Genomic DNA, 60,948 nt, shown 5'->3' on the forward strand with positions numbered 1-60,948 from the left:
TTCCAACAGTTCACCAATTATCTAGGCCTAGCTTTTTTGCCCGTATCATGCAGCCCTGGCACAGTGTGGAAATCATAACAAAAGTGCAGGAAATGCAGAAATGTATGAAAAACGCTGAAAATAATTTTGGGTTGAAGTTGGATTTAACTCATAATATATGTGTTGCCACCCTAAGGGAATAAAATACTCATGAAGCATATTTAGAACTTTTATTATTCAAAAACATAAAATACTGTCCATTTTTTTTAAAATATTGTGATATAGTATGATATTTTGGCCACATCACGCAGCATTAGACTACACTGCTTCAGACAGCAGAGGTAACTGTACCACGTATACCTGTGGATGAATGAGTGACTTGATTTTATCATGGTGGTCAGAGTACTCCAACAAAATGAACCAGCATATCGTATCGCTACAATATCGATAATCACAATATCAGCATATCATCTTATAGCATTATGACAGTTTTCCAAACATGAGAAGGCATACTGTAGGCCTAAATGTGTATGTACATGTACTGTACAGGGCTATTTGAGTTTATTGGGTGATGTTGTGCCCTACACTTCTCTGTATTCCAGACATGATTATAGAACATTAACTTGGTTCTAGCACTTAACACTTACTGTCTAATATTGTGATAGAATGCAGTTAGAAGGTTCACACTATAAACTTTATGGGCCAGTTTCCCAGACAAAGATTAAGTGTACCCCACAACAGCCACTAAAACTAATTTTCCGATCATTACCACTTCCTATGGTACCACCAGTGTTACTGCACCACTGACACCATTAACAACCACAACTACAAAACGTAGCAATAGTGATGGTAACATATATTCTATATTCTATAGTAGTAGTATACTACTGTTACAATCATTACATTTACATTTAAGTAATTTAGCAGACGCTCTTATCCAGAGCGACTTACAAATTGGTGTATTCACCTTATGATATCCAGTGGAACAACCACTTTACAATAGTGCATCTAAATCTTTTAAGGGGGGGGGGGGGTTAGAAGGATTACTTTATCCTATCCTAGGTATTCCTTAAAGAGGTGGGGTTTCAGGTGTCTCCAGAAGGTGGTGATTGACTTGATCATCTTTTTTAGGTTGAGCCTGGCAGTCTCTACCTGGAATGAACCTGTCATTCCTCAACTGAAACCTGTTTTCTTCCTGTATTTTTCCCGTATTTCGCTGGAATTCTCTACTGGCAGCATAGCATTACCTCAGCCACCTCCAGCTGTTAGGTACTGACAGACTTGCCCAGTGTCCAGGACTAAGTGACAGAGCAGGCGATGAGCTGTGACCCTCAGATGAATAGCCTCTGTTCTGGTCAGTTCTGTCTCAGTTCCAGCTTATTACTACACTGACTGTAGAGAAATAGAAGTAGAGAAGCACAAAGGGGCAGATCATATTATACTGGATTGTGATTAGTAGGCACGGAATGGAAGGTAACGCTCCGCAACGGAGTGAAACAGGCAAGTACTATGTGCTTTTCCAATAAGAAACAATTGTTTTCCGTTGCGAAACATTTTGCTAGGGTGTGCCCTAAATTAACACATCCCTGGAGTTATACTGGAGCAGGATCATTTGAAAAACAGCCAACACTTCTATGTTGATTTTCTTTTCCTTTTTTCCACTATTTGGCGAGGTAAGTCAGGGAGCGGTCACTTTTTTCATCACAGAAATTTCCAGAAGGACCCAGGTCTGGCTAAAGCAATGACCTGGGCTCTTGCTCTGGCCAAGCGAGATGCAGACCTGCAATGTTTCCACTGTATCCATGGTAACCCTGTACAGTATGAGTAGGCGAGTTAGTATATTATGTGAGTGGGAGGACAGGTTTCTGGACCATTGACAATAATATGTCATGCATTTGCTTGATTGTTTACTTTTTGTTGTTGATTGTCCTCTCCACTCGACATCTTACAGGATGTGGTTTAGTAGGATAACATTAGATTATAATTTCAAGGAACAACTTAAATCACCGTGCCATTGTCAGGTCATTTTTCTGACTCTGTTTCTTATATTGTACAGATTGTAGTTGTAAAATTGGCTTTGACAGACAGTACATACAACACCAGCCGTAACATTACAACTAAATGGAAAGGTCTTCCTTCTAATCGTAAGAACATATGCCAATAAATGTGCACCTCGGGGAAATTCAAGTGAAGTGTTTTGAAAACGTACAGTACCTCTATCCAGGCATGGAAGGTCTTGCTATACTCTAACCTTTTGGGGGCCCTAACTGAGATTTGGATGGGGGGCCACCTCAAGGCAAAGCATTTTAGTGGCCCCTCTATTGACTGCAAATTTTTAAAAAATACATTTGAACCTTTTCACTGGTGAGTTCCAAATCTCTAACGGTCACCCCAGTGTGAGTATTTTTATGTTCGTAAATGTCCAAATGTACTCACTGTTCCAAAATGTGATTGTTACAACAGGACAGTTAACCCACACTGCCCTCCAACCAAGGCACGCTGCTAATTATCTATAGAATATGTTTGAACTTGATTTTTTTTCTAACAAGTTTTATTTTCTAATAACTGTTTGAATTGAGGTGTCATTCCGCTTTGTCATTAATTCACATAGAAGAAACCCATTTCACTGTTACGGACAATTTACATTTGAGGTATTACTGTGCTGGACAAACTTCTCTCTTCGATGAGAGCCCAAGCACAAACCTTTTCCTCCCTGGCACATTTTCCGCCTGCACCTGCATTGCCTTATCAACTAATAATAACTTTGGACATGTGTGCGTTCTTATCAAAGAAAGTGACTTATTACGTTATCATTATAGTGTATATCATGTTGTCATTTCAATTGTAGCACACCGTGTGTATGTATGTATGTATGTATGTATGTATGTATGTATGTATGTATGTATGTATGTATGTATGTACAGTTGAAGTCGGAAGTTTACATACACCTTAGCCAAATACATTTAAACTCAATTTTTCACAATTCCTGACATTTAATACTAGTAAAAATTCCCTGTCTTAGGTCAGTTAGGATCTCCACTTTATTTTAAGAATGTGAAATGTCAAAACAATAGTAGAGAATTATTTATTTCAGCTTTTATTTCTTTCATCACATTCCCAGTGGGTCAGAAGTTTACATACACTCAATTAGTATTTGGTAGCATTGCCTTTAAATTGTTTAACATGGGTCAAACATTTCGGTTAGCCTTCCACAAGCTTCCCACAATAAGTTGGGTGAATTTTGGCCCATTCCTCCTGACAGAGCTGGTGTAACTGAGTCAGGTTTGTAGGCCTCCTTCCTTGCCCACGTTTTTCAGTTCTGCCCACAAATTCTCTACAGGAATGAGGTCAGTGCTTTGAAATGGCCACTCCAATACCTTGACTTTGTTGTCCTTAAGCCATTTTGCCTTTGGAAGTATGCTTGGGGTCATTGTCCATTTGGAAGACCCATTTGCAACCAAGCTTTAAATTCCTGACTGATGTCTTGAGATGTTGTTTCAATGTATCCACATAATTTTCCTCCATCATGATGCCATCTATTTTGTGAAGGAGCACCACTTCCTCCTGCAGCAAACACGCCCACAACATGATGCTGCCACCCCCGTGCTTCACGGTTGGGATGGTCTTCTTCAGCTTGCAAGCCTCCCCCTTTTTCTTCCAAACATAACAATGGTCATTATGGCCAAACAGTTCTATTTTTGTTTCATCAGACCAGAGGACATTTCTCCAAAAAGTATGATCTTTGTCCCCATGTGCAGTTGCAACTCGTAGTCTGGCTTCTTTATGGCGGTTTTGGAGCAGTGGTTTCTTCCTTGCTGAGCGGCCTTTCAGGTTATGTTGATATAGGACTCGTTTTACTGTGGATATAAATACTTTTGTACCTGTTTCCTACAACATCTTCACAAGGTCCTTTGCTGGTGTTCTGGGATTGATTTACACTTTTCACACCAAAGTATGTTCATCTCAAGGAAACAGAACGTGTCTCCTTCCTGAGCGGTATGACGGATGTGTGGTCCCATGGTGTTTATACTTGCGTACTATTGTTTGTACAGATGAACGTGGTAACTTTTGGTGTTTGGAAATTGCTACCAAGGATGAACCAGACTTGTGGAGGTCTACAATTATTTTACTGATGATTTTCTTTTGATTTTCCCATGATGTCAAGCAAAGATGCACTGAGTTTGAAGGTAGGTCTTGAAATACATCCACAAGTACACCTCCAATTGACTCAAATTATGTCAATTAGACTATCAGAAGCTTCTAGAGCCATGACATCATTTTCTGAAATTTTCCAAGCTGTTTAAAGGCACAGTCAACTTAGTGTATGTACATTTCTGACCCACTGGAATTGTGATACAGTTAATTATAAGTGAAATAATCTGTCTGTAAACAATTGTTGGAAAAATTACTTGTGTCATGCACAAAGTAGATATCCTAACTGACTTGCCAAAACTATAGTTTGTAGAGTGGTTGAAAAACGAGTTTTAATGACTCCAACCTAAGTGTATGTAAACTTCCAACTTCAACTGTATGTATGTATGTATGTATGTATGTATGTATGTATGTATGTATGTATGTATGTATGTATGTATGTATGTATGTATGTATGTATGTATGTATGGGGCAAAATGTATTTACTGTTTTATTCACGTTTTCAAGTACTGGTGACAAACCATGCATTCCGATTCTTGCATAGATTGTAATGGACGTATTTGATGTTTGTAAAATACTTTTTTGAAGGTTGTACTAAATACATTGAGCTAATTGGCAGCTACAGTGGGGGGGAAAAGTATTTGATCCCCTGCTGATTTTGTACGTTTGCCCACTTACAAAGAAATGATCAGTCTATAATTTTAATTGTAGGTTTATTGGAACAGTGAGAGACAGAATAACAACAACAAAAAATCCAGAAAAACGCACGTCAAAAATGTTATCAAAGGATTTGCATTTTAATGAGGGAAATAGGTATTTGACCCCTCTGCAAAACATGACTTAGTACTTGGTGGCAAAACCCTTGTTGGCAATCACAGAGGTCAGACGTTTCTTGTAGTTGGCCACCAGGTTTGCACACATCTCAGGAGGGATTTTGTCCCACTCCTCTTTGCAGATCTTCTCCAAGTCATTAAGGTTTCGAGGCTGACGTTTGGCAACTCGAACCTTCAGCTCCCTCCACAGATTTTCTATGGGATTAAGGTCTAGAGACTGGCTAGGCCACTCCAGGACCTTAATGTGCTTCTTCTTCCTTTGTTGCCTTGGCTGTGTGTTTGGGTCATTGTCATGCTGGAATGCCCATCCACAAACCGTTTTCAATGACCTGGCTGAGGGAAGGAGGTTCTCACCCAAGATTTGACAGTACATGGCCCCGTCAAATGATGCGGTGAAGTTGTCCTGTCCCCTTAGCAGAAAAACACCCCCAAAGCATAATGTTTCCACCTCCATGTTTGACGGTGGAGATGGTGTTCTTGGGGTCATAGGCAGCATTCCTCCTCCTCCAAACATGGCGAGTTGAGTTGATGTCAAAGAGCTCCATTTTGGTCTCATCTGACCACAACACTTTCACCAGTTGTCCTCTGAGTCATTCAGATGTTCATTGGTAGACTTCAGACGGGCCTGTATATGTATTCTTGAGCAGGGGGACCTTGCGGGCGCTGCAGGATTTCAGTCCTTCACGGCGTAGTGTGTTACCAATTGTTTTCTTGGTGACTATGGTCCCAGCTGCCTTGAGATCATTGACAAGATCCTCCCGTGTAGTTCTGGGCTGATTCCTCACCGTTGTCATGATCATTGCAACTCCACGAGGTGAGATTTTACATGGAGCCCATGGCCGAGGGATATTGACAGTTCTTTTCTTCCATTTGCGAATAATCGCACCAAATGTTGTCACCTTCTCACCAAGCTGCTTGGCGATGGTCTTGTAGCCCATTCCAGCCTTGTGTAGGTCTACAATCTAGTCCCTGATATCCTTGGAGATCTCTTTGTTCTTGGCCATGGTGGAGAGTTTGGAATCTGATTGATTGATTGCTTTTGTGGACAGGTGTCTTTTTTTAAAGGTAACACTCCCTTTAAGAGTGTGCTCCTAATCTCAGCTCGTTACCTGTATAAAAGATACATGGGAGCCAGACATCTTTCTGATTGAGAGGGGGTCAAATACTTATTTCCCTCATTAAAATGCAAATCAATTTATAACATTTTTGACATGCGTTTTTCTGGATTTTTTGTTGTTGTTATTCTGTCTCTCACTGTTCAAATAAACCTACCACTGTATGTGTGGCGCCATGTTTGTTGACATACAATGCATTCTGGTTGTCACATAAATGTCTGTCAGACCAAAGATGTTTTTACAAAACGAAGTGAAGGGATGGTTCACTCGTCTTTCGAGTAAACTTCCGGAAGTGAATGATGGATGTGAGTGATGGTAGATGACACACCCCCTTCAATATGCATACTGAAAACAGACCCAACTCATCGTGTAACCTCTTATCTTCTGGTGACGCAAAGAAACAAACACGACGACGCACACAAACTACCCATCGTCGGATTAATTTAGATTTTTTCGATCACTGGTGAGGTCTCCCGTGATGTGATGAACTGTAAATAATAGTTTCTGTCAACCGAGAGCTAAGTATGACAGCTTATGTCAGGTCAATCTTTCCTCAGTTAGCCCTACGACTAATGTAGCCTACATTTTCCGGTTTGGGTGAGAATTGTGTTATGCTGTCAACACTTCTGTGAATGTCTGAACATTGCATCCAAAAATAAACTGCTTACATTGAGGACATAACGTTGTAAAAACTGTATTTGTGCAAAATCTTTCTGTGAAAAAACTGTGTGGCCAGCTCAAACGCTGACTGTAGCATCAATCGTAACTGAACATTCTAAATAAGTGTTCTAATCACACCATTTTGAGGGTATGCTGCAAGGACCATTGTAGAATAATCACACCCGTATGTTCCTACATGTCAAAGGGTTAAAGTTAATTTCCTTCAATTCTACACATTTTGCCATGGGGCTGAGAGAAAATTTAGCAATTTTATAATGAATTTAATGCTATTCTATTCATTTTTCCATGGGGAAGAGAGAAAAAAGTAGCAGTTTCACAGGTAATCACCTGCAATTCTACCCATTTTTGCCATTGTGTGGAGAGACATTTTTGGAGTTATAAACACCCATAAGGAAGGAAAAAAAAATTCAGCTGAAAGAAGATGCCCATAGCTTGCCCATGTTGTTGCACAATGATTTCAAATCAAATCAAAGTTTATTTGTCACGTGTGCCGAATACAACAGGCTTGGGGGAAAAAAACTGTTGAGGAGCCTTTTTGTCCCAGACTTGGTGCTCCAGTACCGCTTTCCATGCTGTAAAAGAGAGAACAGTCTATGACTTGGGTGGCTGGAGTCTTTGACAATTTTTAAGGCCTTCCTCTGATACCGCCTAGTATAGAGGTATGGCAGGGAGCTTGGCCCCAGGGATGTACTGGGCCGTACACACTTCCCTTTGTAGTGCCTTACGATCATATGCCAAGCAGTTACCATACCATGATAGGTCCTTAGTAATGTGGACACCGAGGAACTTGAAGCTCTCAACCCACTCCACTACAGCCTCGTCGATGTGAATCGGGCGTGCTTGGCCCTCTGTTTCCTTTAGTCCTCGATCAGCTCTTTTGTCTTGCTGACGTTAAGGGAGAGGTTGTCCTGGCACCACACTGCCAGGTCTTTGACCTCCTCCCTATAGGCTGTCTCGTTATCGACGGTTATCAGGCCTACCACCTACCACCACAGGCCAACTTAATGATGTTGTTGGAGTCGTGCGTGGCCAGGCAGTTGTGGGTGTACAAGAGGGAACTAAGCACGCACACCTGAGGGGCCACCATATTGAGGGTCAGCGTGGCAGATGTGTTGTTGCCTACCCTCAGGAAGTCCAGGATCGAGTTGTAGAGGGAGGTGTTCAGTCCTAGGGTCCATAGCTTAGTGATGAGCTTGGAGGGTACCATGGTGTTGAATGCTGAGCTGTAGTCAGTGAACAGCATTCTCACGTAGGTGTTCCTTTTGTCCAAGTGGGAAAGGGCAGTTTGGACTGTAATAGAGGTTGAGTCATCTGTGGATCTATTGGGGCGGTATGCAAATTCAAGTGGGTCCAGGGTGTCTGAGATGATGGTGTTGATCAAACCAGCTTTTCAAAGCATTTCAAGGCTACATAACTTTACGTGAGTGCTACAGGGTGATAGTCATTTAAACAGGTTACCTTGGTGTTCTTGGGCACAGAGACCATAGTGGTCTGCTTGAAACATGCACAGTGCCTTCAGAAAGTTTTCATATACCCTTGACTTATTCCAAATTTGTTTGTGTTACAGCTTAAATGCAAAATGTATTAAATATATTTTTTTTGTCACCCATCTACACACAATACCCCATAATGACAAAGTTTTTGCAAATGTATTGAAAATTAAATACAGAAATATACCATTTACATAAGTATTCACACTCCTGAGTCAGTTCATGTTAGAATCACCTTTGGCAGCGATTCAAGTTGTGAGTCTTTCTGGGTAAATCTCTAAGAGTTTGGCACACCTGGATTGTTGTTGATCATTGCTAGACAGACATTTTCAAGCCGATTTAAGTCAAAACTGTAACTTAGGTTAGTATCATTTAGGTTAGTACTGTGGAATAACTACAATGTTGTTGATCCATCCTCAGTTTTCTCATATCACAGCCATTAACGTATGTAACTTTTAACGTCTTCATGATGAAAACCCTGAGCGGTTTCTTCCCTCTCCGGCAAATAAGTTAGGAAGGACACCTGTATCTTTGTAGGTACTGGGTTGTATTATACAACATCCAAAGTGTAATTAATAACTTCACCCTGCTCAAAGGGATATTCAATGTCTGCTTTTGTTATTTTTACCCATCTACCAATAGGTGCCCTTCTTTGCGAGGCATTGGAAAACCTCCCTGGTATTTGTCATTGAATCTGTTCGAAATGTACTGCTCGATTGAGGGACGTTACAGATAATGGTATGTGTGGGGTACAGAGATGAGGTAGTCATTCAAAAATCATGTTACACACTTTTATTGAACACAGAGTGAGTCCGTGCAACTTATTATGTAACATGTTAAGCACATTTTTAGGCTTGCCATAACAAAGGGGTTGAATACATATTGACTCGACATTTCAGCTTTTAATTGTTTATTCATTTGTAAATATTTGTAAAAACAGAATTCCACTTTGGCATTATGGGGTATTGTGTGTAGGCCAGTGACACAATCTCAATTTATTCCATTTAAAATTCAGGCAGTAACACAACACAATTTGGAAAAAGTCAAGGGGTGTGAATACATTCTGAAGGCACTATAGGTATGACAAGCTGGGTCAGGGAGAGGTTTAAAATGTCAGTGAAGACACTTTCCAGCTGATCAGTGCATGCTCTGAGTACGCGTCCTGGTAATTGCCCTGCAGCCTTGTGAATGTTAACATGTTTGGGACATGTGGGACGCTAGAGTCCCACCCGCGGGACACACTGCCAACAGCCAGTGAAATAGCAGGGCGGCAAATTCAAAACAACAGAAATCTCATAATTCAAATTTCTCAAACATACAACTATTATATCCCATTTTAAAGATAATCTTCTCGTTAATCCAACGACATTGTCTGATTTCAAAAAGGCTTTACGGCGAATGCATAACCTTAGATTATGTTAGGACAGCGCCTAAACAAGAAAAACCACACAGCCATTTTACAAGCAAGGAGAGGCGTCACAAAAAACAGAAATACAGCTAAAATTAATCACTAACCTTTGATGATCTTCATCATATGACACTCCCAGGACTCAATGTTACACAATACATGTATGTTTTGTTCGATAAAGTTCATATTTATATCCATAAATCCCATTTTACATTGGCGCGTGATGTTCAGTAATGTGTTGCCTCCCAAAACTTCCGGTGAATGAGCACATCAATTTACAAAAATACTCATCATAAACGTTGATACAATTTACACCAGTTATTGAAAGAATTATAGACACACTTCTCTTTAATGCAACCGCTGTGTCAGATTTCAAAATAGCTTTACGGCGAAAGCACATTGTTCAATATTCTGAGTACAGAACTCAGCCATCAAAGCAAGCTATAGAGTTACCTGCCAAGTTCTGGAGTCAACTAAACTCAGAAATAGTATTATAAATCTTCACTTACCTTTGCTGATCTTCGTCAGAATGCACTCCCAGGACTCCCACAAGAAATGTTTGTTTTGTTCAATAAACTCCATATTTATGCCCAAATACCTCAGTTTTGTTCACGTATTCAGATCACTAATCCAAAGGCATAATGCACGAGCGCAAAACTCGAGACGAAAAGTAAAATAGTTCCATTACCGTTCGTAGAAACATGTCAAACGATGTTTACAATCAATCCTTAGGGTCTTTTTAACATAAATCTTCGATAATATTCCAAGCGGACAATAGCGTATTTATTACAGAGGAAAAAGAAGGAGCGGCGCGCCTGTGTGAGTGCGCAGTAAACAACTCACTGGTCCCAGGCTTGAGACAGCTCTTATTCTCTGCCCAGTAACAGTAGAAGCATGAAACAAGGTTCTAAAGACTGTTGACATCTAGTGGAAGCCTTAGGAAGTGCAAAATGACCCCACAGACACTGTAGTTTGGAAAGGCAATCAGTTGAAAAAACTACAAACCACTTCCTGGTTGGATTGTTTCTCAGGTTTTTGCCTGCCATATGAGTTCTGTTATACTCACAGACATCATTCAAACAGTTTTAGAAACTTCAGAGTGTTTTCTATCCAAATCTACTAATAATATGCATATCCTACCTTCTGGGCCTGAGTAGCAGGCAGTTTAATTTGGGCACGTCATTCATCTGAATTTCCGAATACTGCCCCCTGTCACTAAAAAGTTAAAGGTGTTACTCACATCGGCTATGGAGAGCGTGATCACACAGTCTTTCGGCACCGCTGTTGCTTGTTTGATGGTTCGTCGGAGGGCGTAGGAGGATTTCTTATAAGCGTCCGGATTAGTGTCCCACTCCTTGAAAGCGGCAGCTCTAGCCTTTAGCTCAGTACGGATGTTTCTTGTAATCCTTGGCTTCTGGTTGGGATATGTACGTACGGTCACTGTGGGGAGGATGTCATCGATGCACTTATTAATGAAGCCGGTGACTGATGTGGTAAACTCCTCAATGCCATCGGATGAATCCCATAACCTATTCCAGTCTGTTCTAGGGAAACAATCCTGTAGCTTAGCATCAACTTCATCGGAACGTATTGAGCGCGTCACTGGTACTTACTGTTTGAGTTTTTGCTTGTAAGCAAGAATCAGGAGGATAGAGTTATGGTTAGATTTGCCAAATGGAGGACGAGGGAGAGCTTTGTATGCATCTCTGTGTGTGGAGTAAAGATGATCTAGAGTTTTTTCGCCTCTAGTTGCACAGGTGACATGCTGGTAGAAATGATGATTTCAGTTTTCCTGCATTAAAATCACAGGCCACTAGGAGCGCCTCCTCTGGGGGAGAGTTTTCTTGTTTGCTTATGACCCTATACAGCTGGTTGAGTGCGGTCTTAGTGCCAGCATCTATTTGTGGTGTCAGTAGACAGCTACGAAAAATATAGATGTAAACTCTACTGGTAAATAGTACGGTCTACAGCTTATCATGAGGTATTCTAACTCAGGCGAGCAGAACCTTGAGACGTTCTTAATATTAGAGATTGCGTACCAGCTGTTGTTAACAAAGAGACACACACCACCCCCTTCAGACTGCCTGATGCTGCCGTTCTGTCTTGCCGATGTTTAGAAAAACAGCTAGATTTATATTTTCAGTCACAACTCGGAGAATCATTGAATATTACAGTTCTTAAGATCATGTTGATAGGATAGACTCTAATGGAGCTCAGCAAACCACTCGCCCACATGACCCCATTCACGTGGTCTGCGGTTGTGAGGCTGGTTGGACGTACCTCCAGATTCTTCAAAATTACATTGGAGGCAGCTTATGTTAGAGAAATTAACATTCAATTCTCTGGCAACAGCTCCCTCAAAACATGTGACATTTGTGGCATTGTGTTGTGTGACAAACTGCACATTTTAGAATGGTATTTTATTGTCCCCAGCACAAGGTGCATCTGTGTAATGATCATGCTGTTTAACCTCTATGGGCTAGGCGGGACGAATTCGTCCCACCTACGTAACAGCCACTTTAAGCCTGTGGCGCGATTTTCAAAACCTTAAAAATCCTATTACTTCAATTTCTCAAACATATGACTATTTCACAGCTATTTAAAGACAAGACTCTCGTTAATCTAACCACACTGTCCGATTTCAAAAAGGCTTTACAACGAAAGCAAAACATTAGATTATGTCAGCAGAGTACCAAGCCAGAAATAATCAGACACCCATTTTTCAAGCTAGCATATAATGTCACATAAACCCAGAAGACAGCTAAATGCAGTACTAACCTTTGATGATCTTCATCAGATGACAACCCTAGGACATTATGTTATACAATACATGCATGTTTTGTTCAATCAAGTTCATATTTATATCAAAAACCAGCTTTTTACATTAGCATGTGACGTTCAGAACTAGCATACCCCCTGCAAACTTCCGGAGGAATTCGCTAACATTTTACTAAATTACTCACGATAAACGTTCACAAAAAGCATAACAATTATTTTAAGAATTATAGATACAGACCTCCTCTATGCACTCGATATGTCCGATTTTAAAATAGCTTTTTGGTGAAAGCACATTTTGTAATATTCTAAGTACATAGCCCAGGCATCACGGGCTAGCTATTTAGACACCCGGCAAGTTTAGCACTCACCATAATCATATTTACTATTATAAAAGTTTGATTACCTTTTGTTGTCTTCGTCAGAATGCACTCCCAGGACTGCTACTTCAATAACAAATGTTGGTTTGGTCCAAAATAATCCATCGTTATATCCGAATAGCGGCGTTTTGTTCGTGCGTCCCAGACACTATCTGAAATGGTAAATCAGGGTCGCGCGCATGGCGCAATTCGTGACAAAAAAAATCTAAATATTCCATTACCGTACTTCGAGGCATGTCAACCGCTGTTTAAAATCCATTTTTATGCCATTTTTCTCGTAAAAAAGCGATAATATTCCGACCGGGAATGTCCATTTAGCTAAACTGAGGAAAGTAAACAAAGCTTTCGGTCGACGCGGGCACGCGCCTGAGTCTCACAGTACTGTAACCAGCCACTACCCAAACGCGCTACTTTGTTTCAGCCAGAGCCTGCAAAGCCACGATTCAGCTTTTTGCCGCCTTCTGAGACCCTATGGCAGCCGTAGGAAGTGTCACGGGACAGCTAAGATCCTCACTCTTCAATAAACAGAGACAAGAAGAACGACACCTTGTCAGACAGGCCACTTCCTGCCTGAAACCTTGTCAGGTTTTTGCCTGCCAAATGAGTTCTGTTATACTCACAGACACCATTCAAACAGTTTTAGAAACTTTAGGGTGTTTTCTATCCATATGTAATAAGTATATGCATATTCTAGTTACTGGGTAGGAGTGGTAACCAGATTAAATCGGGTACGTTTTTTATCCAGCCGTGTCAATACTGCCCCCTATCCTAAACAGGTTAATCAGCTTCTTGATATGCCACACTTGTCGGGTGGATGGATTATCTTGGCAACTGAGAAATGCTCACCAACAGGGATGTAAACAAATTTGTGCACCATATTTGAGAGAAATAATATTTTTGTGCATCTGAAACATTTCTGGGTTATTTTATTTCAGCTCATGAAACATGGGACCAACACTTTACATGTTGCGTTTATATTTTTGTTCAGAGTACAATACAAAACAATAAAAATGTCTGTGTCTCTTCACAGTCACCGTTGTGCCATAAGGTGTTCTTTTATCTGTTTATTTAATCTGGTTTTATTGCTAACTTGAGTTACCTGGGGTAGCAGAGAGCTCCATTTAGTCATGGCTCTATTTAATACTGTGTGTTACCTAGCCTCTGTTCTGGACCTGGGAACTGTGAAGAGACCTCTGGTTGCATGTCTTGAATGTTTCCGATGAGCGTCCAAACTGAGTGCCAACTGCTTGAACAGACAGTTCGGTAGCTCCAACACATCTGCACCTTGCACAAAGACCAAGAGTCTCCCTCCTCAACTTTGAGCAAAGAGAGATTGACATGCATGTCATTGGCATTTGCCCTCCGTGTACATTTAAGTGCAATATGTGCTGCTCTACGTTAAGGGTGTCAGTAATCTATTTTACTCTTGCAGCCGACGTGTAAACTGTTGAGTTATCAGCATACATGGACACACAGGCTTTATTCAAGGTCAGTGGAAGGTCATTAGTAAACACAAAAAACAATAATGGTCCAAGCCGGCTGGCTACCCTGCGGTACAACACACTCATCAGAATTTGCATTAGAGAGGCTTCATTAAGGAAAACCCTCTGTTCCCAAATGCTTTCAAGTTTGAGAGTAAAACCTGGTATTTTCAAGCCTTTAACAAGTCCCTCATACTCACTTTTCTGCTTTTACCGGGATTCTACCCAAGATTGTGCTGTAAACAATGACTACAAATGTTAATTTGGGGTAAGTAAAACAGAATGGAATATGTTTCTACACTAATGTGGATGCTACCATGATTACGGATAATCCTGAATGAGGGTCAAAGATCATACCTCCGGGCCTCCCGAGTGGCGCAGCTGTCTAAGCATTGCAGTGCTTAAGGCATCACTACAGACCTGGGTTCGATCTCAGGCTGTGTCACAGCTGGCCACGACCGGGAGACCCACGAGGCGATGCACAATTGGCCCAGAGTCGTCCGGGTTAGGCCGGCCGGGATTTCCTTGTCCCATCGCGCTCTAGCTATTCCTTGTGGCGGGCCGGGCACCTGAAAGCTCAAACTTCGGTCTCCAGCCGGTACAGTGTTTCCTCCGACACATTGGTGCGGCTGGCTTCCGGGTTAAGCGAGCAATGTAATCATTTTTGTAACTTGTTAAACTAAATCTCTTTCTCTGAGCAATTGTATTAGTATAAAATAATATAATTTCCCCCTTTTTTTGCATAAAATATAGCTCAGTATTTGAATTATTTATTTTATACATTCATTATTGCTCACCTTTATCAATGCTGTCAATAATTTCGGACCCCATTGTAAGAGGAGCAAGCCTCTGAAAGCACAGTTTTGTGTTTTCCCTAGGTCTGCCTGAGTGGAAGGTTTTGTTGAATTTTTTGTTAATCATAAAAAAGCCCCTGCACATCCGAAGTGAAACTGTTTCCATGTGGGATGGTGAGTCATAGGTTACGCTGAGACTGGGACCACAAAGAGTCCAAGAGGATGTGGGAGATTGGAAATGGAGAGATGATGAGAAAAAAGAAAGAATGTAAGAGAAAAGAAAGACTAGAGTTAGGAGAGAGAGAGAAAGCAGTGGGTGGAAGAGGGGGAGAGATGGATGAGTGGCGAGAGGGAGGGGAGAACATCACTGATTGGGATGATGGAACGGGAATGAGAGATAGAGAGAGAGGGAGTGGGAGTAGCAGGACTTCATTGGCCTCAAAGCTGCAACTGGGTCAGTTTTATATGGCCGTAATCCGAGGGAGCTGTTGGTTCTGGCTGGGGAAATTTGTGCACTGTGTGGAACAGGATCTTTGAAGTGTTACACTTTAACCAATTCAGATGTTGCACAAAGCAAAACTAAAATAAATAGTTTTTAGCCAAAACTGCTATGCCTTGTTAATTTTGTTTTACTAACATCTGTAGTCATTGTTTACATGGTAACAGAGCACAATCTTGGGTAGAAGCCCGGTAGAAGCACAAAAAGTGAGTATGAGGGACTTGCTAAAGGGCCTTGAAATAAGAGGTTATACTTCCAAACTCTTGAGAGTGATTTTCACGAAAGGGACATTTTTTATATATAGTTTTTGTCATTACAACATACAGGTAACTGTCAAAATAATGTAAACAAAGTCTACTGAAAGCAGGTGATTCCACACAGGTTTGGTTTCTGAGTTAATTAAGCAATTAATCTCCCATCATGCTTAACCTGTTGGGGCTAGGGGGCAGTATTTGCACGGCCGAATAAAAAACGTACCCGATTTAAACTGGTTACTACTCTTGCCCAGAAACGAGAATGTGCATATAATTAGTAGATTTGGATAGAAAACACCCTAAAGTTTCTAAAACTGTTTGAATGGTGTCTGTGAGTATAACAAAACTCATATGGCAGGCCAAAATCTGTGAAGATTCTATACAGGAAGTGCCCTGTCTGACAATTTGTTGTCCTTCTGTTGCATCTCTATCGAAAATACAGCATGTGTGCTGTAACGTGACACTTCTAAGGCTCCCATCGGCTCTCTAAAGCAGCCAGAAAGTGGAATGGGGTGTCTGCTGTCTCTGGGCAAAGAACAGCAGCAGAGTTTGTGAGTGGTCAGCCTGGGGACAGTGAGACTGAGATGTGCGGTCACGAGAATTAAATTTCTTTCTTTCAGCCTTTGAATGAATACAACGTTGCCTGGTTGGAATATTATCGCTATTTTACACGAAAAATAGCATAAAAATTGATTTTAAACAGCGTTTGACATGCTTCTAAGTACGGTAATGGAATATTAAAAAAAAAATTGTCACGAAATGCGCTCGCGTGTCACCCTTCGGATAGTGACCTGAACGCACGAACAAAACGCCGCTATTTGAATATAACTATGGATTATTTGGAACCAAAACAACATTTGTTGTTGAAGTAGAAGTCCTGGGAGTGCATTCTGACGAAGAACAGCAAAGGTAATCCAATTTTTCTAATAGTAATTCTGAGTTTAGTGAGTCCCGAACTTGGTGGGTGTCAAAATAGCTAGCCGTGATGGCCGAGCTATGTACTCAGAATATTGCAAGATGTGCTTTCGCCGAAAAGCTATTTTAAAATCTGACACCGCGATTGAATAAAGGAGTTCTGTATCTATAATTCTTAAAATAACTGTTATGTATTTTGTGAACATTTATCATGAGTAATTTAGTAAATTCACCGGAAGTTTTCGGTGGGTATGCTAGTTCTGAACATCACATGCTAATGTAAAAAAGCTGGTTTTTGATATAAATATGAACTTGATTGAACAAAACATGCATGTATTGTATAACATAATGTCCTAGGAGTGTCATCTGATGAAGATCATCAAAGGTTAGTGCTGCATTTAGCTGTGGTTTTGGTTTTTGTGACATTATATGCTAGCTTGAAAAATGGGTGTCTGATTATTTCTGGCTGGGTACTCTGCTGACATAATCAAATGTTTTGCTTTCGTTGTAAAGCCTTTTTGAAATCGGACAGTGTGGTTAGATAAAGGAGAGTCTTGTCTTTAAAATGGTGTAAAATAGTCATATGTTTGAAAAATTGAAGTTTTCGGATTTTCGAGGAGTTTGTATTTCGCGCCACGCCCTATCATTGGATATTGGAGCGGTGTTCCGCTAGCGGAACGTCTAGATGTAAGAGGTTATGTTAAAAAAAAAAGTCAGAAGACAGGTGGTGAATTTAATACTACAAGAACCATGGCATGACATGAACCATTACAAGAGTAGGGTCTGGACATGAAACCAATACTGCCTGGGGAATGGAACTAAGAGAGTGACAGATAGAGGGGAGGTAATCAGTGAAGTGAGTCCAGGTGTGCCTCATAATGAGGCGCAGGTGTGCGTAACGATGGTGTCAGGTGTGCGTAATGATAATTGCCAGGACCAGTGGTTAGTAATCCAGCGATTTCAAACACTGGAGAGGGGGAGTGGAGTAGATGTGACAAAACAGACTTGTTGGGATAAAAATCAGTGCGTGATGACGTAGTTTATTTTTTATTTTTTCACCTTTATTTAGCCAATGCACACAAAATGTACTTTTTCGCCTACGTTTTCATGTACCAAATAAAAATCAAATGTTCAATGTGTTTCCATCGCATTTTCAACTGTACCGATAGTATTGTCACAAAAGCTGTTGGGTTAAATAGCAACTGTGCCTACTATTGTCTTGGCACCTGCGCTCTAGCCAACAGTCCGCAGATACAGTACATGCTGAAATTATGGATAAGAGTGAGAATATTTTTATTTGTCAAACGGCAGTTAAGCATCGATCATCATTTCACCAGAATAAGACCCGTGGTATTTATTTGAAAGCAGCAAGCTCATTATTATCATCATAACTTATTTAATCTGTAGCCTAATTGACTGCATGGTTTCCCCGAGTCATAATGGGAGGACCACACACCATATCATCATGTGACTCCAAATTTACATTTACATTTACATTTAAGTAATTTAGCAGACGCTCTTATCCAGAGCGACTTACAAATTGGTGCATTCACCTTATGATATCCAGTGGAACAACCACTTTACAATAGTGCATCTAAATCTTTTAAGGGGGGGGGGGGGGGGGGTTAGAAGGATTACTTTATCCTATCCTAGGTATTCCTTAAAGAGGTGGGGTTTCAGGTGTCTCCGGAAGGTGGTGATTGACTCCGCTGTCCTGGCGTCGTGAGGGAGCTTGTTCCACCATTGGGGTGCCAGAGCAGCGAACAGTTTTGACTGGGCTGAGCGGGAACTGTGCTTCCTCACAGGTAGGGGGGCCAGCAGGCCAGAGGTGGATGAACGCAGTGCCCTTGTTTGGGTGTAGGGCCTGATCAGAGCCTGAAGGTATGGAGGTGCCGTTCCCTTCACAGCTCCGTAGGCAATCACCATGGTCTTGTAGCGGATGCGAGCTTCAACTGGAAGCCAGTGGAGAGAGCGGAGGAGCGGGGTGACGTGAGAGAACTTGGGAAGGTTGAACACATTTACTTCGATATGATGGTTATTCTATTAACATTTGTGCATAAATATTGTTTCACCACCATTTCCAGCATAATTAATTTTACGGAGGCAAAAAGATCCCACCATGTCAAAGGAACAAATTATCTGTCAATAATTATAAAATTCCATCGAAACTTCCTGTTTCCATCACAGCTATTGTGATTTTTTTGTATACAATATTACTTTACTGTGGATGGAAACGTGGTCAATAATAACACATTAGTACAGGAAATGAAGAAATGTATTAAAATGCTGGATGTGTATGTTGGAATTAAACAATTAACTATGCAAATGAGCAAAAGCTGTGTGCATTATGGAAATAGACACCTGGCTCAAATAGAAGCCTCTCTAATAAGTGCCTGTGGTGTTCAGTGATTTAAGCAAATAAATAAAACACCCAGGCTATTGATTTACGTTTTCCCGTACCGACGCTCAGTGGTGTAAAATACACTGCTCAAAAAAATAAAAGGGAACACTTAAACAACACAATGTAACTCCAAGTCAATCACACTTCTGTGAAATCAAACTGTCCACTTAGGAAGCAACACTGATTGACAATACATTTCACATGCTGTTGTGCAAATGGAATAGACAACAGGTGGAAATTATAGGCAATTAGCAAGCCACCCCCAATAAAGGAGTGGTTCTACAGGTGGGGACCACAGACAACTTCTCAGTTCCTATGCTTCCTGGCTGATGTTTTGGTCACTTTTGAATGCTGGCGGTGCTTTCACTCTAGTGGTAGCATGAGACGGAGTCTACAACCCACACAAGTGGCTCAGGTAGTGCAGCTCATCCAGGATGGCACATCAATGCGAGCTATGGCAAGAAGGTTTGCTGTGTCTGTCAGCGTAGTGTCCAGAGCATGGAGGCGCTACCAGGAGACAGGCCAGTACATCAGGAGACGTGGAGGAGGCCGTAGGAGGGCAACAACCCAGCAGCAGGACCGCTACCTCCGCCTTTGTGCAAGGAGGAGCAGGAGGAGCACTGCCAGAGCCCTGCAAAATGACCTCCAGCAGACCACAAATGTGCATGTGTCTGCTCAAACGGTCAGAAACAGACTCCATGAGGGTGGGATGAGGGCCCGACGTCCACAGGTGGAGGTTGTGCTTACAGCCCAACACCGTGCAGGATGTTTGGCATTTGCCAGAGAACACCAAGATTGGCAAATTTGCCACTGGCGCCCTGTGCTCTTCACAGATGAAAGCAGGTTCACACTGAGCACGTGACAGACATGACAGAGTCTGGAGACGCTGTGGAGAACGTTCTGCTGCCTGCAACATCCTCCAGCATGACCGGTTTGGCGGTGGGTCAGTCATGGTGTGGGGTGGCATTTCTTTGGGGGGCCGCACAGCCCTCCATGTGCTCGCCAGAGGTAGCCTGACTGCCATTAGGTACCAAGATGAGATCCTCAGACCCCTTGTGAGACCATATGCTGGTGCGGTTGGCCCTGGGTTCCTCCTAATGCAAGACAATGCTAGACCTCATGTGGCTGGAGTGTGTCAGCAGTTCCTGCAAGAGGAAGGCATTGATGCTATGGACTGGCCCGCCCGTTCCCCAGACCTGAATCCAATTGAGCACATCTGAGACATCATGTCTCGCTCCATCCACCAACACCACGTTGCACCACAGACTGTCCAGGAGTTGGCGGATGCTTTAGTCCAGGTCTGGGAGGAGATCCCTCAGGAGACCATCCGCCACCTCATCAGGAGCATGCCCAGGCGTTGTAGGGAGGTCATACAGGCACGTAGAGGCCACACACACTACTGAGCCTCATTTTGACTTGTTTTAAGGACATTACATCAAAGTTGGATCAGCCTGTAGTGTGGTTTTCCACTTTAATTTTGAGTGTGACTCCAAATCCAGACCTCCATGGGTTGATAAATTGCATTTCCATTGATTATTTTTGTGTGATTTTGTTGTCAGCACATTCAACTATGTAAAGAAAAAAGTATTTAATAAGATTATTTCTTTCATTCAGATCTAGGATGTGTTGTTTAAGTGTTCCCTTTAGTTTTTTTGAGCAGTATACTTAAGTAGTACTTTCAAGAATTTTTACCTAAGTAGTTTTTCGGGATATCTGTACTTTACTGCACTATTTATATTTTTGACCACTTTTACTTTTAGTTCACTACATTCCTAAAGAAAATGATTTACGTTTTACTCATACATATATTTCCCTGACACCCAAAAGTACTTGTTACATTTTGAATACTTAGCAAGACAAAAAAATTGTCCAATTCACACACTCAAGAGAACATCCCTGTCATCCCTACAGCCTCTTTTCTGGAGGACTCACTAAACACAAATGCTTCCTTTATAAATGAGTTTTGGAGTGGGACCCTAGCTATCCGTAAATATTTTGTTATTTATTTATAAAAAATAGTGCCGTCTGGTTCGCTAAATAAGGAATTTTAAATGAATTATACTTGTACTTGTACTTTTGATACTTAAGTATATTTTAGCAATTATATTTACTTTTGATACTTAAGTATATTTAAAACCAAATACTTTTACACTTTTACTCAAGTAGTATTTTATTGGGTAACTTTCACTTTTACTTGAGTGATACTCTATTAAAGGTATCTTTACTTTTACTCAAGTATGAAAGTTGGGTGCTTTTTCCACCACTGCCGGCGCTTTTACGCGCGATTTGTGGAGGTGTACCCAAGTTGTTAGTTTGTTATTTTTTGTGAATGAAAATATGCTAGCCAGGTACATTATGAAAATAGTATACATTTCCTCCGCTACATTTTTTTTATAAAAAATGCCTATAATATTCCTATCATACCCATATGTTAAGAACTTGATTGATACCCTCGAAAACCTTCTACGGTAGAAGCATTCTGTAACGTCTTGTCTGTAGTGTGGCGGAAAGAAGCGCAGGAAGCAGCGAACACTGTGTGGTAATTTTAATAAAACCACCTGTACAAAATAAAAGGTCTCCCAACAACAGGGAAAAATACAATTGACAAGCACAGTCGAACAAACGCAGTCGACACACAGAAAAACAATCTTGCACAATAGGGTGCGGGCCAGCTGAACTAAATAGCCCTCTTAATTGCCTAACTCAGGGCAGGTGAGAAAACATAAAAAAAGGGAAAAACAAAAGGGAATCGGTGGTAGCTAATAGGCCAGTGACGACGACCGCCGAGCGCCACCCGAGCAGGAGGGGGCGCCACCGTCGGTAGGAATCGTGACAGTACCCCCCTCCTGACGCGCGGCCCCTGCAGCGCGCCGACACCGGCCTCGAGGCCGACCCGGAGGACGAGGCGCAGGGCGATCCGGACGGAGGCGGTGGAACTCCTTCAACATGGATGGGTCCAAGACGTCCTCCGCCGGCACCCAGCACCTCTCCTCCGGACCGTACCCCTCCCAGTCCACAAGGTACTGCAGGCCCCCCGCCCGGCGTCTCGAGTCCAGAATGGCCCTTACGCTGTACGCCGGGGACCCCCCGATGTCCAGGGGGGGTGGAGGGACCTCCGGCACCTCATCTTCTTGTAGGGGACCAGCCACCACCGGCCTGAGGAGAGACACATGAAACGAGGGGTTAATACGGTAATAGGAAGGGAGTTGCAACCGATAACACACCTCGTTTATCCTCCTCAGGACTTTGAAGGGCCCCACACACTGCGGCCCCAGCTTCCGGCAGGGCACGCGGAGAGACAGGTTCCGGGTCTTGAGCCAGACCCTGTCACCCGGTGCGAACACCGGCGCCTCACTGCGGTGGTGGTCAGCACTCCTTTTCTGCCTAGCACTGGCCTCCTTCAGTGAGTCCTGTACTGCTTTCCAGGTCTCCTTGGAGTGCTGAACCCAGTCCTCCACCGCAGGAGCCTCGGTCTGGCTCTGGTGCCATGGGGCCAGGACCGGCTGGTACCCTAGCACACACTGGAAGGGTGACCTGTTAGTAGAGGAGTGGCGAAGTGAGTTCTGGGCTAACTCTGCCCAAGGAATATACCTCGCCCACTCCCCTGGCCGGTCCCGGCAATACGACCTCAGGAACCTGCCCACCTCCTGGTTCACCCTCTCCGCCTGCCCATTGCTCTCGGGGTGATAACCGGAGGTTAAACTGACCGAGACCCCCAGCCGCTCCATAAACGCCTTCCAGACCCTGGATGTGAACTGGGAACCCCGATCAGAGACAATATCCTCCGGCACCCCGTAGTGCCGGAAGACGTGGGTAAATAGGGCCTCCGCAGTCTGCAGGGCCGTAGGGAGACCGGGCAAGGGGAGGAGACGGCAGGACTTAGAAAACCGATCCACAACCACCAGAATCGCAGTGTTCCCCTGAGAGGGGGGAAGATCTGTCAGGAAGTCGATAGACAGGTGCGACCATGGCCGTTGCGGAACGGGGAGGGGCTGTAACTTCCCTCTCGGTAAATGCCTAGGAGCCTTACTCTGGGCACACACCGAACAGGAAGAGACATATGACCTCACGTCCTTAGCCAAGGTGGGCCACCAATACTTCCCCCTTAGACTCCGCACTGTCCTCTCTACACCAGGATGACCCGCCGCAGGTAGCGTGTGCGCCCACCGAATCAACCGATCGCAAACATCGAGCAGCACATACATGCGCCCCACGGGCACCTGCGCAGGCGCAGGTTCCAACACCAGTGCCTGCTCGATGTCCGCGTCCACCTCCCACACCACTGGTGCCACCAGCCTAGACGCTGGAATGATGGGAGTTGGATCGATGGGGCGGTCATCCGTGTCATACAGACGGGACAGCGCGTCGGCTTTAGTATTAAGGGAACCCGGTCTATATGAGATGGTAAACCTAAACCGGGCGAAGAACATGGCCCACCTTGCCTGACGTGGATTCAGTCTCCTCGCTGCCCGGATGTACTCCAGGTTTCGGTGGTCGGTCCAGATGAGAAAGGGGTGCTTAGCCCCCTCAAGCCAGTGTCGCCACACCCTCAAGGCTTTGACTACCGCTAGCATCTCCCTGTCCCCCACATCGTAGTTACGCTCCGCCGAACTGAGCTTCCCTGAGAAGAAAGCGCAGGGGCGGAGTTTCGGTGGCGCACCCGAGCGCTGTGATAGCACGGTACCCACCCCAGCCTCGGATGCGTCCACCTCTACTACGAACGCTAAAGACGGGTCCGGGTGCGCCAACACGGGTGCGTCGGTGAACAGTGTCTTCAACTTCTTGAAGGCTCCGTCCGCCTCCGTCGACCATCTCAAACGCGCCGGCCCCCCCTTCAGCAGTGAGGTAATGGAAGCCGCTACCTGGCCAAACCCCCGGATAAACCTCCGAATGTACCCCTGTCCCAAGGATTCCGTGACGTATGTCTCCATAGCCGCCGTCTCCTCTTGTGACAATGGGTACACGTGACTCCTGGGAAGCGCAGCGTTAACCTGGAGATCTATCGCACAATCCCCTTGTCGATGAGGTGGTAATTTAGTCACTCTCTTTTTACAAAAAGCGATCGCCAAATCGGCGTATTCAGGGGGAATGCGCACGGTGGACACCTGGTCTGGACTCTCCACCGACATGGCACCTATGGAAACTCCTAGACACCTCCCTGAACACTCCTCCGACCACCCCTGGAGAACCCCCTGTTTCCATGAAATTAGGGGATTGTGACCAGCCAGCCAGGGGACCCCCAGCACCACTGGAAACGAAGGTGAATCAATAAGAAAAAAGTTAATGCTTTCCTTATGATTCCCCAGCGTTACCATGTCCAGCGGCACCGTAGACTCCCTGACTAGCCCTGACCCTAATGGTCGGCTATCTAAGGAGTGCACGGGGAAGGGGGAATCTATCGGCACCCGTGGAATGCCCAGCTTAATGGCAAGTCCACGGTCCATAAAGTTCCCAGCTGCGCCTGAATCGACTAGCGCCCTATGCTGGGAAGAGGGAAAAAATTTAGAAAATGAAACAGGCAAAAACACATGACCAACAGGGGGTTCTGGGCGAATCTGGTGCTGACTCACCTGAGGTGACCGAGAAGTGTTCTGCCTGCCTTCTCGACTCCCAGACTGGCTCCTCCAGCACCGGTCGGCCGTGTGTCCTCTCCGACCACAGCTGGTGCAGGAGGAGCCACCTCCTCCGGTGCCCCTTGGCACGGCCCCCCCTACCTCCATAGGGGTAGGGGCGGGGGTGCACGGGGGTGGAACGGGCAGGACCCTCTCCGAACGCCCGCGGGCAGCCAGCAAATTGTCCAACCGTATGGACATATCAATGAGTTCGTCCAGGGATAGATTGGTGTCCCTACAGGCCAGCTCCCTGCGGACGTCCGCCCAGAGACTACACCGGTAGTGGTCTATGAGGGCCCTGTCATTCCACCCCGCTCCAGCAGCCAAGGTCCTAAACTCCAGCGCGAAGTCTTGAGCGCTCCTCGTCTCCTGCCTGAGGTGGAACAGCCGTTCACCCGCCGCTCTACCTTCGGGGGGGGGTGGTCGAAAACAGCCCGAAAGCGGCGGGTGAACTCTGGGTAGTGGTCCCTCGCCGAGTCTGGAGCGTTCCAGACCGCATTAGCCCACTCCAGAGCTCGGCCCGTCAGGCAGGAAACGAGGGCACTCACGCTCTCCTCTCCTGTAGGAGCAGGTCTGACGGTGGCCAGGTACAACTCTAACTGGAGAAGAAACCCCTTGCACCCAGCCGCCATCCCATTGTACTCCCTCGGGAGTGCCAGGCGAAGCGCGCCAGAGCCAGACGTCGTAGGAGATGGTTGTATCGGGGGGGTGTAGGTGGAGAGAGGATACCACTCCTCTCCCATCGGTCCATCCTCTCCATCATCTGGTCCATGGCGGATCCGATGCGATGCAGGACCGATGTATTATGCTGGACACGTTCCTCCATTGAGGGTAGTGGAGTGCCCGCTGCTCCCGCTGATTCCATGCTCCTTGTGGTGCGGGATTCTGTAACGTCTTGTCTGTAGTGTGGCGGAAAGAAGCGCACGAAGCAGCGAACACTGTGTGGTAATTTTAATAAAACCACCTGTACAAAATAAAAGGTCTCCCAACAACAGGGAAAAATACAATTGACAAGCACAGTCGAACAAACGCAGTCGACACACAGAAAAACAATCCCGCACAATAGGGTGCGGGCCAGCTGAACTAAATAGCCCTCTTAATTGCCTAACTCAGGGCAGGTGAGAAAACATAAAAAAAAGGGAAAAACAAAAAGAGAATCGGTGGTAGCTAATAGGCCGGTGACGACGACCGCCGAGCGCCACCCGAGCAGGAGGGGGCGCCACCGTCGGTAGGAATCGTGACACATTCTGAGACAGTTGAATGTGTTTATTTATTTCAGATGGCTGTCTATCCTGTCTTTCCGTTTATAATCGAATGCTAAATTGCAGGTTTTGCAGAATATATTGTTGACTGCAAAGAGCGTACCAGTGAGGAATTTGCACACTCTTTTTTCAAGCGATATTCAGATTGAATTGTTTTTCTTTTTTGGTTGCATTTGTATTTATTAGGGATCCCCATTAGCTGCTGCCTTGGCACATTGGCACACATTAAGACACTTAGACCACACACAAAACAAAAGATAAAACAGTACATCATATAACATTACACCACTACATATCTACAATGCAAAATGTATAACACCACCGTACAACAATATTACAATGTACGTGTGTGTAGAGTGCGTGTGCTAGCATTTGTGTGCATATGCATTTGTACTCGCTGTGTGCTAGTAGTTTTCAACAGACAGCATTGTGCATTCAGCTTGTCAACACTTCTTACAAAAACAAGTATTGATGAAGTCAATCTCTCAATCTCTACTTTGAGCCAGGAGAGATGGACATGCATATTATTAATGTTAGCTCTCTGTGTACATTTAAGGGCCAGCTATGCTGCCCTGTTCAAGCCAATTGTATCTTTCCTAAGTCCCTCTTTGTGGCACCTGACCACAGGAGTGATCAGTAGTCCCGGGGTGCCTTGTTTATAGTGCTGTTAAGAAGGCAGAGTAGCGCTTTATTATGGACAGACTTCTTACCTACTGTTGTATCAATATGTTTTGACCATAACAGTTTACAATCCAGGGTAACTCCAAGCAGTTTAGTTACCTCAACTTTCTCAATTTCTACATTATTTATTACAATATTTAGTTGAGGTTTAGGATTTAGTAAATGATTTGTCCCAAATACAATTATTTTAGTGTTTGAAATCATTAGGATTCATAGTCTCTCCCCTTTTAACTGTCCTAACTGCCCCATTTTTATAACCTCAGATCAGCGATTGAGTCTGTTGGAGAGGATCAGCTTAAGCAAAGGGAGGTGTAGAATCACTGATATACAAATAATATTCCCTGCCAAATAGTAGGCTTTGTGCAATAAAGATTTGAATGCTACGCCTCCCCTGGTTTAATCAATCCCCCCACCAAACACTAATGCACAACCAGACATTGAACATTTGATTGGAGACAGCTTGTGTCAATTAAAGAGCATTTCCTATGATTTTCTGCCTGCAGCAAACCCGTAGATAATGCTGGAAATACCGGTCCAAAAAATGATAAAACATGTAATAAAAAAACACCCATGGTGAATCAGAATGTGGACAAGATCAGGATAAAGGATGTTAGCGCCAGGTATAAACGGTGCTATAGTTTTATGCGAGTAAAGTCATACCATATAATATTTCAAAATCACGACAGCTGTGATGGAAACAGGAAGTTTTGGTAAAATGTTATAAATGCTGACAAATAATTTGTTTGTTTGACATGGTGGGTTCTTTTTGTGACAATAAAATGTGTTAAAATGCGAGAAATGGCGTTGGCAACGAGTCACACAATGACATGGTATGTGGTCCTCCCACTAGGACTCGGCAAACCATGCATTTCAAATTAGGCTACAGATGCAATAAGTTATGATGAACTTCAAAGGGTGGTGAAAATACACGGTATGAGCTTGATGTTCTTTTCCAATAAATGTTGAGGGTCTTATTCTGGCGACATGATGATCAATGCTTGACTGCCGTTTTGACAAATAAAAACGTTTTCTTATCCATAATCTCATCATGTAGACTTGCCAACACACAGAGCACGTGCCAAGACCAGAGTAGGCACATTTGCTATTAAAGGCTACTGTTTGTGAAAAAATATCTGTAGAGTTGAACATGTGATGAAAACACATTGAACATTCAATTTTTATTTGGTACATGAAAATGTAAGCAAAAAATACATTTTGTACACACTGTGTCATCTGCAACATATCAGTTTGGTGGAAACACCATTATTGGGCAAATTCACATTTTCTTTATGCAGATTTTTTTATATTCAGGAAACCAACCAAAAATTAACCTTACCAACATCATCATGTGTCATATCATCTAATTCAGTCATCTTTATCTGACATCTCATGTCAACCTCATATTATGACATGAGAAAGATGTCCAGCGCGTCTACAGAGGTGAGTACCTGGTCACTGCTACATTTGTGTACAGAAAAATAAAATCAGACTCCTGAGTCTGCACAATAGCCACGGGAAGTAGGGGTGTTGAGGATGCTGCAGCACCCCCTGATAAATCACAATTACCCCCTGATAAACTACCCAAAAACATATTCCCGCAGCCATGGTCTGCAGGTCTGTGAACTCTTGACCTCTGTGTCCTTACTTCAAAGTCTCTCACCCAGCAGCTTCACAACATCTGCATTCCTTTCAGGTTTCCAGTATGTGTTATGGTGCAGTAAACCTGGGTTGGCCCATCCACAATCATCACATTATATCACAAAGGAGTATCTGACAGGGTTATGATTTCGGAGACACCCCCAGAATACACTGGGAATAGTGAGTTGAATGGAGGTTAGTATGTGTGGAGGTTAGTGTGTTTTGAGCTTTCTGGTATAAAATGGCTGCCATGGCATCCCCCAGCTGGGTGCTAAGCAGGGGTAAGGATGAGGTGAGCCCCCCCCATCCCCCCCCCCCCCCCATACAATGTAAAGCCTTTTGAGCACCTGGAAAATGTGCTAAGTATAAATCCAACACAGTCACATTACAACAAGTCAGTCTAGACTCCTGTTGTTCTATGTCAATCTTTCAGCTGTTACTGTACACCTGAAGTCAATATAAATAGGCTAGGCCATAGATTACATTCACAAGGCATCGGGGAATGGTGTGCGCCTGTGTCCACAGATCTCCAAATTCATTACTGTTTACAATGTTGAAAACAACAGCTGTGTCCATTGTAAGCAGCCCAAAAAATAAGTTGGATCTTGAATCAAAAAGAGAGACTCGGCTTGATTTTGTCCTCACGCAGCTGTTCGTCTAACATTGATTCTAAAGTTATAAAGGTCCAGGTTGCACCTGTTGATATTGAGTTTCAGTAATAATTAATGTTACAAGCCCCACACTATTTTAACTGTTGTGAGTCATGGTGATAGAGCTCTGCATTATTGCAAATACTTTTCAGCGAGTGTAATGACCATAGGCATAACATTGTCATAGGACTGGGCTTCCCCATGACCACAACTGCTAAATCTCTATATTAGCCTACTAACAAACTAAACAAAAAGGAAGAACATGGATAACAGCAACTCAGAAAAAAAGGATCTTTGAATTTGAAGCCAAAAAATGCATGTCCACAAAGGGCTATTATTTGCATTAATTCCATGTGTGAAGAATTAGTAGTTTACCGTTGTTGATTATTTTCCTTAGATGGTGTCCAAAGGCTTTATATGGGAAGAGTAACAGTAATTACTTTGTCCACCTCCCCTATGTATCATTACAAGCATATTAAGGCAAGTAATTACTTGCTATTAGCAAAATGTTAAGTAGTTCACACATTCATGGTAGTCAGCTTTATCTCGAACCGCTCAGAAACAACCCTCACTTTGTCTACCTTCTCTATGTCATCAAGTTCAAATACAGTGACGCTTCCGTGCTCAATATAACTTTATGGCTAGCCCCCATGTGGATGACGAGCGCTGTTGATATGCATATCAGACAAGACAGGGAGTAACGGAGTCACTGAATAGTGAGTGATCGGGTCCAGTTACCACCAGCCTGACTGACACTGACACACCATAAACTGGACCATAGGGGTATACTACAACACAGGCACAATGAGTTAGCCAGCTAACTTTGATAAACAACCAGAAATAACTATAGCTTTTCTGGTTCATTAAGAAAGCTAAACTTAGATATGTATTATTGATTGTTGGGTCAATTAGATCATGCCCATTTCTAGCTTATCTTAAAAAAAATAACAAATATTTCACAAATTTAGGTAAGTTATCTGGCTAACTCATTGATCCTGCTGTGTAGCATACCCTTCTGGTGTTGTGGCCACTGCAGTGTCAATAAATGCCTGGAATTATGCTACACGTGTCTGTATAGAGCATGCATTGCAAACAACCACATAGAACAAAGCTATACAGATGGAGAGCACACATTATACCGGTTTTAAGGTCTCTGCACTGGCTGCCTGTGAGTTTGAGTTCATTTTAATATTCTTCGATTGGTTTTTAAACCAATCCACAATTGTGCACCCCAATACATGTCAGACATGCTTCTAAATTATGTACCCAGTAGATCCCTCCAGTCTTGGTGGATTTTAACTTTGCTGTTGACATCTGTATATAAGCAGTCGTCCAGCTGTGTATCGTCATGTTATATTGTTGTATCTGTAAAATACATTAAATTACAGCTCCTTTTAACTATCCCCAAGCCTAGGACCAAGAGGCATAGAGGCAGCCTTTAGTTAAAGTGCCTTGCAAAAGTATTCATCCCCTTTGAGTTTTTCCTATTTTGTTGCATTACAACCTGTAATTTAAATTGATTTTTATTTGGATTTCATGTAATGGACATACACAAAATAGTCCAAATTGGTGAAGTGAAAAAAATTGTTTCAATTTTATTTACTGAAAAGTGGTGTGTGCATATGTATTCACCATCTTTGCTTTGAAGCCCCTAAATAAGATCTGGCGCAACCAATTACCTTCAGAAGTCACATAATTTGTAAAATAAAGTCCACCTGTGTGCAATCTAAGTATCACATAATCTGTCACATGATCATATATATATATATATATACATACATACATACATACATACATACATACATACACACACACACTCCTGACATAATCTAATGTTTTGCTTTCGCTGTAAAGCCTTTTTGAAATCGGACAATGTGGTTAGATTAACGAGAGTCTTATCTTTAACCTCTCTGGGCCAGTGGGACGTTAGCGTCCCACCCTAGTCAACAGCCAGTGGAATCGCGTGGCGCGAAATACAAATACCTCAAAAATGCTATAACTTCAATTTCTCAAACATATGACTATTTTACCATTTGAAAGATAAGACTCTCGTTAATCAAACCACGTTGTCCAATTTCAAAAAGGCTTTACAGCGAAAGCAAAACAGATTATGTCAGGAGAGTACCCTGCCAAAAATAATCACACAGCCATTTTCAAAGCAAGCATATATGTCACAAAAACCAAAACCACAGCTAAATGCAGCACTAACCTTTGATGATCTTCATGAGATGACACTCCTAGAACATTATGTTATACAATACATGCATGTTTTGTTCAATCAAGTTCATACTTATATCAAAAAACAGCTTTTTACATTAGCATGTGATGTTCAGAACTAGCATACCCACCGAAAACTTCCGGTGAATTTACTAAATTACTCATGATAAACGTTGACAAAATACATAAATCATTTTAAGAATTATAGATACAGAAGTCCTTTATGCAAACGCTATGCCAGATTTTAAAATAGCTTTTCGGCGAAAGCACATTTTGCAATATTTTGAGTACATAGCTCGGCCATCACAGGCTAGCTAATTTGACACCCACCAAGTTTGGGGCAACCTAAACTCAGAATTACTATTAGAAACATTGGATTACCTTTGCTGTTCTTCGCCAGAATGCACTCCCAGGAATTCTATTTCAACAAGAAATGTTGTTTTGGTTCCAAATAATCCATAGTTATATCCAAATACCTCAATTTGTTCGTGCGTTCAGGTCACAATCCGAAGGGCGAGCACATTTCGTGACAAAAAATGACAAAATATTCCATTACCGTACTTAGAAGCATGTCAAACGCTGTTTAAAATAAATTTTTATGCTATTTTTCTCATAAAATAGCGATAATATTCCAACCGGACAACGTTGTATTCATTCAAAGACTGAAAGAAAAAAATGGAGAAGTCTCGTGAACGCGCATCTCAGTCTCACTGTCCCTAGGCAGGCCACTTACAAACTCTGCTGCTGTACTTTGCCCAGAGACAGGAGACACGTCATTCCGCTTTCTGAACGCTTTAGAGAGCCAATGGAAGCCTTAGAAAGTGTCACGTAACAGCATAGATGCTGTATTGTCGATAGACATGCAACAGAAGGACAACAAATTGTCAGACAGGGCACTTCCTGCATGGAATCTTCTCAGGTTTTTGCCTGGCATATGAGTTCTGTTATACTCACAGACACCATTCAAACAGTTTTAGAAACTTTAGTGTTTTCTATCCAAATCTACTAATTATATACATATTCTCATTTCTGGGCAAGAGTAGTAACCAGTTTAAATCGGGTACGTTTTTTTATCCGGCTGTGAAAATACTGCCCCCTAGCCCCAACAGGTTAAAATGGTGTAAAATAGTTGATTGTTTGAGAAAATTGAATTGTGGTATTTTAATTGGTTTTGTATTTCGCGCCATGCGATGCCATTGGCTGTTGGCTAGGGGTTCCGCTAGCGGAACGTCTAGATGCAAGAGGTTAAAGATTGCTGTATACCAGCAGAACCCATCCAACTTGAAGGAGCTGAAGCAGTTTTGCCTTGAAGAATGGGAAAAAAAATCCCAGTAGCTAGATGTGCCAAGCTTCTAGAGACATACCCCAAGAGACTTGCAGCTGTAATTGCTGATAAAAAAGCTGGCTCTACAAAGTATTGACTTTGAGGGGGTGAATAGTGTAACTGACAGTTAATCTGTAAGTCTATGTCGTTGTTTGTTGTTTGAATTGTTTACGTGTTCGCTATACAAGGGAAATGATAAGACAGGTGGAACTACGTGGCTAATAACTGTTGTAACGGGGATCATTATCGTAGCAACACATCTTTGGGGGTGAAGGCTTTCCCGCGCGATGTTAGCTAAGTTTTCATGTTACCGGGTGTAGTTCGTAAAGGTTGATATGTGTATGTTAGGATGAAGCGTGAATTCATGCCAGGAATATAAGTGTGAAGTTTGATTTCCTCCCTTCTGTAATAAGCAGCCAATGAGGTATTTTTTCCTTTATTCGTGTGCTCAATCTGATACTGTTATAGCTCCGGCTAAACTGTTTATGTATGTAATTACTTCAGAGTTATACCAAGCTAATAAGTCACTCATAAGACAAGAAGGTGTAAGAGTGTGCTTAAACTGTATTTTCATTTACTTTATAGTTCTCACGGAAGGTGATAATTCTGACTAAACTACAGAATAAAGCCGCCAGTTAAAATCAAGGAACGGTTGTGCTCGTGGTTACTGGAGGGAGTTACAGTGAGAACTCAATGCTCTTCACGAGCAAGAGAGAAAGAAGAATCTCATCCAGCTGTAAACGTCTACAAGATACCCAAATCCTGGTAGGCTCTGTCATCTGCCAGATAAGAGTTTTTGCACCTACCTGCAACCTAAGAAGAAAATCTCCACATAAGGAAGCATCGTGAGGCAACATAAGGTCAAGGCTAACAGGAAAGTCAGACATGCAAGTACAAGTCAATGCGTTTGAAGGTGGCCCTAGCCTTGTGAACTGCTAATAAGAGACTTTAAGATTACGAGATAGTTGTGTATTTCATCAAGACGCTGGTATTATGCATTTGCTCCTTCTATCTTAATGTATCGCTGTTATGTGTATTACTGGAAAAATATTATTTGATACTTACTAAACAATATATATTGCTACAAAACATTAAAAGGGTCAGCGTACACCTATTCATTATATTTTCACCTGTAAGTTAATAGTGTAATTGTTTGGTAAGGTGTTTGTTCAAGCCTTTGTTACAAGCATTATACATGTTTATACCACGTACTAAGGTTTAAATTACCTACTCACTTATCCAAACCTTACCTAGATTTGATTTGATTTAGAATGTCAGAAAAGGGTAGTTTCACTAAAGGAAATAGAGATGGGGTGGGTCAAGTTGAGCAGCAACACCTTGCAAACTTCAAGCCTTCATCAGAACAAACAGAGCAGCAGGAAGAGACCCAGACTGGTGTGGAGTCACGGCTGCCAGCGAATGATGATACAAAAGCTGCTAATGGGACATCACAACAAGAGCCACGGAAAGGTGAGAGGGTCCGCAGGTTAACTGAAAAGGGCAGAGAACTGCGCGACGAAAGGTGGAGACAGCTCGAACATCGTTTCAGGGTCAGCTATGAGAAGTGGAAGGCTCTGGTAAAGGAAGCAAAACTGTCACTGACAGGCTGTTGCTCTGAAGACCTACTAGAAGACCTCTTAAACAAGATCAGACATACCTCTACAGAGCTAAACCTTGTCTATGTAAAGTTGCGTCAAATTGACATTCCCGACAATGATATACGCTGCAGAGTTGATACATGTGAAGCAGTTACAATGTCTATTATCAAGACTGTAAGGTGTCATTTAAAGGTCAGGGAAGAAGGTCAAAGTAACCAGATAGAGCTGCACTGGAAGGACAGCAATTCCTTGTGCATGTCTGAACTCTCACATAATTCAAGTCTCAACTATCAGCCCTCAAGCGCTTCCTCCCAGTCTCAAAGCAACTCAAAGGTCAACTCCAGACACTCAAGCGTGTCATCTGTTAAGAGACAAGAGGCCGCGGCGGAAGTTGCTGCTAACCAAGCAGCTTTAGAAGTAATGGTTAAGCAAGAACGTCAACTAGAAGAGCTTCAGAGACTCGAAGATGAAGATAAGAAGAGGACAGCGGAGCAAGAAGCTGAGGCTGTGAAACGCAGCTTAGAAGAAGCTAGGCTGCGAGTCAAGTTAGAGGTAGAAAATGCTGCCAGACGAAGGACGCTAGAAGACAAGCGTAGAGAGTTAGAGCGCCTAGAAGTGCTCAAGAAACGAAATACTGCCAAGGCGCGGATGCAAGTGTATGAGCAAGATGAAAACTCAGATGACGAGAAGAGAGAACTACTCTCTAACTGCAAATCTGTGAAAGAAGTCATGCACAGAAGTGGCTCATTTCATAGTCTCTCACCACAACATGTTGTGACAAGCACACAACATGAAGATAGCACCAAGACCATGTTCAGGTTACTAGCGGAATCAATCAGTGAAAGCCGCCTCCCCATACCAGAACCAGTGACATTCAATGGAGAACCACTCTCGTTCACTGACTGGAAGGTCTCTTTTCAGACTCTGATAGACAGGAAGAACATACCAGCAACTGAGAAGATATATTACTTAAGAAAATATGTCGGTGGGCCTGCCAAGAAAGCCATCGAAAGTTACTTTATGTTAGGAACAGAGTCAGCCTACCATGCTGCGTGGACCATTCTTGAAGAAAGGTACGGAAACAAATTCCTCATCGCCAAGTCCTTCAGAGATAAGCTCAATGCATGGCCTAAGATAGGATCCAAGGACAGTCTTGAACTTAAGAGACCTTGTAGATTTTCTCCGCAGCTGTGAGGCTGCTATGTCTCAGAATAAGGGCCTGGAGGTGCTTAATGACTGTAATGAAAACCAAAAGATCCTCGCTAAACTTCCAGATTGGCTAACTTCAAGATGGAATAGAAAGGTCATAGACATCTTAGAAGAAACGGAAACCTTTCCCAGCTTCAGTCAGTTTGTGAAGTTTCTCACGAGAGAAGCCAAGATCGCTTGCAATCCTGTAACCTCCCTTCACGCTTTGAAACCAAGCGAAGATGGAAAACCTAAGACGCCAAGGATTCAAAGCCCTGGAGCAAGGGTATTAGCAACTAACTCTGATGAGAAAGATACTGTCACTAGTTGTGTCTTCTGTGAGAAGTCAGGTCATAGTCTCCACAAATGTTGGAAGTTCATGGATAAGCCCACCGCAGAGCGACAGAAGTTTGTTCAAGAGAATAAATTGTGCTTCGGCTGTTTAAGGCCTGGGCATCGTTCGAAAGATTGTGATAACAGGAACACCTGTGACACGTGTCAGAGGAGGCATCCATCCTGCCTGCACGAAGATCGTACTAAAGAAAGGTCAAGGGACAGGAAGACAGAGCCCCCACAAGATAAGGGGACAAGTGCGTCAAGTGAGGCCATATCTAACAGAGTCGTAAGGGACATTAACAACACTCACACCTCCACAATCATTCCAGTATGGGTGTCAACCACAAGCGAGCCCGATCGTGAAGTTCTCGTGTATGCACTTCTTGACACCCAGAGCGACACCACCTTTATCCTTGAAGAGACAACAAAGGCTCTCAATACAAGGAAGGAGCCAGTACAACTGAAACTCTCTACAATGGCTTCAAGGAATACCATCGTGCCCAGCCAGAAGCTGTCTGGTTTGCAGGTTAGAGGGTTTTACCTGGAGAAGAAAATCCCTCTGCCAACTACCTACTCGAGAGAGTTTATTCCTGCAAACAGAGATCATATTCCTACTCCAGAGACGGCAAGAGCATGGTCTCATCTTGAACACATTGCAGAGGAGATTGCTCCTCAACAAAGCTGTGATGTCGGTCTCTAAATTGGCTACAACTGCTCCCAGGCTCTCCTTCCAAGAGAAATTGTGTCTGGTAAGGGAAATCAGCCTTTTGCTCAGAGAACAGACCTTGGCTGGAGCATAGTCGGCTATGGAAACCCATGTATCGACTATGGCGACGCTATTGGAGTTAGTCATCAGGTTATCGTTAGACAGGTGATGCCAAGTCTTCAATCTTCTTCCAACCTCATAAATCAAGTACACTATGTTTGTAGAACACGCCTAAGAGAGGTAATCACAGCACTGGACGTTATCAAGACGCTTGAATCCGACTTCAATGAGAGAGCTGCAGAAGAGGACCTCATATCTCAAGAGGATATCCGGTTCCTGACAAAAATGAAAGCGGGCATCAAACGCAAGGACAATGGACATTACGAGATGCCGCTGCCGTTTAAGGAAGAAAGACCCAACCTGCCGAACAATAAAACATGTGCAGTTCACCGCCTCAAGTGCCTGGAAAGGAGGCTGAGGAGAGACAAGCAGTACTACAAGGACTACACAGCATTTATGGAAGAGACCAAAGCTTGTGGAGATGCTGAGAAGGTCTCCAAGGAAGAAATTAACAAACATCCAGCATGGTACATCCCACATCATGGGGTTTACCACCCACAAAAACCTGGGAAGATACGAGTCGTCTTTGACTGCTCAGCTAAGTTTCGAGAGACGTCCTTGAATGACCATCTCCTCACCGGTCCAGAGTTGACAAACACATTGCTGGGTGTCCTTTGTCGTTTTCGTAAGGGTCCAGTTGCAATCATGTGTGATGTAGAGCACATGTTCCACCAGTTTCATGTGAAAGCAGAAGACCAAGATTATCTGCGGTTCCTTTGGTGGGAGAACGGAGATCTAGAGTCTCAACCCTCAGTGTATCGTATGAAGGTCCACTTGTTCGGCGCAGCTTCATCTCCTGGTTGCGCCAACTATGGTCTCAAACATCTCGCTGCCGAAGGACGAGGAAGCTTCAGCGAGAAGTCTATCGAGTTCATAGAAAGGAACTTTTATGTTGATGATGGGTTGACGAGCGTATCGTCTGAAGCTGAAGCGGCCCAGCTGGTGAAAGAAGCAAGAGAGCTTTGCAGCATCGGCAAACTTCGGTTGCACAAGTTTATCTCTAACAGCAAGGAAGTTATAGCCACAATTCCCAAGGAAGAATGTGCTGAGGGTGCCAAAGACCTGGATATGGCTTTGGGTGAACCACACATGGAGAGGGCGCTTGGTGTACTATGGTGTGTCGCATCAGACGAGTTCCAGTTTAGGGTAGTTGTTAAGGAACGCCCACTCACAAGAAGAGGAGTGTTGTCTACAGTAGCCTCTGTATATGATCCGCTTGGGTTTGTGGCACCCTTTGTCCTGGCAGGGAAGCAGATCTTGCAGCAGATGTGTCGTGACAAGATCAACTGGGATGACCCCATTCCAGATGACCTACGTTTCCAGTGGGAATTCTGGCTCCAAGGTCTACAAAAGTTGTCGGAAGTAAGAATCCAACGAGGCTACTTGCCATCAAGTTTCAAGGAAGTGCAGAGTTATGAGCTCCATCACTTCTCCGACGCTAGTACCTCAGGTTATGGAGAGTGCTCATACCTCAGAACAATCAGCACAGCAGGAGAAGTTCATTGCTCCCTAGTTATGGGGAAGTCGAGAGTCGCCCCTTCCAAGATTACGACCATACCACGACTGGAACTTTCAGCAGCGGTGGTAGCTGTTCGAACAAGTGACATGCTCAAAAGGGAGCTAGAGATACAAGGTCTACAGGAATACTTCTGGACAGACTCAAAGGTAGTTCTTGGCTACATCAACAATGAAGCCAGAAGATTCCACGTCTTTGTAGCTAACCGTATCCAACGCATTAAGCAAAGCACAGATCCCGAACAATGGAGATATGTGACCTCTGAAGAGAATCCTGCGGATCATGCTTCCAGAGGTCTCACATCAGAACAGCTCATGGCTTCCAACTGGTTCACAGGTCCAGACTTTCTTTGGCAAGAAGAACTTCCCAAAGGACAAGTCAAGGGGGGAGAGTTCGCAGACAATGACCCAGAGCTGCAGAAATCCCTGGTCCATGATACCCAGGCAAAGGAAGAAAGATCATTACTAGATCACCTTCACAAGTTCTCAGACTGGGCAAGAGTGGTAAAAGCTATCGCCAGGCTCAAACGACGTGTCAAGGAAGCCATAGGCTTCAAATTGAGGTCTAGTGAAGCTACAAGCATAGAAGAAAGGAGAGAGGCAGAGCTCACCATTATAAGGATGGTTCAAGAAGCAGCCTTCTCCCATGAGATACACAACCTTAGGCACCAGAAATACATCAAGACCAAAGATAAAGCAAGCAAGTTGCATAAATTGAGTCCATTTCTGGATGAGCAAGGTATCCTCAGGGTGGGAGGTCGCTTGGCTCATGCAACTCTTCATTCCCACGTGAAGCATCCTGCAATCCTGCCAAGAGATAGCCACTTGTCAGTGCTGCTCGTCAAGCACTATCATGAAAGAGTACGACACCAAGGACGTGGAATAACGATCAATGAGCTGCGATCCAACGGTATATGGATCCTAGGATGCAGCAATGCAGTTTCCTCGCACATCTACAAATGTGTGAAATTCAGAAGATGTACAGAAGAGCAAAGGATGGCAAATCTTCCGAAGGAACGCATGGAGACCACGCCTCCCTTCACATACTGCGGGATGGACTGCTTTGGACCCTTCTATGCCAAGGACGGAAGAAGAGAGTTAAAGCGTTATGGGCTCCTACTCACTTGCATGGGCTCTCGAGCAGTTCACATTGAAATGCTTGATGACTTAACCACCGATGCCTTTATCAATGCCCTGCGTTCATTCATCGCCATACGTGGTAATGTTCGTCAAATCAGATGTGATCAAGGCAGCAACTTCATTGGCGCAAGACGCGAGTTTGTGGATGCCCGGAAGGAAATGGATCAAGAACGATTGAAGGAACTTGGATGCGAGTTTATCATGAACACCCCATCTTCAAGTCACATGGGTGGTGTTTGGGAAAGGCAAATCCGCACGATACGAAGTGTCTTGACATCCATTCTTGATCAGTCAGACGGAAGACTCGACAGCGCTTCTCTGCGTACCTTTCTCTATGAAGTCATGGCGATTTTAAATAGTAGGCCCCTAACTACGGAATATCTGAATGATCCATTAGGTCCAGAACCGCTCACACCAAATCACATCTTGACAATGAAGTCCACAATTCTCTTACCACCACCTGGACAGTTCATCAAGGAAGATCTTTATCTCCACAAGAGATGGCGCAGAGTACAATTCTTAGCCAATGACTTCTGGGCAAGGTGGAAGAAAGAGTACCTCCTAAACCTCCAACACAGGCAGAAATGGAATAAAGACAGAAGAAACGCAAGTATTAATGACATTGTCATATTGCAAGATGATACTGCACCACGCAACCAGTGGAAATTGACAAAGGTTACAGAAGTGTACCTGGGACAGGATGGCCGGGTGAGAAGATGCAAGTTACTGATCAGCGACTCAACCCTGGATGAGAGAGGTAAACGCATCACCAAACCCACCTATCTGGAGAGGCCCATCCATATGACAGTCACCCTCCTGGAAGCCAATCAAAAACCCTGCAGACCCCTTTCACAGAAATCACAGGTGATTGGTGGGAGTGTAACTGACAGTTAATCTGTAAGTCTATGTCGTTGTTTTTTGTTTGAATTGTTTACGTGTTCGCTATACGAGGGAAATGATAAGACAGGTGGAACTACGTGGCTAATAACTGTTGTAACGGGGATCATTATCGTAGCAACACATCTTTGGGGGTGAAGGCTTTCCCGCGCGATGTTAGCTAAGTTTTCATGTTACCGGGTGTAGTTCGTAAAGGTTGATATGTGTATGTTAGGATGAAGCGTGAATTCATGCCAGGAATATAAGTGTGAAGTTTGATTTCCTCCCTTCTGTAATAAGCAGCCAATGAGGTATTTTTTCCTTTATTCGTGTGCTCAATCTGATACTGTTATAGCTCCGGCTAAACTGTTTATGTATGTAATTACTTCAGAGTTACACCAAGCTAATAAGTCACTCATAAGACAAGAAGGTGTAAGAGTGTGCTTAAACTGTATTTTCATTTACTTTATAGTTCTCACGGAAGGTGATAATTCTGACTAAACTACAGAATAAAGCCGCCAGTTAAAATCAAGGTACGGTTGTGCTCGTGGTTACTGGAGGGAGTTACAAATAGTTATGCACGCACAAAGTTTTGTTTTATTTTGTCTTATTTCTTGTTTGTTACAAAATATTTTTTTATTGTGAATCTTCAAAAAGTGGTAGGCATGTTGTGTAAATCAAATGATACAAACCCCCCCCCCCCCAAAAAATATTTTAATTCCAGGTTGTAAGGCAACAAAATACGAAAAATGCCAAAGGGGGTGAATACTTTCGCAAGCCAGTGTATTATGCCCCCAGCCTCTGGAATAGCCTGCCAGAGAATCTGAGGGGGCGAAACAGTGTACATACTGTATTTAAAAGAGATCTTAAAACACACCTTTTTAGCTTTGCTTTTCCTTAGGATTCTGTTTTGTCATTCAGTTTTTGTCATTCTTTTGTTTTTTTTCCTCTTGTTTGTTGTGTAGTAAACATTTGTTTTTATTTTCTCCTGTGAAGCACATTGCATTGCATTCCATGTCTGAAATTTGTATAAATAAAGCTTTATTTAATTTCATACATTGGCAAGCCAGTGGGCAATAGGCCAGGCGACAGGCAGTTGGAAGTTTCTTACAGCTAAAATGGAGGAGTACCTATACAAGTCGAGCTAGATCATTGCATGGTGTTGCTTTTATTATTGCGCAATTGTTGCATTTCTCAGTGTATTTGAATATTTTGTGGCTCCTCAAGGTTTTTAGTCAATGAGTACTACTACAGGTACAAATAAATGTCACACCTCCTTCTGGAACCTTAATGGTCAACTTGAGATGTGTGCTTCCAATTAAAACTTTAGGAATATGGAAAACTTTAAATTACACATGCATTTCTCAGGTTAGGATTCAATCCAAAGCGCATGCATACTGTAGGTCAGAAACAAATAACAATAAAATCTGGGCTTAGATGAAATCAACAGGAAAAAAACCACATCCCAAAACTGTCTCCCAGCATGTGGAGACTAGAGCGGCGTTTTCTAATGATTATTATAGGGGTTTCAAGTTAAGGATTGAAAAAACCTGACCAGACTAACAGTATTTCATAGAGCAGATGGTTGCCAGATTCACCTAAAGGATTGTTATGGGGAGGGAGGGACGTCTAGGCCACCCTTCTCGTGGCATGTTGCTCTCACAGACAACTGACACTAGAGAGTCACAACTTTTCTTGTTTGCAGGGACTGCCCCCCCAAAAACCACCAAGTTCAGAATTAGAAACAAACTATACCATTAATTCACAAGTCAAAACACAAACAGTAATTCAAAAGCAAAGTCTATAGATGGAAGGGTCTTGTTGGAGAGAAGGGCCTACATTTTCCAAATAGCCTGATGAGTCATCTCTTACCTGAAGAATTTCTATTGAGAGAGAACTTTTAAGTGCTCAGGGAGTCTATATAAATAGGTCTATTTATATATTTGGTACTGTGTAAAATGCAGTTCCGTGTCTTACTATGATCAGGTTCACTCCACTCTTGAGAAACCATATAAATGCATGTAGCGATAAGGTGCATACTCAAATACAATACTGAACAAAAATATAAAAACACAACATGCAACAATTTCAAAGATTATACTGAGGTACAGTTCATATAAGGAAATCAGTCAATTGAAATAAAAGCATTAGGCCCTAATCTATGGATTTCACGACTGAGCAGGGGCGCAACCATGGGTGGGCCTCGGAGGGAATATATGCCCACCCACTGTGGAGCCAGGCCCAGCCATTCAAAATCAGTTTTACCCAACAAAAGACATGACGACAATCATTCACAAGGGGGGTCAGTTTGAGGTCCTGCGTGTGTGTCCACCTAAGCTTGGGAAAGGGGGCGTTCTGGTGTCCTCCTCATGGCAGACAAACAGGGCTGAAGGAAATGTATCAGTTCTCAAGAAAAGCCACGTAGTCAGTGAGTCTGGCCAGCTGCTGCTCGTTTGGAACCAGCGATACAGGGGGAGGATCTGTTGAAAGAGAGAGAGTGAGTGAGTAAGAGAGGGATTCCTCATAGAGCCAAGTCTTCTACCATGTAGCATCCTCCATCCGTGTGCGTGTCAGAGTTTCCGTTATGAAAATGTGGTGCAGGACATTTGACCAGCAGCATTTCCATTTACCAGACATTTTAGAAATTTACCAGAACCATAGGCCTATGCATTGGGTGCGTAACCTGATTAAGGCATCCACCAACGGTGATCGGAATGACAGAAACCACATTCAGATTATAGTGAATTAATCTTAACAAAACGTGCAAGTCGAGTATGCAATGACGTGTCTCTTACTTACCGCTCACTTTGTAGATGATAGAATAACTGTTGACATTTACTTTTCCTCAGCCAACAAGACGAGAAACGAAAAGTACAATCACTAGCCTAGGCGGTGCGTGAAGTTTGGGGAAGCCAATTTTCACCATAAAAATGCAACTGTATTCGCAGACTTATGTAAAATAGCCTACTATTCGGAATGTGATGAGTAGAGTGTATAGTCATAATTTAGGCTAATAATATAACTCAAAATCACTGTTCGCAAGAAAGACTGTCCAATGCATGGCTGAGCGCATATAGCAGAGAGGCCTAGGCTATATCAGATGTGTTTTTTCTTTCTTTGTGCAGGAAAAATTAAGCTTAGACGTATCATTCAATTCTACTACACTTTATAATACTGCAGACATTAGCAGACTATTTTTTAATTACAGGGTAGCCCACTCTGCTGACACTGACAAACAGATCAATAAAAACGACGTTGTCCATATAATAGGTGAGACAAATAGAATATGACATCCATCTAAGCTGGAGGAGGAAATTATTGCCCAAAAACAAACTTAAGTGGCACTGACCCGACAATGACAGAGTGAATATGTGCAGTGAGCACTCACCAGGGATATGGTCAATGCTCTCCGCTGGTGCCAAACAACATGAACATGACAGAAATGGGCAACAGGTTTCAATGGCATATGGAAGTCTTTATAAAAATAGGCTAATTGCCTCCACTGAAATGGTCAGATTTTGCCTAGGCTACTCTGAAGAAAGGTAAAACATGCCTCATAATATGTAGTAAAACTTTCAGGTTTCAAACAATTAAGAAACTATACACTTTCAAAATGCATACTGCCTCCAGCTCATTGCAAAGTGGTGTGTGACGCACTGATGAAGCCTGCCTTCATTTGCCTATGCATTTAAAAAGCAAATGGGAAGCATGCTTCAATTTCCAGTTGAGAAATAAAAATAATACCTATAAGTACGGCGTGGGACAAAAATATATTTTTAACACAAGATTGCATTTAGCATTGTTGCGCAATGATTGGGCTTATGAAAGCGCTGTCTGGCAGATTTTCTGCTCAAAGGCTCTGTATGCTGATTCAATGTAAGAAAAATTGAGGTGCGAGAGGATTAATCGAGGGGCTGACGGATCAAGTCAGATGAACATATGTGCCACAGATTCTCAGCATGATGGTCTGCTGATTAGAGAAAGGGGCTGTTACAAGGTCCCGCAAAATGTTTCCATAAAGAAATGCGTCTCAAACCAGACTGATCAACAAGCCACCCACTGGGCGTGTCGACAGTTAGGATTGGAGGGAAAAGAACGGCATATGTGGTGATGAGAGTTGAGGGGAGGGGGAAGATGAGGGAAGGGAGTGAACAATGAGCGAGCACAAGAGAGAACTATGGTTACGAAGTGGATGAAAGAGAACACAAGTGGGGGGGAAGAAGGAAAGCATGATGTGTGAGAAATAAAGGGATATCTGATGTTGCTCATTCCTGAACCTGTATTTGACCAGTTACACAGGGACAGAATGTCTCAGGAGGTAGGCCAGGCAAAGGAAACAGAACAGTAATATGGGGGTAAAAATGCGCAAAGAAAAACCTATGAGAGCCCACAAATACATGAGAGAAACAGAGAGGAGGGGAAAGTAAGGGCGGTGAGGAGGAGTGGAGTCAGTGTCTAAGCCAGCTATGAATGACCTCATAATTCACAGCTCTGGACCGGGTTCGCTCTCACACACAACACACACACGGCATATGGTTAAATGGAGCATATGGGGGAATGACAGTCTGGTTGGAAAATGCCATCTGCACCAGAAGAGGGCGTGATTGAGCAAAGTAGGGGGAAAAAGGCTCAGGCATGACAAATAGCCTACTGACGGGAGAAAAGAGAAGGGCAATAGCTCCACCTACCTGGCTTCTGGGGCATTACCATCCTGGTGGCAGGGTCTGCCTGCCAACCCTGGCTCACCACCCCTGTGGGAGGGAAAAAGTGATAAGAGAGAGGAGGGTTGGGTGGAGAAAAGGAGGGCAAAATAAGCGAAGAGAGGAAAGGAGAAAAGTTACGAGACACTATTTTCAGGTCTAAACTTGAAGTCACATGAAGAGATTAAGGATATACAAAACAATGGTATACGACTGTGTTATTGATCCAGTAGCCAGATGGTAGTGAGTATAGATTAGGTTCTACACTGCTTCTGCTTACCCTTCACGGCTTCCTCCACGGAGTAGCCCACAAAGGCGGCAAAGTCTTCGGCCATGATGGAGGTATACGCCTGGGCCACCAGGCCATACGCCCTCCGACGAGTGGTCTCTGTGGGAATAAAGATGGGTACACACGTGAGATGTATGCATTTAAGAGAGGGCCATTTTGTCTTTCAAACATGCAAAAAAAATCTAATAACACCTCATGTAAACTGCACAATGTGGAGTCCAGCCCCATGGTCAAAAAGTAATGTTATTGTACTATTCATGTAGCAGCGCTAACAACAATTTGTCTATACTTGGACTGAGAAATAGCAAGTCAAATAGGCCTACAGTGTAAGGCAGATGTTTTTTATTTAACCTTTAACCAGGTAGGCAAGTTGAGAACAAGTTCTCAATGTATGTAAAGATGTAAGGAAAAGGCGAGCACAAAACAAGGTCAGAGTATGATTTGGTCCCGAGTCAAGAGTGGGTCAACTGCTCCTTATGACGACATTGCAAAACAATTTAGCCTCACAGCTGACGGCAAACCAGACTTTGGCTTACACCTTTGATGGATTGTATGTTTATTGATACCCCGACAGCTTCAATGAACAAGCCCTAAGTTATCGCCTTCGCACTTTATAGCCTAGCAACAGTCTGTGTGTATTAACAACCCCCCATTCGCTACAACAGTGTTACCGGTGGTAACATAACAACTGGGACAAGTGGAGACAGCTGCAAGGACGGGCACAGTGACTGTCCGGGGTTTTTCCCCCTTTCTTCTCCCCAAAGAGCCCCTGTTATCAATGTTACTTAATTTTCTGAACAAAATGCCACATTTGCTTTTAACTCCAGGCATTGGCCCAGAAAAATCAACCGATATCCTTCCAACCACATTATGTAGCCTACTGTATATGGCACAATTGAGAGCCAGAGCATTATCAACTGGTGTGCCCAAGTAATATAAATTAAAAAACTTAACTGGTCCTGCCTTTTTAAGTACACCTACAAAATGCCAAACCCATCTGATGTCTTTCTCAGCCATCTACAGTGCATTCGGAAAGTATTCAGACCCCTTGACTTTTTCCACATTTTGTTACGTTACAGAATTTCCCCTCATCAATCTACACACACAAATACCCCATAATGACAAAGCAAAAACAAGTTTAGAAATTTTTGGAAATGTAAAAAAAAAAATGTAAACTGAAATCTCACATAAGCATTCAGCCCCTTTACTCAGTACTTTGTTGAAGAACATTTGGCAGTGATTACAGCATCAAGTCTTCTTAGGTATGGCGTCACAAGCTTGACACCTGTATTTGTGGAGTTTCTCCCATTCTTCTTTGCATATCCTCTCAAGTTCTGTCAGGTTGGATGGGGAGCGTAGCTGCACCGCTATTGGGTTCAAGTCCAGGCTCTGGCTGGGCCACTCAAGGACATTGAGACTTGTCCTGAAGCCACCACTGCGTTATCTTGGCTGTGTGCTTAGGGTCGTTGTCCATAGGGTCGTTGTCCTATTGGAAGGTGAACCTTCGCCCCAGTCTGAGGTTCTGAGCGCTCTGGAGAAGGTTTTCATCAAGGATCTCTCTGTACTGTGCTCTGTTCATCTTTCCCTCAATCCTGACTAGTCTCCCAGTCCCTGTCGCTGAAAAACGTCCCCACCACGATGCTGCCACCACCATGCTTCACCGTAGGGATGGTGCCACGTTTCCTTCAGACGTGACGCTTGGCATTCAAGCCAAAGAGTTTAATCTTGGTTTCATCAGACCAGAGAATCTTGTTACTTTAGGTGCCTTTTGGCAAACTCCAAGCAGACTGTCATGTGCCTTTTATTGAGGAGTGGCTTCCGTCTGGCCACTTTAGCACAAAGGCCTGATAGGTAGAGAGCTGCAGAGATGGTTGTCCTTCTGGAAGGTTCTCCCATCTCCACAGAGGAACTCTAAAGCTCTGTCAGGGTGACCATCGGGTTCTTGGTCACCTCCATGTCCAAGGCCCTTCTCACCCGATTGCTCAATTTGGCCGGGCAGCTAGCTCGAGTCCTGCTGGTTCCAAACTTATTCCATTTTAGAATGGATGGAGGCCAATGTTTTTGGGGACCTTCAATGCTGCAGAAATGTTCTGGTACCCTTCCCCAGATCTGTGCCTCGACACAAACCTGTCTTGGAGCTCTACGGACAATTCCTTTGACCTCATGGCTTGATTGTTGCTCTGACATGCACTGTCAACTGTGGGACCTTATATAGGCAGGTGTGTGCCTTTCCAAATCATGTCCAATCAATTTAATTTACCACAGGTGGACTCCAATAGAGTTGTAGAAACATCTCAGGGATGCTGAATGGAAACAGGATGCACAGGAGCTCAATTTCAAGTCTCATAGCAAAGGGTCTGAATACTTATGTAAATAAGGTATGTGTTTTTTATTTTAAATTAGCAAAGAAATTCTAAAAACCTGTTTTCCCTTTGTCATTATGGGATATTGAGTGTAGACTAAATACATTTTTAAAACAAATTCAATCTATTTTAGAATAAGGCTATAACATAACAAAATGTGGAAAAAAGCCAAGGGGTCTGAATACTTTCCGAATGCACTGTATTTCCTGTGCTTGAGGGGTATAAAATCAATGTCACTTAAATCTCGCTGGATTGATTGCATTCATTTTATTCTTGCATGTGCCGATAATTTTTTTCCCGTTAATGTTACAATCACGGAAACGTTTGTAATGTTAAACACACCCTGGTAATGACTGAAATGGACTCAAAGGAATAGATTGTCTTTCTGTTGAATCTATAAGAACACTCAAGCTTTGTCAGGGATTTAACAGTCTTGACACATACCACAAGAAATAGAAGATAACAGTGCCTTCAGAATATATTCACAGTGCCTTCAGAAAATATTCACACCCCTAGACTTTTTCCACATTTTGTTGTGTTACAGCCTGATTTTAAAATGGATTAAATGTAGATTAGTGGGCATCGGCCAACACACAATACCCCATAATGTCAAAGTGGAATTAAGTTTAGAAATTTGTACTAATTAATTAAAAATGAAAAGCTGAATTGTCTTGAGTCAATAAGTATTCAACCCCTTTGTTATGGCAAGCCTAAATACACTCAGAAGTAAAAACGTGCTTAACAAGTCACATAATAAGTTGCATGGACTAATAATAGTGTTTAACATTTTGTTATGACTACCTCATCTCTGTACCTCACACATACAGATAATTGTATGGTCCCTCAGTCAAACACAGATTCAACCACAAAGACCAGGGAGGTTTTCCAATGCCTAGCAAAGGACACCCATTGACGTGAACATCCCCTTGAGTATGGTTAAGTTAATTGACTTTGGATGGTGTATCAATACTCCCAGTCCCTACAAAGTTACAGGCGTCCTTCCTAACTTAGTGGCCGGAGAGGAAGGAAACCGCTCAGAGATTTCACAATGAGGCCAATGGTGACTTTAAAACAGTTAGAGTTTAATGGCTGTGATAGGAGAAAATTGAGGATGAATCAACCTTGTACAGTGGGGGGAAAAAAGTATTTGATCCCCTGCTGATTTTGTACGTTTGCCCACTTACAAAGAAATGATCAGTCTATAATTTTAATAGTAGGTTTATTTGAACAGTGAGAGACAGAACAACAAAAATATCCAGAAAAACGCATGTCAAAAATGTTATAAAATTATTTGCATTTTAATGAGGGAAATAAGTATTTCACCCCTCTGCAAAACATGACTTAGTACTTGGTGGCAAAACCCTTGTTGGCAATCACAGAGGTCAGACGTTTCTTGTAGTTGGCCACCAGGTTTGCACACATCTCAGGAGGGATTTTGTCCCACTCCTCTTTGCAGATCTTCTCCAAGTCATTAAGGTTGAGGCTGACGTTTCAGAAAGATTTCTGGCTCCCAGGTGTCTTTTTTACAGGTAACAAGCTGCAGTTAGAAGCACTCCCTTTAAGAATGTGCTCCTAATCTCAGCTCATTACCTGTATAAAAGACACCTGGGAGCCAGAAATCTTTCTGATTGAGAGGGGGTCAAATACTTATTTCTCTGATTGAAATGCAAATCAATTTATAACATTTTTGACATGTGTTTTTCTGGATATTTGTTGTTATTCTGTCTCTCACTGTTCAAATAAACCTACCATTAAAATTATAGACTGATCCTTTCTTTGTCAGTGGGCAAACGTACAAAATCAGCAGGGGATCAAATACTTATTTCCCCCACTGTAGTTATTCCACAATACTAACCTAATTGACAGAGTGAAAATAAGTGAGCCCGTACAGAATTAAAATATTCCAAAACATGCATCCTGTTTGCAACAAGGCACTAAAAGTAATACTGCAAAAAATGTGGCACAGCAATTAACGTTTTGTCTTGAATACAAAAAGTGGAATGTTTTGGGGTAAATTCAATACAACACATTACTGAGTACCACTCTCCATATTTTCAAGCACAGTGGTGGCTGAATCATGTCATGGGTATGCTTGTAATCATTAAGGACTGGAGTTTTTCAAGATAAAAAATATAAACCAAATGGAGCTAAGCACAGGCAAAATCCTAGCTGAGTTAGTTGACTTAAATCTATTTTTAAATCTATGGCAAGACCTGAAAATGGTTGTCTAGCAACGATAAAACAATTTGACAGAGCTTGAAGAATTTTGAAAATAAAAAGGTGCAAATGTTGCACAATCCAGGTGTCAACAACTCTTAAGAGACATACCCTGAAAGACAGACAGCTGTAATGACTGCCAAAGGTGCTTCTACAAAGTTGTGACTCAGGGGTGTGAATACTTGTGTAAATGAGTGTACTTCTGCATATTTTTTTTTTTTATAAATTAGCAAAGAACATGTTGCTAATGTTTTCACTTATGGGTATTGTGTGTAGATTGGTGAAAAAGATATACATTTATTCAAATTAGGCACATCATTTTCTGTATTTTAACAAAATATTTTTTGCTTTTCTGACACCATTACAAAATGTATACAAGTGCATTCTAAGAAAAAAGTCAATTTTGACAATAAATGTAATAATGGAATTCCCACCAAAATCCCTGAACTAATTATTTGTCCGCCCCAGTAAAATGTTGTGCTCCAATTCAGTTAATTAATAACGTTTGGAGTGTCTTCATCCATTGTCTAACTGTTGCATTTATTAGAATTGTTCTTAAAACCTTTTAACAATTTTGATGACTGTTGCTAGCACCACTGATAAAATATTACAACTAATTCTAAAGGAATTTGGAGACTACAAGAACAGATGACAGAAGCCATTGAATCAGCTGAGTGGCAGGGTACTAATCCAAAGATGACTAGTCATGTGGGCCGGCCCCTCCAAATGCCTCCCCTACAGCTCTTCAGAAAGGAGTTGGTAGTTGCTGAGCAAGTCGGTCTATGACATGAGGGGGATGGTACTTAATGGAGAAACAGGACCCCCACTGACACTCTATTCCAGGGCCTCTGTCATTTCTCAACATCTTAACTTTTAAAAATAGCCCCCCCCCCCCCCCCAATCTTCACCAGGAAAGGCTTGCCACTGAGGACTTAGCAAGGGCTTTTATTTTTAAATGCTGGCACATGCCAAGTGAGAGCAACAACATATTGGGACAACACTCAAACTATAGTTATATTGCAAAACCATTTTGTTTTGAACTTCAAACTGATTTGCTGGGTATGCATGTGTGTTTCTCTGTACCTTGAAAAAAGGAGGAATGAAGGGCATTCTTGAAATAATCAGAATCTGATAAAAACAAAGAAATATCTGCTTGAGTCATTTGAAGCATTGTTTATTTCAGTATGCGACAAAAACAGATCTGTTGAAATATTCTGTTGCCAGTTGTGGGCACGCAATCAATTCAAGCATTTATCCGTTTGAAACAACCACAGGCATTCTAGATGCAGATGAGAAATCCCAAATCAAATCTTCATTCCCATCTCAATCTCTACACCTGATAAAGTCTTCAAGTGGTTGTTTACCAGAGTGTATTCAACCTAAAGTACATAACAAATAGATCTGATATGGAAATACAAAAGTATAAAAAAACTATATAGTTTACAAAATGGCAAAATTAAGAGTACAAAAACCTAAATATTGCACTCAAAACTGGGGTAAGCCATTGTGTATCCAAGTCAATCCACTCCTAACGAAAACATTCTGATGCAACCAACGTCTTCCTTCCTTCCTCCTAAATGATCTTAATATCTCTGAAACATTGAAACTAGAGTCCCTGCCATGAACATTCAGGTTGAAGAACCTTCAAAAGTAGTAAATAGTTAATTTGTTCATTTCGTATATTTAAGTTTCATCACTCCTCCTCTTCGTCCCCTTCCGCATCCTCAAACTCGTCATCGTCGACCATTCCAAAGTCCATCTTGGCCAGGACGACCTCCACATGCTCCGTGGACAGTGTGAAGTGGTCCATCTTCTCAAAGCCTGGCTCGGGCCTCTCCTCACCCAGGGAGCTCTTGGCGGTGTCCTTGGTCTGTGTAATCAGGCCCTTGGAGGCCAGCAGGAACTCGGCAGCACCGCTCTGCTCCAGGGCCTGAACCGCCGTGTCAGTCAGCTCTGAGCCTGCCTGCAGTCGCTCGCCATAGCGCTGGGCCAGCGCCCGCAATGCTGTAACCTTCTCGTCCTGCTCCTTGCCGATCTGTTCCAGCAGCATGCCCTTACGCTCCTCCAGCACAGCGTAGAGCAGGTCGAAGCGCTCGCCCAAGCTTTGCTTGGCGCGCTGTGCATTGTCCTGCACCGCCCGGCAGGCGTCCTCCATCTGGTTGAGTAGGGCCTGAAGGCGCCCATTGCCCGCCACCAGGGCGTCGATGGCGTTGCTAAGCTCGCCCTTCTGCACCTGGTAGACACTGGCCAGCGGCGACACCTCACAGTCCTTGTGCTGGCCAAACACCTTGCACATGGAACAGGTGGGCATCTGGCAGGTAACGCAGTAGATGTTGATCTTTTCCTCCTCGTGCTCCTGGCACATGGGTTCTTTAGAGTCCTTGGGCTTCAATGGAGTCTCTGTGCTGTCACTGCTGCCACTACCCCCGCCGCCCTCCTGCTGTTGCTTGTAGATGTCAATGATGTTCTCCACCAGCAGGTTGCGTTGAAGGCCGTGCACGCCGTGGCGGTCCAGGACCACCTCGAAGCGGCAGGTGGGGCAGCGGAAGACGCCGCCCGAGAAGCGGTAGGGATTGCGTGAGTCGTAGAGGTCGCTGGCACAGCCACGGCACAGGTTGTGTTGGCAGGGAAGGATGACCACGGGCTTAGTGAACATCTCCAGGCAGATGGGGCAGCTCAGCTGCTTCTCCAGGCTCTCCATGGGGCTTGGTGGACGCACCACCGAGCCTGTCCTCTGGACATCCATGCTGAAATAAGCTTCTCCTTAATGTTGGGCTAGAAAAGCTGAGTCTCTTTTTCGACACAGCCTTCTCAAACTTCAGTGTGTCTTGGACGACTGCTTCTCCTATAGGCTTTAACAAGCCTGTAACTGTGGAGGCTGGGGGTTGAACCTTTCTCTTTGGTAGCTGCTTCAGAGTCCGCTGAAGTGCTGACATCTGTTCTGACTGGGGAATAGCAGCCCTGTCCTTTATACCAGCCTGCGACACCCGATATCTCCCACCAACCAGGGTACATATTCCTCCCTGCTTGTTTGCCAGGCTCTTTTCTGAGAAAATGGCCCCCACCCACTGGCTGCTGCATGTGTCATATGTTACACAAGGAGCGAGATCCCCTCCCGCAGTGACAGAAATCTGACAGGGCCAGGAGTACATTCAGCAGAGATAAAGCCCCCCATGTGACTGTCCCAGAGCAGTCGCACCCGAGGGAGGTTTCCTTAAGGGTAAACAACATGCCTTGTCACGTCAACACACCCCTGACTGTTTACCACGGGCTGGTTTTCCAGGAGTATTACGACAAAGCCAACATAGGCTTCATAAAGCTAACCACCTTTCTCGCTGGTGTAGCCTACTTATACTCTGGTCATATCAGAGCACTTCAGTAGATTAAATAAAACTCTTAGCAAGCATTCACAACACCCTCTGTGGCAGACCCCAAACCCACTGTTTGAGGTTTCATGCTCATGACATGCATTGCACCATCATCCTATAAATATGCAAAAAAATCTATATTTCTCTCTTCATACTTTTGCCCCTTCTACATTTGCCCACTGAATGGTGTTTTGAATCCAACATTTTACTCGATAAACTGCCCCAACAAAACAAGCAGAATAAAATACCTCCCAGTGACTTTCTTTGGATTGATTTCCATTATATTACACAAGCGGTCAGCTATAGGTTAAACCCCAGATCGTGGAAATTAAGATGGCCTTGAGTAACTCTCCTGTAAATGTGTAGCACATTCCGTGACGTTGAAAAATTATAAAAAATAAAGAACAGTGAGCACCAGGGATGAGCTATTCTAAAACCTTGCCGCATGAGTGACTTCGTGTATGGGTCTACCAGGGTCCAAAAGTTAGAGGTGGTTACACATGGGGGGTATGAGCAGTGAAGGTCATAAGTGTTTCCATATGACACTAATCGGCAGAGGCAGGAACTTACTGATGGATATTTTAGTGTAATTTAAGAAGACACCATCTTATCTGTCAATTTCATAACCTTGTGACAATACCTTTGTAATATACTCATCTATATTGACTACTGTCATTTTGAGAATCAAGAAAAATGATCTGTTTTGAACAATTGTGGTAGGCTAAATGGTGTGATGCTGCTTATGGTTTAAAGGGCTAGATTAAACAAGGTGAACTGTATCATATCATGCTGTGCATCAATGGGACAATTTGTTCATGTTCTTATAGAGCCTATTAATTATCAAGGGGGTATTACAAAAACTTTTAAAGATGGAATCCGCAGTATTGGGAAACAGCTCCACTGTCCACTTGACAAAGAGCTGGGGAGCATCACGTATCGTAAATATACATATGCTGCTGTTCTATCGTGTGTGCAATAAGGGGAGAAAAAAAATGTTTGCAGTAACTTTTTTGTTGTTCTTATAGAGCAAATGGACATGGCAGGTTCACCATTCAGGATTCCAACTTTAAGCTCCCTCATGTTTGCCCCCATTTACCACATCACAGCTGGGAAACAATGTAGGATGCAAGTGGCACCCTTTTATTTATTATTTATTTAACTAGGCAAGTGAGTAAAGAACAAATTCTTATTTACAATGACGGCCTATCGGGGAACAGTGGGTTAACTGCCTTGTTTAGGGGTAAAATGACAGATTTTTACCTTGTCAGCTCAGGGATTCGATTCAGCAACCTTTCGGTTACTGGCCCAACGCTCTAACCACTAGGCTACCTGCCACCCCTTTTGATCATCAAGAACCCTCAATAGGCAGCAGACTACAATGTACAGTTGAAGTCGGAAGTTTACATACACTTAGGTTGGAGTCATTAAAACTTGTTTTTCAACCAGTCCACAAACTTCTTGTTAACAAACTATAGTTTTGGCAAGTCGGTTAGCACATCTACTTTGTGTATGACAAGTCATTTTTCCAACAATTGTTTAGACATTATTTCGCTTATAATTCACTGTATCACAATTCCAGTGGGTCAGAAGTCTACAGACACTAAGCGAAAAGTGCAAATCAATCCCAGAACAACCGTAAAGGACCTTGTGCCTTCAAACAGCTTGGAAAATTCCATAAAATGATGTCATGGCTTTAGAAGCTTCTGATAGGCTAATTGACATCATTTGAGTCAATTGAAGGTGTACCTGTGGATGTATTTCAAGGCCTACCTTCAAACTTAGTGCTACTTGCTTGACATCATGGGAAAATCAAAAGAAATCAGCCAAGACCTCAGAAAAAAAATGGTAGACCTCCACAAGTCTGGTTCATCCTTGGGAGCAATTTCTAAACACCCGAAGGTACCACCTTCATCTGTACAAACAATAGTACGCAAGTATAAACACCATGGGACCACGCAGCCGTCATACCGCTCAGGAAGGAGATGTGTTCTGTCTCCTAGAGATTAATGTACTTTGGTGCGAAAAGTGCAAATCAATCCCAGAACAACCGCAAAGGACCTTGTGAAGATGCTGGAGGAAACAGGTAGAAAAGTATCTATATCCACAGTAAAACAGTATATCCACAGTCCTATATCAACATAACCTGAAAGGCCGCTCAGCAAGGAAGAAGCCACTGCTCAGAAACCGCCATCAAAAAGCTAGACTACGGTTTGCAACTGCACATGGGGACAAAACTCGTACTTTTTGAAGAAATGTCCTCTGGTCTGATGAAACAAAAATAGAACTGTTTGGCCATAATGACCATCGTTATGTTTGGAGGAAAAAGGGGGATGCTTGCAAGCCAAAGAACACCATTCCAACCGTGAAGCACAGGGATGGCAGCATCATGTTGTGGTGATGCTTTGCTGCAGGAGGGACTGGTGCACTTCACAAAATAGATGGCATCATAAGGGAGGAAAATGATGTGGATATATTGAAGCAACATCAAAACATCAGTCAGGAAGTTAAAGCTTGGTTGCAAATGAGTCTTACAAATGGACAATGACCCCAAGCATACTTCCAAAGGACAACAAAGTCAAGGTATTGGAGTGGCCATCACAAAGCACTGACCTCAGTCCTGTAGAAAATTTGTGGGCAGAACTGAAAAAGCGTGTGGAGCAAGGAGGCCTACAAACCTGACTCAGTTATACCAGCTCTGTCAGGAGGAATGGGCCAAAATCCACCCAACATATTGTGGGAAGCTTGTGGACGGCTACCCAAAACGTTTGACCCAAGTTAAACAATTTAAAGGCAATGCTACCAAATACTAATTGAGTGCATGTAAACTTCTGACCCACTGGGAATGTGATGAAAGAAATAAAACATTCTCTACTATTATGACATTTTACATTCTTAAAATAAATTGGTGATCCTAACTGACCTAAGACAGGAAATATTTACTAGGATTAAATGTCAGGAATTGTGAAAAACTGAGTTGAAATGTATTTGGCTAAACTTCGACTTCAACTGTAAACATTGCAAAATGTGCTATATAACAAGTGTGGGGCCACTAGTTTCATAATTTAAGTAAGAATACAAATTCTTACATCAACTACCCAACATTTTATTTAATCCTGCTACAAATTGTCCAAAGCTAATTCTAACATGAAAAACTTAGCTGCTGATTGTGTGAACACTAACAAATCTATCCTTATCCAATGTATTTCTTCTTGTCTAGCCTAAGGGTTAGGCTATGAATATAGTAAACTGGTGAGAGACAAAGCCTAAGCAAGAGTTCAGTCTGTCTCAACAGGTCAATACAGTGAGCCTCAAACAAATCTGCAGTCAATCAATCACTCACTCAATGTGTAGCACTACTCTCTGGAGTGTATTCAATAACACCCAGTAACAGTCTCCAGAATATGTTTTTCTCACCAGAAGACATAAAAAAAAAAAAACAGTATGCATATTCTAAGATCCCCTGTGGGACTAATGTTATATTTCAAAACCTGGAAACTCAGTCACATTGTGTTAGAAATGCAATTTGAGCCACTTGTGCAAGCCATCATTCAGGTCAGGTGTGTGCAATTGGTAACAGAAAAGTGCACGGCCATGACAGTACCTCGCAGGGCCTCCATGACTGGCAGGATGTTTTCAGACCACTGGTGAGCTGCGATGGCCGAGTAGATCCCTGGGAAGTCTCGCTGCCATATACGCTGACCCACGGCCCATAAGGCCGTCAGTTCTGGGTTTGCCTGCACACACCACATGTTTCAACCCACTTCACTGACATTACCATACATTGGGGCCTAGACTATAATGAATGACATGCAGGCTAGGAGTCTTGTTGCTAGTGACACATTGGATACACTCATTCTCATGTGTTGAATTAATTAAGCGTGCAGGGCAGGTCCCACTTGTCTACGATCATTTTCAACGTGGGAAATTATAGGTTGAGTACCTATTCAATAGTTACGGGGTTCCCAGTATAGCGTTAACATTTTTAATCTAACAACTAGGGATGTTAACGGATAACCGGTTAGCCGCTGAAAATACATTTGATTGGTCATGCTCATCCGTCTATAGGTTAAATTGCATAATTTAGGAGTTAAATTGGCACGTGTGTATATTCATTAGTTATCATGTAGATTATCCCACCTGCACAGCATAGAGCCTAGTTTTAGGAGTGGAATGGCCTATCAAGGGTAGGCAACCCTGTTCCTGGAGTGCTGCAGGATTTGTAGTTCCAACACTAGGCACCACACCTGACCAACTGAATTAATTGATCAGTTCAGTGATTGCCTAAATTCAACACACCTGGTCTTCCTGCAGCACTCCAGGACCAGGGCTGCCTGGCCTATCACCTGTCAGACAGCGCAGCTCTTTAAAAATCTGGAGTGAAGCATGTGCTTTTATAAACCCAGTCATTGTGCAACAAATAACAATTCTAAATGCAATTGCATGTTAACTGTTTTGATGGCCACGATTAAGAGCTACTATTTTAAATTCTCAAACTCAACTCGTAATTAAAGAGTCCCTTCCATTCGCCATTCAAGTGCATAGGCTAGTCAACAATAGGCAGGCTATCATCGTGTCACCTACCACTTTTCAATGTGAGCTTGAGGCAGTATAATTGTTTGAAACCTGAAAGTTTTACTTTGATTAAAATAATGAGGCATGTCTTACCTTGCTTCAAAACTTGGGAGGTAATTATTTAATAAAGACTTAATGTCATTAACCAGCATTTGTCTCCTGTTCTATTGGTTTTCATATCAACTTTCCTTCGTTGTCCAGAAGCCAAAGGCACAATCATAGTCATATTAGCAACCCATCCTAGTTGTTGCCATTAGATTACCCTCTTTCTATGTTTGAGATTCACCTCTATTACATATGGAACCACTCGCATTTGGTGCACTGTTTAGAACAGTGTTTTTCACATTAATAGCATTTTGGAAAATGTTTGAAAATGGGGTTTTATTAACTGTTTCATTACAGAAGTTGCATGTTCAATAATAGACTTGCTATTGTTGTATGTTTCCATTAAACTCTTAAAATGTCTTGTCTGCATGCATTATATTTTGTTGGTCAGTAATTTGACTGTTTGGAGAGAGAAAATCTATTTGTTGACCGGTTAATGAGGGTCGGTCAGTCGGCAGCAAAATTGACCCGAAATGTGCATACCTACTAAGAAAAAGATGCTTTTGACACTAAGACATTTACAAACATTTACAGCTATCTAAGTATGAGAAATTCTAACCCTTCTCACCGATTTAATGGCTTGAGGAATTCGCTTCCACAAGTACCTTGCATTATTCCTGTAAAGAGAAAAAGTAATCTGACAATTAATTCCAATCATGTCTCAGTGGGTAGAAAATCTTATCTTTAGAAGGGCTTTGGAAAGGCATAGCCTGACTTGCATGTCATTGTGCAGTAGATAGAGCACCAACAGCTGGGCATACACTTGAGGGGTAGCAATGCCACCTGGAGCCTGGCAATAAAAAGAGCATGAATTAGTCAATGCCTATGGTCAGACCATTCAAGCCAATTAATTACTCATGAAGTTCCACATTTGGTAGCACCCTCATGACTTAGGATAGCCCAATAATGGAGTAAAGGAGCCTACGTTACTCCTTACAGTCCAAGGACCTTACTTGTTCTGTTTAAAGGCGAATTGGCTCGAAGTCAAAACAGCCAAATACTCCATCTAATCCTGAATCGATTCTCAATTGCAGTACGGTTCTAGAATCAAATCCCTCTACTTCTCATATCAAATGTCACAAATGCAAAATACACACTTACTGTACATTGTTAAAACAGTTGCAGCCGACAATATATTTCAGTGACAACATGTTTGGGGCATCAGTCTTCCATTTACACAGAGGTGTTAGGAGACGCAGATAGCTAATTAGCACAAGTAGTCAACTGTCTTCAGTCTGTTTTCCGTAAACACGCACTGTAACATGGAGATATGGCCAAGTTGGAAACATGGAGATATGGCATTACCATGCAGTGGTAGAAAAGATCATAAAAGTTCACATGGGAGGAACCATACAAAGGCCAAATTATCACTATTGTGTAGTTAGAGATGAGAAGACCCCGGCTGAACGACTGGAAATGTGTCTCGGGTAAGAATGACACTGGGAATATTCATCATTACTACATTTGGGTATTGCGCTCTAACAGAATGGCTTGCAAAATGAAGATGCGCAGAACTGTTCTGTGCATCATTTTGCATGCCATCATGCAGGACCAGCTACTGATTTGAAATCAGTAATCTACACGGGAACAACCAGTTAAATGTATTGATGTTGCTAAAGATGGGAGACAGAAGAATAGGAACAAACTAGATGAATTGTAATAATGCGCCATTGTGTGAGTCAGGCTGTTGGTAGATCTGCCCACCTATGAAACCAGTAGGCCTATAGGAGAATAACTTTTCTTTTCTAATTATAAGCCTTGGTCGAACAGGGCGAAAATTATCTTCTCCATGCAAACTCCCAAGTGGCGCTCCCGAGTTGTGAAGCGGTCTAAGGCAGTGCTTGGGGCGTCACTACAGACCCTGGTTTGATCCCGGGCTGTATCACAACCGGCCGTGATCGAAGTTCCATATTGCGGGGCACAATTGGCCCAGTGTCATCCGGGTTAGGCCGCCATTGTAAAATAAGAATTTGTTCTAAACTGACTTGCCTAGTTAAAGGTAATATATATATATATATATATATATATATATTCTGCAACCTTGTGAAGCACATGTATCAAATAAGGAAAATGCGGGCTAGACATATGGCAAAACGCATGTGTATCTGGTGGACATCTGACATGAATGTTCCAGTGTCAAGCTAAGAATGTAGCCTTTAAAGCCACTAGTCTGAATTATGTATATACCAAAGAGTAGCATACATTTAGAAGCTTAGTTTAAAACGTTGTCTGTGCATACCATCAAAGAGTAGGCCACCAACACAAAACGTACGGTTAAACAACGGACCAAATGCAAGCACTAGCCAACTGACGTACGGGTAACATGGTACTTTACTCACAACTCATTCAATGAACTGCGTTAGTCAATTTCATGTTATGAGCTAGCTAATTAGATGTGTTGTTTGCCAACAAACGCTAGTGTGTCTGTGTGTGGCTGGATAGCTAACTACTGAACTTAGCAGCCAGCTACACCAAACGTAAATAACGGAGCAGATGCAAAAGCACTAACGTTAGCGATATGTTTAGCAACATCATAACTAGCTAAGTTAGCAAACCACCGTCGTGTAGCTAGCTACTTTCACTCACAGCTCCTGCAGCGTTAGCTTTGTTCAATTTAACGGTAATGTTATGATCTAGCTAGCTACTTTAACTCACAGCTCCTGCAGCGTTAGCTTTGTTCAATTTAACGGTAATGTTATGATCTAGCTAGCTAGATATGTTGTGTTCGCTGACGTTACCTAGTTAGTGTGTGTGGATGGGTAATTTAGCTAGCTACAAACCAAAGCGATTATCTTCGAACACCGACATTTAAATTATACAATTTTGAAGAAATACATAACTACCTCAAGCTCCTGTGTTTCGCACTGCTCTAAAAGTTTATCATAATTTTCACCCATTATCACTGCGGCAGGCATTTTGTTGCTGCCCAGATCAGTCATTCGACCAGATACTGGGTTTCCAATTGCACTAGTAGTTACCACAGCCACAAAGTCCAATTGGCTTGGTCTTAAACATTTATACAAACAAACATTTTCTTCTTGGTATTCATTTAAGGTTAGGGGCACGGTTTGCAGTGTGATTATGGTTAAAATCACATTTTAAGATGAAAAATTGTAGAAATGGGCGGGGTTTATGACTGTGTTGCTGTGGTAACTAGTGAAGACCCAGATACTGGTTAATTTCTTCTTTAAATTTGTATTGGTTGATCGCAACCAAGTGAAAGCTGCATACACCGCAACCTACTGTATTGGAGTGCTAGGCCCCTATTAATCTATTTCTCTTATCTAGCCGTGTTTCCTCCTACTGTTCTAGGA

General features: G+C 42.8%; 2 protein-coding genes and 1 long non-coding RNA gene across 4 annotated transcripts; 1 reads left to right on the forward strand and 2 right to left on the reverse strand.

Moving 5' to 3' along the window:
• Window positions 1–32,734: 32,734 nt before the first annotated feature.
• LOC123729580 (uncharacterized) lies at window positions 32,735–33,186 on the forward strand. Its single transcript, XR_006761229.1, has 2 exons — window positions 32,735–32,965; window positions 33,127–33,186. It is a non-coding gene; the product is annotated as an uncharacterized LOC123729580 (long non-coding RNA).
• A 7,853-nt stretch (window positions 33,187–41,039) lies between these two features.
• Window positions 41,040–60,723, reverse strand: LOC106581673 (COP9 signalosome complex subunit 8). 2 transcript variants are annotated; one of them, XM_014163877.2, is made up of 7 exons: window positions 60,478–60,723; window positions 58,354–58,424; window positions 58,203–58,251; window positions 56,559–56,691; window positions 45,001–45,108; window positions 44,709–44,771; window positions 41,040–42,500 (listed from the first exon to the last, which is right to left on the reverse strand). In XM_014163877.2, the coding sequence occupies exons 1-7, from the start codon at window positions 60,571–60,573 to the stop codon at window positions 42,421–42,423; spliced, it is 600 nt and encodes a 199-aa protein (XP_014019352.1). In that variant the 5' UTR covers window positions 60,574–60,723; the 3' UTR covers window positions 41,040–42,420. The 2 variants fall into 2 exon arrangements, with proteins under 2 accessions (XP_014019352.1, XP_014019353.1); XM_014163878.3 differs by lacking the exon at window positions 60,478–60,723 and adding an exon at window positions 60,221–60,429.
• trim63b (tripartite motif containing 63b) lies at window positions 50,743–52,501 on the reverse strand. Its single transcript, NM_001139652.1, is given in 1 exon segment — window positions 50,743–52,501. A coding segment is annotated over 1 exon segment (1,053 nt). The 5' UTR covers window positions 52,336–52,501; the 3' UTR covers window positions 50,743–51,282.
• Window positions 60,724–60,948: the final 225 nt, after the last annotated feature.

The sequence above is a fragment of the Salmo salar genome, chromosome 21, assembly GCF_965601325.2.
Source record: "Salmo salar chromosome 21, fSalSal1, whole genome shotgun sequence".
NCBI lineage: Eukaryota > Metazoa > Chordata > Actinopteri > Salmoniformes > Salmonidae > Salmo > Salmo salar.

What these genes read in the sequence shown, in the direction of transcription:
- LOC106581673 (XM_014163877.2), bottom strand. Translation starts at nt 60,573, where the DNA reads ATGACTGATCTGGGCAGCAACAAAATGCCTGCCGCAGTGATAATGGGT. An exon ending in TATCTACTGCACAATGACAT is followed by an intron (nt 58,252 to 58,353) that starts GCAAGTCAGGCT and finishes TTCTCTTTACAG; the next exon opens with GAATAATGCAAGGTACTTGT. An exon ending in AGTCATGGAGGCCCTGCGAG is followed by an intron (nt 45,109 to 56,558) that starts GTACTGTCATGG and finishes TTATTCCCACAG; the next exon opens with AGACCACTCGTCGGAGGGCG.